The 71,146-nt window shown below is 33.7% G+C and overlaps 3 protein-coding genes and 1 long non-coding RNA gene across 5 annotated transcripts; 3 read left to right on the top strand and 1 right to left on the bottom strand.

Moving 5' to 3' along the window:
- The first annotated feature begins 12,963 nt into the window (after positions 1 to 12,963).
- On the top strand, positions 12,964 to 26,001 carry LOC120355456 (chitinase-like protein EN03). The gene is made up of 6 exons (XM_039443840.1): positions 12,964 to 13,221; positions 19,435 to 19,691; positions 20,692 to 20,824; positions 21,568 to 21,732; positions 22,937 to 23,125; positions 25,078 to 26,001. The coding sequence occupies exons 1-6, from the start codon at positions 13,119 to 13,121 to the stop codon at positions 25,530 to 25,532; spliced, it is 1,302 nt and encodes a 433-aa protein (XP_039299774.1). The 5' UTR covers positions 12,964 to 13,118; the 3' UTR covers positions 25,533 to 26,001.
- A 2,106-nt stretch (positions 26,002 to 28,107) lies between these two features.
- Positions 28,108 to 38,369, top strand: LOC111052463 (GDP-fucose protein O-fucosyltransferase 2). Its single transcript, XM_039443841.1, has 9 exons — positions 28,108 to 28,465; positions 28,882 to 28,999; positions 29,808 to 29,955; positions 30,871 to 31,012; positions 32,403 to 32,534; positions 32,782 to 32,974; positions 36,063 to 36,240; positions 36,579 to 36,708; positions 37,695 to 38,369. The coding sequence occupies exons 1-9, from the start codon at positions 28,338 to 28,340 to the stop codon at positions 37,846 to 37,848; spliced, it is 1,323 nt and encodes a 440-aa protein (XP_039299775.1). The 5' UTR covers positions 28,108 to 28,337; the 3' UTR covers positions 37,849 to 38,369.
- A 14,897-nt stretch (positions 38,370 to 53,266) lies between these two features.
- On the bottom strand, positions 53,267 to 61,208 carry LOC111052464 (baculoviral IAP repeat-containing protein 5.2-B). Of its 2 annotated transcripts, none has more exons than XM_039443842.1 (5): positions 61,057 to 61,208; positions 57,362 to 57,469; positions 56,283 to 56,391; positions 55,330 to 55,447; positions 53,267 to 53,495 (listed from the first exon to the last, which is right to left on the bottom strand). In XM_039443842.1, the coding sequence occupies exons 1-4, from the start codon at positions 61,081 to 61,083 to the stop codon at positions 55,380 to 55,382; spliced, it is 312 nt and encodes a 103-aa protein (XP_039299776.1). In that variant the 5' UTR covers positions 61,084 to 61,208; the 3' UTR covers positions 53,267 to 53,495; positions 55,330 to 55,379. The 2 variants fall into 2 exon arrangements, with proteins under 2 accessions (XP_039299776.1, XP_022194844.2); XM_022339152.2 differs by lacking the exon at positions 61,057 to 61,208 and adding an exon at positions 58,694 to 58,931.
- Positions 59,485 to 60,862, top strand: LOC120355457. The gene is made up of 2 exons (XR_005573525.1): positions 59,485 to 59,589; positions 60,798 to 60,862. It is a non-coding gene; the product is annotated as an uncharacterized LOC120355457 (long non-coding RNA).
- Positions 61,209 to 71,146: the final 9,938 nt, after the last annotated feature.

Raw genomic sequence — 71,146 nt, forward strand, 5'->3', positions numbered from 1 at the left:
TTTAGCCAGACATTTAGTCTGGACCCCCGACTGAATCGTCCCAACATATGATAAAAATGCCCAAATGGAAAATTCAGGCGAGCGAAGCGAGTCTGCTGATCTCATTTTTGGCCCTGGCTAGACGGATACGGCGAGCGAAGCGAGCCTGACGGCTAGTTTATTATATTATGTCTATTATACCTTTGGCTTAACTTATAATTTGGTTCAACTTTTACTTTTGGTTTAACTTGTTTTTCCGTTCAACCATATTTCTCATCACTTTGATCGTACAAAACTGGAAAATTCCGTATCTCTTCAGTCAGTTTTTCACTCTCCATGTTACACGAGTCCGCACCGTCTCCGTCAAAACGTAAACTGAACTAGTCGGTGACGGTGCGGGCTCGGGCAACAAACACGGTGACGGTGCTGTCGCGGTGCGGCAGTATGTGTCCCTACACGTTTGAAAGCATTAGTTTTCTCACTCGCCGTAGTACGTCCGTCACTCGGCCGTGCCGCGGCTCGGGTTCGTTGCGGATATGTGTGTCCCGGCCATAACACGCCGAAATTATATCATATCATGAAAGGCTCAACTCCCTTCGAGTTGTACGATTCGGTTTCCATCACAACTGTGTCTTGAGTCTTTTTCCTTTTGAAGTCATAGATACAATACTGAAGAATAGACACACTTTAGAGGTCAGCACCAACACTTTCGAGTTTTTATTTTGCTCGGTTCATTTCGAAAAACAGGTTTCCAAAGATGAGTGTCGACGACTCTCATATTACACGTGTGTGTCTATGTATAAAGAAATCCACTTCAAATCACCAGCATGGTTCAATAGGAAGCATTGATGTTAATCATGAAAGGTATACTGACAGTTTAAAGTGAATCTCACTGGTGTAGTAAAGTCTATTCCAACACTGTTATGGTTTCGGACGGATTGAATGTTGTAAGTGCAATGACTCCAGCAGGACATCATGATGTAACACTTGGCGTAAAAGGAAAAATGCGAAAGCCTCCCCCAGTACCTATACTCTACAGAAGCATTGTGTCTGCAAATCGTATTTAATGTAAGCTAATGAGAGATGAGAAATGAGTGATGAAACATTTCAACAGTCTCAAGTTAGCTGTTTTATAGCGAATTCAATATAATTACTTGATAATGCAGTAACCCTCAGGGGGTCGAGGACGCCTTGAAATTCTTGGGGGTTCAAAAACCACCTAGAAAAAAGGTCAGTAGTGTTTAAAAAAGCGACCTTTTTTGTGAGGGTGCCTTGGGCCCTGGGGAGTGTTGGCACCCCTGAATAATTCTAAAATACATTCTACAGAGAAGCAAAATGCATAATTAAGGAAAAGGATTGTTCGTTTGTGCGTGCCAGGTGTTTTGATGACTAAATTCAAATAACTAGTAGTTCGGAGAACAGGCAGAACTCGCTACACTCACTAACATCACTACTCACACACGCCCGCCTATTCACACACAAACACACATATAAATTGGATTTAGAGTATGATGATATATGAAATAGGATCGGTGGAGGACGCTGAGAAATAAAGGGCATCCATCTTGAAACGGGGATGAATTACAAAATTTTAGATATATACTTTTCTGTGCCTTGTTTCAAAGTACTTGTATACCAAATCTCATCCAAATAGAATCATAACTGCGGTACAAACAAACAAACAAACAAACAAACGCCGATTGACTTGAATCATGAATTCGCTTCGCTCATTCAAAAATCCACTGTTTTAGCAGATTCCTCGTTAAATACAAAGAGGTCTGGTGCATGCTGGTGCAAGACAGCATTTTAGGAGGTAATACTCCTTTTAGGTGTATAGCAGCCAGTACTTTAGAAGTCACCACTTTTAGGTGCTGACTGGGTATCGCCACAGTCGCAGTACGGGTCAGCAATCTGCCTCCAAGCTGTGTGATTTTTTTCGTGCAGGCACACTCTGCTCTAAGGCGGTTCAGGATGTTCATAAGGAGAAGGATGAAGGAAAAGAAAGTTCATATGACGGACATAAATCAATTCCATGCCGTTGCCATCATTGATCATATAAAGCATAGACTGGAGAGTGAGCTGCCTGTTTCGGCAGTAAATTGCCGCAGAAGAGTCCGGCGAGGAATGAACTTTCATGTGATCGGATCGGAGTGGAATCGGAAAGCTGCATGATAAGTGTAGCCCGGACTTTACTTGAATTTAATTTGAAAATACTGCACTGCACTCAGAGAGCTATGGCATTGTTGTTCAATTTTTTAATGTAGCATCTTCATCATATATCATATTCAGATATTCAGTATTCAGATGCTACAATGATCCTCGAAAAACAACAATCCGTCACTCAGTTTGGCTGTCAATTACTAGAATTGATTCGACAGCACGGTGTAGAAACCCTACACACCTAGATTAGCCTTAAACTTGACTCTGCGCTGAGCCTCAATGGCATATTCAATGGCATAATGAGCTCCACATTACAATGCGCCTCAGCAAGGTCGCTGATTTAACATAACAATGTTCATTACATATGTTGCGACGAAAAAATTATACAGAGAATGTGAAAACATCTCATTAGTCTTATTTAGTACGTAATGACAATCACAGGCTGTCACAAAAATGGAAATTACATATCATATTTTATTGTTAGAAATTCTGAATGGAGGACAATTTCTCGTAAGTTGTGGGTAAAGCGAGGGTCATTGAGTGAACTTTCCATCTTAGTTCAAGAGGTGGGAAAATGATATGAGTACAATTTTCAATTAATCTATTCCAGAATATTTTTTTTCAAACTCAAATACACAAATTAGCACTCCTTCAAATGTTCTACTATTCAGTCCTCAGCCTCAGTGGTCAATTCATGGAATATCCAATATTGTCTGTATATTTGTTACAATATTCATGATACGTTTCAATAATTTATTTATTTATTTTATTCACAATCACAAATCATAATTAAAATATGATTCTCTGATACATATGAATAAATAATGTAACTCAATTTCTCTACTCAGCCATCATTGATGATTGATGGACGTGATTAACTATTGGAGATTACTATTAAAAACAATATTTTTCAATCATCAATCCTCATTAAAAAATTCAATAGATACATTAATTTTAAAAAAAGTCTTCTCGTAATTTTTCACGTCTACTTGATCAATCCACATTACTATCTCCTCTTCTAACTAGTATTTCCCAATAACCATCAAAATTCAAATTTAAATTGTATTATGAAACACATTACCAAAGGAACAGAAGATCCAGACACTTCTTATAATTTTTTCGCATTGATCAGATTTACTTCAAGAAGCGATCAGTTAACTTCCATATAAATAGGTCTATACTGTTTGAAACTAATTTTTCATTATGCTTTTGTAATGTCACTGTGAATGTGATATGTTCATTCATTCTATCAATCGAAACAATATTTTGGAATTTACGTTCAGATGTGCGGATATTTTTAATTCAGCAAAATGCGTACTATGAATAGTTTTGGTTTTATCACTAGTCTAGTCATTTTCCATAGAAAAAAGGGAGCGAGAGGTGACAGGAAATGACAGCACAATTACAATGACTCAACTACTCATTTTTTGTTAGTTTAATTTGAGAAAATTGTTTTGCGTTATTTTGAATATAAAAAAATGTTCCAATTCTTTTCTCTGTTCCACATAGGTACTTTGAATCTTTAAATACACAATCTTCGAAAATTATAGACTGCAATGAAAATATTTTCCATACAATAAAAATATTACTATAGAACTCTCTTTTTATTAGGTATGTACTGTTTTTTATAGTCATCAATCCGCCTCCTTCCGCCTCTTTGAGAAATAGTAACTGGATGACTAAGTTCCTGATACCCTACCCATACTTTTTCTTTTGGTGAGAAACGTGTATACAATAAGCAGGTAGTAGCTATTTTATAATTTTTAAAACATTTCACAGGCAACACTTCGAAAAACCCTGCTCAAGAGTAAGTGCTTTAGAGAAATTTTCTAAGGTTTGGTTTTTGAAGAATACTGATGACAGTTTTTTAGGCTAAGATAGAGAGAAAATTTATTCTAGTATAGTCCCGATCTGGTTGTGGCCAGCTTACAATGAGCAAGATTCATTACTTTCTAAATCTCAAATTTGACGTTACAGTACCTGGTGAAATGTTCAATATTGCAACAGTAGATCATTTGACAATGAAATTTGAAGGGTGTGTCTGATACACAATTTTTGACTTTGCAGCTTAATTTGGACTAGTTGGTAGGTAGATATAACAAAAGTGCGTTTCTTTATCCTCTCTGTTGAAGGTATGGAACCGCTGAGTTGACACTTGTTGCAATATTGAAAATTTCACCCACTACATTAAAGTTGCTGTAACAATGAAACGAAAACTTGGAATAGTGAAATAATTCATCATTTCAAAGAGAATTTAATGCTCTACAAACCTACGATAAGCATTAATTTATAAGATGCATTGTTGGAGAGTTATAATCCCTGAAAGAGCAAAAAATTGGATAAAAACCTGTTATTTTAACAATTAATTACACACCTTCAAGAGCGAATATCTGGGGAACTGTTGGGAATATCACAAAATTCCACTGAACAAAAAGTGTAAAGAATTTATCAAGCTTCATTTTCGAGCGTGGGAGCAAAAAACTTAAAAATGCAACTTTCAAACCACCCTCATCCCCTAAGCACATGAGTTAGGAATGGCGACTTTTATGTTCTCCTCCTAACTAGTCTCAACAAAGCTGCAGAGTCAAAAATTGTGTTCAAAACATTCCCTCTAAATTCCTTTGTCAATTGGTCCATTGTTGCAAAACTGGAGCTTTCACACTCAACACTAAAGCTGCTGCAACAGTTTGTAGGGAAATGCGTAAAAGTGTCAAATTGAAGAGAATTTAATGCTCTAAAAGCTCATATTCAGCATGAACTCTTCCCATCCATTTTTAAAAAGTTATAAGAGCAAGAATAGAAAAAAATTGGAGGCAAAAGTGTTTTTTTTTTCAAAAATGTCACACCTCTAAAAGTGGATATCTCAAAAACTAGAGAATATATACACAAAGTTGTAGGATGAATATTGTAGGAAATTATGTAAGCTTTAATTTTGTATATGAAGGTTATGTCCGTAAGATACATAGTTTTCTTGTTATATGCGAGAAACCAAAAAATGGTACCTTTGAACCACCCCCACCCTCTTAGCACAAGGGGTAGGGATGAGGACTTCTGATATGTTTACCTCCTTACTACCCTAAACAGAAATGCTGGCGGGGTCAAAAATTGTCTTCTAAACATTTCCCTCTATAACTTTTCCTTGACTGGACTACATTATGAGAAGGTAGGACTCAACTTGATTGACTCAATGCCAGCGCTATCTAGGAGACAATTCGAGAACTACTTACAACCACTATGATTTCTAGTATCACTGTTTAGCAACAGGTGTGATGCAACTGCTTGTGCCACCGCTGAGGAAAGAAAATATAATTTTTCTTCTATTTTCTGTGCTTCAACCCATTTGAGAATATTGTGTAACACATCAGCAGTGAAATTAGTGGTAGAATACTTTGTAGGGGTACAATTAGGCCTACATTGAATTGAAGAATGGCCGCCCCGATGAGATCTTGGGAATTTTTAGTTGAGCTTTTGATATTTTGAAATTTAGTTTCACGTTGTTATTCATTCAGTCAATGATAGGCCACTTTATTAAATAATGAGGTTAACAATTATGACTAACCCCCCCCCCCAAGTCAATTATGACTCAACCCTTAACAATTTCAGCAAAATTCAACTACAGAATTCAGCCTTTTTTTAGGCTGTCTCGCTATTTTATGGGGAGGGGGGAGCTCCCGTTTTTGGGACTTTTGGGAGTCCCCAAGAAGATTTGTTTTTGAATTTCAATGAACGCAGTCTTTTTGTCCAACCCCCACCCTGCTTCTGTAGGCACCCATGTAATATTATCTTGAGCCTTATAATTGGAATAATATAATGAATTTAGACTTGCAATGAAATCTACTAATTAAAACTAATAATAAAAATATTGAAACTGGTTCTTCTACTCTCCTGAGGATTCTTAGAACAGTGGATGACTTTTATCATCCGCCCACTTGTAATTGGACCCACTGATCAACCTCAAGGACACCTTGATCTATGATGAGATGAGATTAATCGGATTTTTTCATAAGTTATAAGATTTCTCTATGAGATTTGACTCATCCACTTTTCCTGACTGATCAGACACTTCCTACCTCATTCACTTCCTACTAGATTGTCTTACAATTTTTCAAATTGAAAAAATCGTGATGAATTTTTAAATGCATATCAAATTAATCCCAATGGAAACACTATGAATGTATTAGAGAAATGATGAATAGGCAGCACGGCGATATTGAACATGAAGGTCATAAATCTTAGCTGATATTCGCTTGTATCCAGCATCATTTTGAATTATTATCAAGTATGTTCCTATGCTATACACCGCTGTTTTTATCCAAGGCCAACCGGTCCTATGATTTCCAAGAAATTTGAGTACATATCTCTTCATAATTATTCAATTATTCAGAGTTCGTTGATTTTTCGTTTGTATGTTTTCTTAATGCTGAAAGAATACACAGTAATTACAAATACACAGTTAATCTTGTAAATGCAATACTAGTCCAGTCAAATGTTCGTTTTTCAGGAAACAGCCCCGAATGGATTTTTCTCGACGGTTCTATATGTATTTTTGAGCACTGAATTCGAATCTGAAATTTGCTGACACGCCAGAGGGCGGCTTCACCCCCAAAATTTCGAACTTTTTCCAATTTTCCCATATAATCTCGAAAACCTTGAGTTTCTCAAAAAAAAAATCATTCGTGACAAAATTGAAGAGAATACAATTTTCAATAAATTTAGTGGTCGCGCAGGACTCTACCATTTTTTGATCCGGAGCTACGAATTTTTAAAAAAATTATTTTTCCAAAATTATGTGAATCTACCACTTTTACCCTATACAACTTGGAGTATTATCATGAGTAATGATGAGAATTACATATCATGTATTTATACAGATACAAAACACAAATGGATAGCATCATTAATGGTCTGCAATATAAGACGTCTAATATACAGTATTGTGTAGGGTAAAAGTGATAGATTCGCATAATTTTGAAAGAATCAGTTTTTTGAAAATTCGTTGCTCCGGAACCGAAAATGGTAAATTACTGCGTCATCATTTTATTTATTGGAAATTTAATTCTCTTTAATTTTTTGTCAAGAATGATTTTGCTCGAGATACTCCAAGTTCTCGAGATTAAATGGAAAAAAATTTAAAAAGTCCGAATTTTTGGGGGTTTTGGGGGTGAAGCCGCCCTACTATGGCGTGTCAACGAATTTCAGATTCGAATTCAGCGCCCCAAAATACTATAGTACCATCGAGAGAAATTTTTTCGGGGCTGTTTCCTGAAAAACGACCATTTGACAGAACTAAAGGTGGAGAGAGGTGGTTGGAGGGGTATTTCCACCCCTGAATATGTCTTTTTTTAAATAAACATTTAATAGATTTTAAATGAATACAATATGAGCCGGAATATGATTTTTTGTTAGGAAGGCTTGAAAAGTTATTATGATAAAAATTTGTATTTTGGCTGTAGGACATGATTTTCTATTTTTGGGTGTATTCCCCTCCCCCCACTACTAAATTTGAAAATTCCTGAGGAATCCTGTTCAGAATTGATTTTTCTTTTACGTGATCTGTAGTTTTTCATCATTACTAGAAAAATATTCAAGTTGTATAGGGTGAAAGTGGTGGGTTTCAATGAAAAACCCTTAAAAATATACCCCTTTTTTTGAAAATTCGTAGCTCCGAACAAAAAATGGTAGAGTGTTGCGCGACCAGTCAATTTATATATTCTATTTTCTTCAATTTTGTTAAGAATTATTTTTCTTGAGAAACTCAAGGTTTTCAAGATTAAATGGGAAAATTGAAAAAAGTTCGAAATTTAAAGGGTTTTTGGGGGTTTTGGGGGTGAAGCCGCCCTCTATAGCGTGTCAGAAAATTCAAGTTTAAAATTCAGCGCCCTATAATACATATAGAACCGTCAAGAAAAATTATTTCGGGGCTGTTTCCTGAAAAACGACCATTTGACTGGACTATAGCTCTGCAGTATAACAAGAGGTAGGCTACAATGTTTCTATTTTATATGAATGAATACATTCTTTAAGAACATTACAGTCCACTTCTTGCTATATTGTAGAATTATGAATTACAATCAGAACAAAATGTAGTATGAGAATAGGTGCACGGGACTGTTAACATTTTTGAAGTTCATGATTTTTTTAACAATAAAGTTTGCATTGCTTTGCCAATAATCAATTTTATTGTCCATGATGAAGCTCAGTGATGCTAAATATGTATTCAGAACATAGAATTATATACAGTAATATTGTTCTTTGAGTAGCCTAATATATTAGCACAACCTTGGCCAAGCGGTATGATGAGCGATGTTATCTGTTGAAGTTGAGACTTGGGAGATGAGAGACTCTCTTGCGATTATCATACAGTCATAAGAATAAAACCGGTTCTCTGCTGTATTGTAGACGACTTGGAACAAATGTAGAGTGGGAAGGAGGAAAATGCTAATCGAGTTGTCCGTAAAACTGCAAAGAAAGGAAGTGAAATTAGGTACCATTTATCATTACTCCTTTTGTATAAAGGCGACTTGCAAAGTCCATGATGAAAGGAATACCGTATTATAACATACATGGCTCCAACCTCATATCGTAGGTACTCATATTTTATTCATCTATTCACCTCGAACACATTAATATCTATTTATCCATACAGTATGTAGTACAGTAGTACTAATATTTTATTTTGGTTCATTCTCATGAATCTTTATATTTAATATTTAATATCTTAATATTTTTACTTCATTCTCATGCATCTTGACCCACCAGATTACAGAAGGTTATTAAACTTCTTCAAGTCATTAGTTTTACTTTCCTTGCCCTATTACCATAGGTAAGGAAAGTATTGCTTTCCGAAAAAAATTAAGGTACCCCAATTTCTAAATTTCTATACGTTTCAAGCTCCCCTGAGTCCAAAAAACTGGTTTTTGGGTATTGGTCTGTATGTGTGTGTGTGTGTGTGGTGTGTGTGTGTGTGTGTGGTGTGTGTGTGTGGTGTGTGTGTGTGTGTGTGTGTGTGTGTGTGTGTGCGTCTGTGTACATGATATCTCATCTCCCAATTAACGGAATGACTTAAAATTTGGAACTTAAGGTCCTTTCACTATAAGGATCTGACACGAACAATTTCGATCAAATGCAATTCAAGATGGCGGCTAAAATGGCGAAAATTTTATCAAAAACAGGGTTTTTCGTGATTTTCTCGGAAACGGCTCCAACGATTTTGATCAAATTCATACCTAAAATAGTCATCGATAAGCTCTATCAACTGCCACAAGTCCCATATCTGTAAAAATTTCAGGAGCTCCGCCCCATCAATGCAGATAGATTCCCAATTATCAGGCTTCAGATACAATTGAAACAAAAAAAATCAAGTGGAGTAGATTGAGCATGGAAATCTCTACAATTAATGTTCAGTAAAATTTTCACCTAAAATTGAAAATAAGCTTTAAATTCGAGAAAATGTGATTATTCAATTGCAAATTATTGTTGATTCTATTAAATCATTCACTATGAAGAGATAGCAGACCTCATGTGTGTCTCCAGCGTTAGTACCCTGTCACCAGCTGGCTCAAATCTTTGAATAGTTGTAGACTTGAGATGCGCGGGAACACTAGCGTCAGGTGATCAATTTTCATAACGGCAAGGAAAGTTGTGTGAGTGCGCCACACCAGATTTTTTGTAAAGGGTTCAACTAACTTCGATTTTTTTATTATAAAAACCAAATCTAATTTGTACAAGCCATCTGGTACCGTAAGGTAACTATTCTCATAGAAGCTCTTAGTAAATGGTCTTACTAAAAATATATAGCTTTTAATATAGAAAATATAGCGTTTTGATCACCCACAAAATTTTCAAAATTCTTGTTTATTGATCTCTTTGAAAAAGTTCCCCGTAATAAAGCTTTGAGATTATTGAAAATTTGTAGAATTTAGGCATACGGTTATATAGTTGAAGTCAGTTGAAGGTATATAATACAGTTGAAGTCAGGGAATCTTTCAACTCATGGAATGAGCATTTTATTTTGAATGATACAATATTATATGAACATTGTTCTCTAGTGTTGTCTAGTGATACAGGTATATCTTCAAAAAATGATTGTAGGGCCAAACTTTTATAAACCACTACTTTTATAAAGAATACTGTATTTCTACTGATTGAATTGCATTTGATCTCTCAGCAAAGTAGTATAATATTATGTTCATTATTATCAGTTACTCATGTTATCTACAGTCGATCTCATTTTTTAATATTAGTAGATATTATAGCCTACTGTGTTCAATGCTCCGTTAGATACAATTATGCAAATAGTTATCTTTTCCAATCGTTCGACCAAAAATAAATTTTTCCAGGCAAAATCATTGCTATAATATCACAATAGTAGTAATATCATAATAGTAGTCTAGTATTCAGCTCTCAAATAATATTATTCACCATGTAAGATGTTGCCCAAAATTTATCTATAATATAAAATTCGGACATCAATAGGAAACGTCAAATTTTCAGAACACACTTCTATAATAATATTGTTTTGAATTTCCCTGGCCAATTCCACATAAAGGAACCACAGTCTTCTAATTTCCATGTCTCTACAAAACGTCAACAGAAATGTTGGTTGACATATTGTTTGATGTAGGCTACCTACTAAAACAACTTCTATGAAAAACACTGGTAAATACTCCTTGACATACTTAATTCTACTGTCATTGCTTCTGATCATTGTAGTCTTCCTACATCTTGTCAAACAGTAGATGTTACTCAAGATAAGAATTTTCTTGTAAAACAAAATATATATTTATTTCTAATATAATTTTGACTCTCAGGCAGCTTTTATTATACACAGTTTGGATAGAATTAAACTTTTATTCCAGTCAGAAGTTTTATTTTATCTTTTTTTATTATTATTGATGTTAGACAATTCTCATTATTTTTATGTCTTAGAATGGATTACCTCATTTAGAATGAATACTGTAAACTGATTTTCAATCATGAATAATTAATTTTTTTTGAGTTCGACAAAAGTTTGTTATGAGATAACTTTTTCCAAAGCAATGATTTGTCATTCATTAGTATCCAAAACGGTGAGACTCATTCTAGATCTATGATTATAATAGATAAATGTTATATAATTGACCTCAAAACCAGAGTCAATACAGTCAACATAATTATACTAATATACGATCTTGATTGTGACTTTAAACACATGATTGTAGTAGTTAACCCACTTATTCAAATAATAGAATATTATCTTTCTGGGTCATTATTGCCTCAAATAATTCGAGCTATTCTTGAGAATCAGATCTGTGGGAATATCAAGCTATAGTCAAAATTGTACCAAATTTATGTTATAAAACGCATTCACAGACTTACAATGTAGGTACTCGTCTACATGATAGGATCATTAAATTAGCATTTATTTTTATTGACAGGTTACCGGTACCGTAAACAAGATTTAATGCTGGAAATTTTATTTGAATTTGTCTGACTCATTTATTTTTGTTCCTTGTTTATGACTAGATTAACTTTTATTATTTGGAAAGCTGGGAAGAAATATTGATCAAGCATTAATATTATTTTATTTAGACCCATGTCAATAGAAGTTGATGTAGGCAAGTCCCTGTTTATTCATAAGTTTCTGCCTTGTTTGTTTACCGCCTTCTATGAGAAACCCCACATAGAAAATTGAAATTACTTTTTTCGTAGGCCTTGTCGAATAGTATTAAGGGACCGTCAGTTACTTCCACTCCACTTCTTGAATCTGTTTTGCTTCTTATTTACTGTAATACATTGGAAGTCGCCTGTTGAGGCAAGATTCTGTAGAGATTTGAGAAGAATGACCTGACTGCTCTGATGGCTGGAAAACACAAACTTAATTTTTCTCAAGTTGGTGTCATAACGAGGACATTGACCCATACTTGCTCTGACCTGGCACAACAATAATAACTCACTTCGCATTTTTAGAGTGTATTTGGCAAATTTCGAATAACAGAGCTTTTGGAAAGGTTCATTCTCGAAGAAAAATTGAAAATAGAAGAGGGAAAAGATATAATAGGAGAAGGAAATTGAATTTTATGAAGCAAGGTGGAATTTTTTGAAATTTGAATGGAAGTATTCCACTTTGGCTGATCTTGTTTGAACTTTATTGCAGATCAATAAATTTTTTGCCATACACGATATCTAGATTCACGCTATAACTACCCGTATAATTCAACTTCCACTCACGTTCATAATAATTTCACATAATTCAATTATTCAAGCATCATTATGTTAAATATTCAATATTTCTTAATATAATTATTACTATATATTTTGTGTGACATTTTTTTATGTGCTTAAGTAAAGTGCAGGATGAAAAACTACTATTATTTTACCATTGTAAAAAGTTGGGGATTTTTACAATTTCTAGTAGGTACCAAGTGAAATTCAGTAAAAATTATATGTTTTCAGTAATCTAATAAAGCTCTTGTCCAATACTGTTTCTGATAATAATATGCTTCAATAATTACTCTATATGTTTCTGTAATGAGTGATATTTTCTGGGTTTCTATTATCAAATTTCTCCAAAAATATTGTTCTACTATGACTATTTTTAATACCGAATCTTCTTTTCCAAAACGAAAAGTATAAACATCTTCTTGTCCCTAAGATTGGTATTTGATGAGATTTGTTGTCGATACTCATTTCCAATTTCGATCCAAACGAAACTCCAGTTCACCCTTCCCAACGATGTCCTACTTTCCTTTTAATTACTGCGAGCCCTAGCTGTCACCTCCACTTACTTTTATGAGGGTGAACACACCCTTAATGTATCGAAAACAATATTCAATGAGCCTAAGCAAGGAATACTCTGCTTGGTCTGCAGAGTTGTTTGATGATCAGAATATGACGGAGGAGAAAGGGGGTATGAGTGGGGGTTATCTATAAGACAGGTCGCTCTGGTCAGATCAGAGTTCAGTCTGCAGTCGGCCTTTGGTGTGGACTAATCTGTAAGAATGCGATTTTCGTTATTATCTGTGATTTGCCTGATAGGCCTTCATACGGCCTACTCGGCACGTGTTGTTTGCTACTGGGATGGAAGGTCTTTCCACCGCGAAGGTAAGAGAGTGTTAATAATAATAATATTTAAATTTTATGTGTAAATGATCGAATATGAATTATTCTTGAAAATAATTTTAGAACCAGTAATGGAAATCTTGCAACAACTCTTCACTTTTTGGAGTTGTGAAAGTGAAAAAAGTTAAGCAATAAAGTCAAATTAAAAATAACCATTTAATGAAAGTTTGGAAATCTCTATTGATTAATGTTGTCAATATCGTACATTATAATGTAGAAAATCTTGCAACAACCGGTTTAGCTGTGGTGTGGTTGCAATCATGTTATAACCGGAGTACACTTTACTGCGTAGGTACAACGTCTTTAAATACGAAGTACCTATCATGATATTCTAGAACAAATTTATTATTCGTCTATTCAAATTCAAATGATCTTTATTCACCAAAAAAGTAATACAGCAGCAGAAAAATTATATAAATAGTGAATATTCCCCACAAAGACAACAAGTCTGGGTGTGGGGAATGAGCACCGTGAACTGCATTATAACATCTATCATACAATCATCTATCTGCTGTACTAGTGCATAATCAAAATCTCCACAATACTGACTCATAGCGAATAGTGTCATAAACGTTTCATTATGTTATTAGATATTCTTTGGAAACAATAAAACGCCACGAAATTGAGTAGATACGGTACTAACTTTATTAATTATTATAGTGTGATATCGGTAGTGATATTTGAGTAGGCTATTGTTCCTAAATTATTGAAGAATAAGGAAAAGTGTATTCAAGCGGATTTGAAAATATATCTTTATTTGGATTATCAGTTGAATATTTAGGTGAATTTATTATTCAGTTGAACGAGTTGATCACCGTACGGTACCTATTAGGCTACTTGGTTTCTTGATTGGTATTGATGATGTTTTGTCATGTCCTAGGGCTGTTTTTATTTTTAATGGGAGCTGCATATGTAGGCTATGATGTAGCCTATATATCACAGGCTTATGTAATATATTAGAGTGCTCTATTAGAAGCTAGATGCTATCTGGAAAAAATTTATTAAGTCATACAAGTGTGTATTGAATATTTTTATTTATATATTTAGGCCTATGTAGTGATTATTGCTGTAAACACTGAATACATTTTCTATTCCCATAATAATTATTGTGTAATACATTCGCTAAGATGGTATAACTATTATACCTTATTTTATTTCTCCCTATCAATTTTGATGATGTACTTATTGTATGAATCAATGACGAATGGCGTTTGCTTGTCTAAGTTGGACCTCTACAGAAATTCTCCTCATAATAATTTGAAAGTAAACTTGAAGCTTTTCCTGTTATGAAGTGCTGAGCACTCGCAAAGCGCATCATTATTTATCATCACAAGAATAATCCATTATTATTTTATAGTCCAATTGCATTATATTGCCAGTCCTCATTCTGTTAATAATATTTAAAATTCCACGAAAATCATTATCATTTATTAATTATTATACCAAGGGTCAATTATTATCAACTGTTTTCTATTCCGAGCAATCGAATCATCAAAAGTTCGAGAAGACTTCATCATATTTATTCAACTTATCAATCAGAATTATTATTGCTATTGGGCAGATAACAAAGAATATGCCAGAAAAGTCATGCTTTTCCAATAAATCGTCTTCAATCAGACTCTCTCGTGTCCCTGCATGATGAGGGTTGTTGAGACTCATTATCAGCAGTACAATGACTCACGAATTATCAAATTCCAAATTTTTAAGTCATTAATTTATCATATTGGTTTCAACTTGTAAAGAGCTTGCATTTCTACCAAAAGATAAAGAAAAGAAGTGTGGGTATATGAGTACCTACTTTTAAAAAATAATAAACAGAGATGGTGAATTTATAAATTTTACATCCAATCTGATGATTTATTTCACAGATAATTTCCAGAATAAAATACCACACCGTACAGGTACAATAATATTAATTGTCAAGAACAATGCAAAAAGTGGGGATAAAATAAAATTATTTCATGAAAAATCAGTTTAATAGCATAGCTGAACTTTGAATTATTTAATAATATTATATTCAATAAAATAATTTCATTTATATGAATGAGCTAAAAAAATTGATAGTTTCAAAGTATACTACTTTTACACTCTATCGCAGCTCTGTAAACATATTCTCTTAAACACTATACTCACTGAATCAATGAGAAACAAGTTACTTTGTTGCTATAATTTCTATTTTTGTTCATAAAACAAGCTATTTTTAGCTTGAATTTTCATTTTTGTTCATAAAACTTTTCAAAAATCCTTTTGTTTTTATTCGGTCTTTATAATATCATGGTTCCTTCTAATAATCATTCATTTACTTATCTTAAGATAACTTCTCTGCAGTTAACTATGAAATTCAAAGTTTCTGTTTACAGAAATACTTGAAATTCATTCCACTGTAATATCTTATTGATTTCGTTTGTAATGTTTTTCATAGCCATTTCAGTTCTATAGGTACCGTATTTTACTAGGTATTCTTCTGCTAGAAACTATTCTTTTATAGCGTTGAAAATTGTTAATTTCCTGTCTTGAGACATTTTCATCCTTGATAAGAATGAATTCCACAAATGAGAACGTCCATATTCAGGATTGGATAATAGTTCTGTTGACTCTATAGCATTCACTGCTTGGCTGTATTTCATGTATGTTAATTAACCGTCGCCTATTTCTTGAATTAGTTCACATCACTTCTACTGACTGTGCTAAAAATATATTCACCTTTAAAAGCCTACATTTTGTATGGTCCATTATTCCGCCCACCACTCTATCATAGTTGCAAAATAGCTTGGTGCTTTCAGTATACAACTTATTTGACTAGAAGAGTAATGCTATTATGCTACAGAGGAGAAATACGTGAGAAATACGAAATACATTTCCCTTTCCTATGGTAATTTCCAAGAATAAGCATGTTCCCTACCTTGTTAATGATAAATTATAAATTATTACAATTTGTTGACCCCCATTTGGGAGTTCATTTTCACTTCGAGCGATATAATATATTATTACATTGACAATAGCCTTATCAGTTATTAAAAAATGCATATACTTTGGTTGTCCGTACCTAATCATGCAATCATTGCATGTTATTGGAATAGACAAACGACTATTTTATTATACTATTGTTATACCAAACATAGTGGTAATGAAAAAATAGATTATAACATTACCTATGTATTAATTACAGCGAGAAAGTATTGGAATGTAATTCCAATTCCCAATATAGGCCTACTGTATTCCAATTTTGTCAATAAATATTAATGGATGATTATCATATAACTATTATCTATCAATTTTTCCATAAAATATGGTCATCTTCTTCACTCTGGAGAGAATTTAAATGGAGTAAATAGATGAAGAGAAATCTCCCAACAAGATATTGCATGTACCTATGAATGGAACCTTATCCTCTGTTTCATTCATAAGGGCAGATTTTGAATTATTTAGTACTTGATGTATTCATATTATAAGTAAGGTTCATGAAATGACTGCTCGCTGATATTCTATATTAATTCATCAATTTCAAAATACAAAGTAAGTTTAGTTGCGACAAACTGCTGTTGCTTATTCGTCATCACGAATAAATTGCTGAAAATGTAACTTTCTTATTAAATTGAAAGTAGGATATAATATTAGAATCGAAGTGCACATTTTAGTTTTTTATTTTATCGAGATTGAGCCATATATTTTCATTTCATAACTAGCTGGAAAATCATTTAACGTGTAACGTGAACTGAATGAGTTAAATCAAACAATCGCTTATTCTGAAAAATTGAATTTAATTTGACAACTCTTGTCTGCAAAATTATTTGATTATTCAGCATATCTGAGAGAATGAAGGGGTAATAACCAATTTTAAGAAATATTGTCTGATTCTCAGTATTTGTTGAGTGATGTAGGTCAGCAAAGTCATCTGAAATAATTATTATAAATTGCAAATTTATTAAGATTCGCACAATTTACAACGTAAATTGGTAAATCATCCTGGTTCATAGCTCACTAATACTGATTATTACATATTTTGAAACTTATTTTTTCACTATTCCTAATTATTCACTGTCACATGAGGATATCGAATATCCAATTTCAAACATCATTCCTGATTAATACAAATCCCCAATTCATATGCCAAATGAATGATGGAGGATGAAGCCGTCATAAATAAACTTTATTATGATGACGACTTGACAATTAGTTTGTGAAGGTCGCAACAGCAACCTTCACTTCTTGTTTTGTGAAATAGTTGTTTGAATAAAATCACGAGATAATATTCTTGCGTTTCATCCTACAATATTCACTTTGTTCTATCTAAGATATCCAAAATATTTCCTTTATTTCTATACGTGTTCAGAAATTTAATGAAGAGTGAATAGAGGTTTTTTATTAAAATATTATCACTTCCGATTAGGTACGTAGCCTATTTTATAAATAGTGGAAACTAGCAGATACCGGTGTACCATATACTGTATTATTTATATGACTGACACTGTTCACAAGCTTATAAAACTTGTATATGGCATCAATCAGCAAAATACTCATACTGATCAAATATAACCAATCGATTATCCATTTTCAGTATTTGTTCTTATCTCCTACCAAATCGCACAGATTTATTTAAGTATCATCAGCATAACCTTCCAATTACACTAATTTTCAACCAATATTCGGGAATCAAACATTCAGGGCTAGAGCCTGTATTTTCTTCCCCAATCATTCTATATGAGTACCTAAGGCTATTATATCTGTGTGTGTGTATTTTATTGATGATGAATTAATTTCAAAAACATATATGCGATTCATTTCTACAAGATTACTTTCTACTCAATTGCTCAAATAGTCTAAACGCATTTCAGGGCAGTGGTCCCATCAGGGCACTCGGCCCATCCTCAGTGCAGTAGGGGAGGAGTACCTCGATACCGTACTCCATTTACCAATAGTTCAAATTAGGATGAAAACATTTTGAAGAAATTGGAAAATCTGATAAAGTGGTCTACAATTTTTGTCATGCATTCTTGTACAGTAGCGAATTTTCAAGATTCATTCTCTAATAAGTAGCCTATAATAATTATACAGAATGAATTCTATAATACAGAATTCTCCAAAAATTCTCAAGTAGAATATAGGAGTAGTATAGACTTATCAAATTTTTGGTTAGGGCTACTCTTGAACAACAAGAAATAAAAGTGGAATAATGGTTTTATTGTATTCACTCACTTGAAAATTACATTTTCCTACAGTTACGTTGAAAAGTGGCCATTGCTGCACTGATTACAGAACGCAAAGAATCACTTTTCCGCTCTAGTGCGGGAAAAATTTTTCTGCACTCCAGATTTGCAACATGGCAACGCAAAATACTTAGTAGGTTATATGGAGCAACAGTGCAGCAAAATCAAAATAAAGTTGGTAACAGTGACTGCTGTGGCTGCTATAGTGAGCAGAGGTGCAACCAAGCACAACGCGCTAATTATTACTATTATATATTATATCGAGGACAGCAACAGCACAGTGCCACCACAGCACACACCACACAGCTGCCCCCCGCCATTCAAACACTACTAAGTTATTTGATGGATTTCAGGCAATTTTACCCATAATTACCCACTTTTCATATTCAATGGTAACTGTAGGAAAAACTTAATGTGAAATACGTGCGCAAAGTTCCTCTGCTGCACTCAAGAAACCATTCCGCCCTCGCCCTCGGCTCGGGCGTAAACGTTTCTTTCGGTGCAGCAAACTGTCACTTTGCGCACTAGTTGCACAAATAACTATACCCGTAATGTTGAAACATGTTGTGAGTAAAACTTTTTCAAAAAGTTACTTGAATTTTACAGATGGAAATTACTGACTGAGATATTGCAATTATTCAAATGCTGATGAATAATGCTAATTACAGCATTTAATTTGGATTCTCGTTTAATAATAATAATAATAATAATAATAACAATAATAATAATACATGATTTTTTTCTTAATGAGTACAAACTTAGGTATTTATTTATTGGAAACAGGAAACAATACAATAGTCGGAGAATAAAAAAACAAGCTATTGCCCAAATCTTCTTAATTTTCCTAATTTTGTCTTATCTTTGTCTTATCTTATGTCATAATATTGCCTATTCTTTCTTATATTTTATATTAATTTTGCTTATATCCAATCGTATTCTGAATGACAATGGAGAATTGTGCTCTCAATGTGTCTAATCTTTATTGCAGGTGTAGCGAAAATAACAGTGGAAGAGATCAAGCCGGCGCTGACCTACTGCACGCATCTGATCTACGGTTTCGCGGCAATCGACGACGATGACTACCACATCGAGCCAATCGACAAGAAGCTGGACACTGACAAGGACAATGGCCACAACCAGTACAAGCAGGTCACCGACCTCAAGAGGTCACACCCCGGACTCACGGTGCTGCTCTCTGTCGGAGGAAACGCCGACACTGAGGATCCCGAGAAGTACCTTACTCTGGTCAGGGAACTACCATCTTACAAAAATATAATCTGCATAATATACAATCCATATTTGAACTTTTTCAGCGCCGTATCATAATAGAATTCAATAGCCACTCAGGAATCTATACAATAGAATATAAAACAAAAAACTATTAAAACCAATAAAACACTATAAACTATAATAATCTGGTCAAACACTAGTAGCCTATCCCCTCTCTGTTTTTGGTACGGTACCATCACTTGTGGTTTCATGCAGACGAGTTGATAGGGTTTTTAGAGGTGATGATCAGTCGGGATGACCAGTTGACTTGGTGACACCCAGACATCTACCCCATTCTAATATAATTTTATTTATTTACGATCTAATAACATTGGTAGATAAATAATAAGGTAGTCCTTGTACAAATATCATTATTGAAACATATTGTCTTTCATACCATATATATAGACCATAATAAGTAACATGAATCTTGAAGAAAGAATTGGAAATGAAGAGTAGTGAAAATTTTGGATATGCTCTAGGCCTACTTGAATCAAATTATTTTCACTGATTTATTCAATTATTTTTTATTCAAAATAATGCTGTGTTAGATTACGGTACATCTATTCACATTTAAAATACATTGAAATACAAATCCCAGTTTTCAAAGAAGATACCACACACCATATTTAACTGCAGAGTTCTGAATAAAGCATATTCTACAACTGTAGGCCTACTCTATGAATTCAACAATAGTTTCAAGAAAACATGGAAGATAAACTGTGGGACTACAGCCAGAACCCTTTATATTCATTCATAAAGTCTGATTTAGTTAGACTCCTCCCTGCACATGGACAAATCATCCACGCAGGGAGTATATTCTTTATATTATTGTTAGGTACACTATTATTTTGTAAATATGTTTTTTAAAAATAAATTCGAATTTGAATGTTTGACTAATAATAATAATAATTATTATTTAATAGATGTATATCAAATTTCGTATGGATTTATAATAATAGTTTCTTTTCTGCAGCTGGAGTCCAAAGACCACCAAACCAAGTTCATTAACTCAGTGAAAACATTCTTGACGAAGCATGGATTTGACGGAATTGATATTGCATGGCAATTCCCAGTTGTCAAGGAGAAGAAGGACAGGGGTATTATTGGTGAGTATAATCCATTAGTTATTGACCGTGTTGTTGGATGGGCACGTTAAATTGTCGGTCCCGGCTGAAGTATGACAGTCGTAAGGCCCATTATGACGCCTCAAATTATATATTCAGGCTGTGGGACCTTCCCGCAAGGGACTCCCCACCAACAAAAGCCATACGAATTCACTTTTCATTAGTTATTGAAAGGTATTCCTTATTCCAACCTATATATTTATCATTTAATAATTCATGAAAATTCTCAATTAATTACCTACAAGCTTAGCTGATCAATCCAAGTATAAATTCAGAGGAAAGCATGTTCTAAAAGTTTCTAAATAATTATTTTACAGACAAAATTCACTATCAGTCTATTTTCGAATTTATCTAGGCCTACCTACAAATTTAGCTGACGATCAATCCAAACAGAAGTTCAGGGCAGAGGATGTTCTAAAAGTGTCTAAATAATTATTTCACAGAAAAAATCACTATTATTCTATTTTCAGGTTTTGCATAATAATAAAAAAATGCCCAATTCGAATGAAGATTTCATATCATGTCACTTTCACTTTCCAGGTCTTACTACGTATATATTTATTATATCATGATAATTTATTTGGCTCAACCCATAATTTACAGCCCTCTTTGTAGTTAGTTGAAAATTTTCAATTTCAATGTTTTATTACTGTATGTTGTCTGTATTTACGATTTTGGATTTGAAATATATAGCCTGGTATAATTTTATTTTTTTTTAATTTAAGGTGGATTCTTCCACAAGGTGAAGAAAACGTTTGGATCGGGAGTGGATGACAAGGCTGAAGAACACAAGGACCAGTTTGTGACACTCCTGAGAGACATGAAGAGTGTTCTGCGCACTGATAACAAGATCATGACTCTTGGAGTTCTGCCTCATGTCAACAGCACAGGTATGAAAAATATGCTAACATTTGCTATTACTTCAGCTATCACAATATGTAAAGCTACTCAAGTTTCAGAAACCAATCATTTTAACCGAAAAAGTAATATTTTAAATAATCAATATTATAATGTGGTAAAATAATAAGAGGTGATAATATTCAAGAAGAACAAAACTTTATTTGATTCATAATAATCAATCATAATAACAATCACAGAACTATTATAGGATAAAAAAACAAATTTAGAGGTTCAAATCGCTCCAAAATCTGACCAATGACTGACTTCAATTAATCAATCAACGCCTGAATCCCATTTTATTTCAGTTTGTGAAAGTATTTTTCTGGGTTTCCATTCATCTGCTACTTTTATTTTCTTGAAAGCAATTTCCCCCTTAAATGGAAAAATGAATAGCATATGTTATAAAAGTGTGTTACACTAGTAGGTCTATCTACTAATAAAGTAACAATATAATTATTTTAATTTTATGAAAAGTCCTCAAATGTTTATTCTATATCTATTATCAAAAACAAATTTTGTATATTTTTTTGGAAAATTAGACTGTGGGCTTACTGTGAAACTGCTGCTCTGCTGGAGGGGAATTTTTGTGTAGAATCAGGATTTCAACTGTTATAAATTTATCAGAATTTGTCTTCTCCCAGTTAAATATAACTTGGATATTAATAAAAACAATTTAAAACATGTAGCACCCTTTTTATTTGAAACATTCTACAACTTTAAAACATTTCAACGACTAGTTTCGGCCTACTTTGGCCATTTTCAAGTTAAAATGCAAAGTTTCAAAAAAAAGGGTAACATGTTTTTATTATTATCAATGAAGTCCCATAGAAGTGAATTAATTTTATGAAACTTGAATATGTATTCCGTAATAATCATCAGAGACGAGATGTCGAAAAGAATAAAACCAAATATAGAAAAAAAGAATGATAGGCTACCTACAGGCTATATTTGATTCTACTATGTTACATTTTCCATCAACATCATTTGTGTGAATTTGAATGAGTTTATGATCATTGGAAACATCATTTTATAATATTATTATTAGAAACAATATAAAAACATGAAGTACCCTTTAATTTAAAAATTTTAAACATTACAAACAACTTGTTTCTAATAATATTTTAATAAATTATCCCATACAAGTGGAGTGATTCTATCAATAATTTATCACTATAACCCGCTTCACTGTTTCAGTGTACTACGATGTGAAGGACATCCTGCCATACTTGGAGTTCATCAATCTATGGACAGTGGACTTCCGCACTCCGAAGCGTACATCTGACCAAGCCGACTACGCTGCGCCCCTCTACTACCAGTACGACCGCAAACCTCACCAGAACATTGACAGCACTGTGCGCTGGTGGAAGGAGCAGGGAGCAGAACGTAAGACAACTTACAAGTTCACTAAATTAAAAAAAAATCCTGTTTAGAAAGTATTTGTTATTTCCAAACCAGAAATAGCAAGTACTGTACTCTATAGCGTTTTATGAAGTTTTAATCAGTTTATATTATAACAAATCTATTTTTGTTATACACTTACATAGTTATCAATGAAATATCAAGATTTTGAAATTGATTAAACGTTTTTTGAATTACAAAGGTTGAGTGAAGACAAACTTTTCTCTACTACTTGGCACTCAACCTTCTTGCATGGTTTGCAATAGGGTATGATAGTAGCTGGCCTGTCAGGACCTACACAGCACCGGTACATAAAGTATCACTGGTAGTTGATTAAAGATGTAGGCCTAATGTAGAATCTTTTATTCACTTCTACGGCTACTTTTTCTATATCATTAGAGTAGGCTACTTTTATTTATTATTATTTTCATTTGCTTTATCATTTTTTTCCATTTATAGTAGGTGATGTAGAATATTTCTTAGATTGTTTGAGTGTTTCATCGTTGCTCATTTTCTTTATTGGGACTTGGGAGATTATCAAAGTTGACTTATTAAATTGGACTTACAGAAACTGACTTTTTATGTCGAAAGTATTCAAAACTCATCTTCGTTGAAGCTTATCAATGAAAGGGGCCTACACCTCATTTATGACTGATTTCTGACTAAACTGACTCTTCGACTTGATTTCAACTATAACAAGCATTTATTTCTCTTTTTAACTTCCATTTCATTCCATTTTCTTATGATCATTTTCTCTTTCCATCCCACCTCGTCATGCATGAATCTTTGTGGGAATCTATTCTCTTTTTCAATCATTCATTGAAAAATAACCATATCTATATAAATAAAATGACCATAATCTAAAACTACTCACTGGATCTCCTCTTTCCTCGTTTCACTAGCAGACTAGGATACATGTTCTACAATATTGAGAATTGTATAATACTTAAAAGATATTGAAGAGTTTAGGGAGTAATAATTGAAATCAACTTTTACTTGGGAACTGGAAGGAATTTAATTGAACTTATTTTGTTCAGTCTTATGAACTTCACTTTTAAATACTTGAATTATGACAAAGCAGTCTGATTTTTATAATTAAAAGCTATTAGCTTCTACTTACGTTTGTGGAGGAGCCCTTTGCGGCGCTGTGAGTAGAAGCTAATAGCTTCTAATTATAAGTTCATAAGGTCTTCAATTTTTTATCTATTACGAACTGCTTGTTGATGATCACTTTTTACGACAAATCAGTCTGATTTTTATGATTAAAAGTTATTAGCTTCTACTCACGTTTGTGGAGGAGCCCTTTGCGGCGCTGTAAGTAGAAGATAATAACTTTTAATCATAAAAATCAGACTGCTTTGTCATAATTCAAGTATTTAAAAGTGATCATCAACAAGCAGTTCATAATAGATAAAAAAATTGAAGACCTTATGAACTTTATTAGCCCAGTGATCAGGATTTTTTCGGATATTCTGCCTCGTCTTAATGTCCTATATCATGTCCTATGAGTGAGTTTTAATAGGTGATAAAACTTAGAGATAAACGATAAAGTTGTATCGAAAAAAAGATTGGATAGAAAGAAAATAGTACCCTTTTGAATTATTTAATCACAACATGTTTCGGACATTGATGCCATTTTCAAGTGATATGAAGTAAATAAAAACTAATTTACTTTTATGTTGTGATTAAATAATTCAAAAGGGTACTAAGATTTTTATTTTCTTTCTATCCAATCTCTCTTTTGATACAACTTTATCGTCATAAAGTCGACTTCATAATCACTTGAAAATGGCATCAATGTCCGAAACATGTTGTGATTAAATAATTCAAAAGGGTACTAAGATTTTTTATTTTCTTTCTATTTTATTACGAGTAGCCCTATACGTTTTTACAAAAATTCAAATATTCTTATTGCAATGCACATTTTGTTGTTATAGCACACAAGCTGATAGTGGGTCTGCCAACATACGGTCGCACGTGGAAGACGACGCTGGACAGCGCCATTTCGGGCGTGCCGCCTCTGGTGGCCGACGGGCCAGGTCCGGCCGGCACACACACCAAGACCGAGGGCCTGCTCGCCTACTACGAGATCTGTCCGCGCATTGTGAGTCCGACCAACGCCAAGGCACCGCGAGACACTCTGCGTCGCGTCACCGACCCCAGCAAGCGACTCGGCACTTACGGCTACCACATGCCCAACAAGCAGAAGAACGAGGAGGAGGGCATCTGGGTGTCCTTCGAGGAGCCGGAGACCGCCGCGCAGAAGGCACAGTACGTCAAGCAGAACGGATACGGCGGGGTGGCCCTCATCGAACTCTCACTCGACGACCCTCGTGGCATGTGCGACGGCACCAAGTACCCCATCCTCAAGCAAGCCAAAGTCAGTCTCTAATCCACGCATTCATTGATTACAGAGGCTATATAGATTACTATATTATGCTATATAAACTGACTTAGTCACTGCATCATTGATGATATGCTATTGCTCTCATTGACCATGTCGCTCTAAATCAATATCAACCCATATATGTTTCTATATCGTAATATTCTCATAGTTCATGACCAGTCACTCATTTATTGATTCAAATTATGCTGCATCCACATGTTATCCCAATGACGACCAGCGCCAGTGTGTGGATGGGTGATTTGACAACGCTGGCCTTGATTGGACACTGGTCACATTTCAGGCTGGACCAGCTTACTGCGCCAACATGTCAACTAAGCATTAGATATCGCTATTAAAATTGATACACTATACTCTCATTGATTACTCATATCCTTGCTATAAATTTTAAAGATGCCATGATTTCATTGTAAGTCTAGTTTTATCATGTTTTTAATAAATATTGATAATTTCATGAGTTCTGTTTCTTTTATCCCTCAAATCTGGTTTCTTCCCTATATGATGAATGCTGGGTTCTGTGCACTGTTTCAAACTTCAACCTCCTTAAGTCTCTTCACATTACGCTACGCTACGTCTTCTGAAGACGCAGCTGTCGTAACTCTCAAGATTGAACGCTACATCAGCGTTCAAATCCCATTTACATCAGCGTAGCGTAGCTTCCAAAGTTGGGAGAGAGGACGGCTACGTACGGTATATTCCGAAGACGTAGCGTTTTCAGCGTAGCGTAACATAATGTGAAGAGACATTGCGGCGCAATGTGCTATTAGAAGAACAACAATATTCTGTACACCGGTCACACCCAAGATTAACTCACAACTTCATACTACATATTGCCCAATATGTAAAAAAGGACAACAATTTCTATTCAAGTAGATTTTAGTGGTATTTTATCATTCATAATAGTGGGTTATCCTTCCCCCTGTAATGGAATGAACGGGATGCTCATAAAACAATTATGTTGAATAATTTTTGTTGTTGAATGTTTGTTTGTTGTTACCCATATTATGTATGTTGAATTTTTGAGTGTCCTTTTAGAATATAGCCTACGCTAGGTCTTCAATGGTTCAGAAGAGAGATATATATAGTCAAATTAAAAATCATTTTATTGGAAAAAATATTTCTTTATTGCACAAACTGATACTAAGAATGAGGATGCGATTGATAATTTTTTATCTATTTTATAATTTATTTTGATAATTTTTTACTGCTACCGGTAATATATATTATATATTATTATCTCCTCCACAACCAAAAAATTGATTTGGTAGATAACTCGAATTACAATGCTTTATAAATCAAAGCAAGTTGATATTTTCATCAGTATATGATTTTATTGGCTCCTATGAAAAATGGAATAGCAATATCATTCTCCAATTCCTCATCTTCTAACATTCCCATTTCAGAGCTATCCAGTTGTCTCATTACGTCCAGCATTTACTTTTCCGTATTCACTGCAAAAAAAACATGTTGACATATAATTTTATTACAGTTCCGGTACTTGAGTATAGTGTTTTATAGGGCTACCGGTACTCAATATTTTGCTTAAAAAGAACTATACAGTAGCCTAGTAGTAGGTCTACCTATATAGTATCATTTTTTACTTTCATTGCCCCATCTGCACATACAGCATAGGTGAGGAAAATGTTATTGCTTCCAAAAAAATATTCAAGATACCCCAATTTCAAGATGCATTTATTACCTATATTATGGTTCAAGGTCCACCAAGTCAAAAACTTTTTTAGGATGGTATGTTGTGTGGAAGCCTTGCCTTTCCTTAAATTAAATAAGAGTGTCCTCCGAGATCGTTGAAGGGGTTATCGTCCTTATTAGGAGGCTTTCTAAATATGGCATTCATCCGTATCCGAACAATACTACCTATTGTTTATGAATTGAGATCATTCGGAGAAATATTATAAGATTTGAGAAAATAAATATTCTTTTTCCAACTTATATTTTCTCATATGAATCATTTATTAACTAGAATTATAGAATCTACTGATATTGAATTATGAACAATTATTGTTGTTCCTACAATAAAAAGTAAAGAAAAAAGTTTCACAAATACGAAAACAAGAAGTAACATTGCCGCCTATACTAATAACATAATTGAGAATATCAGAAGATTTAATGGTAAGACTTCGATGGGATTTGAAAGCAATATGATGTAGTTTTTGAGAAAAAAAGACTCACAAAGTTGTTTAATGTAGCATTGCGAATAAAGAGCAAATATTTTTTTTAAGCTCAAATGACTAGACATCTTTTGGTAAACACTTCCTAAAATTATACATTCCATATACATACATAATATATGTTTATTCTCATCTAATGACTAAACTAAACAATTGCCTGATTCATTACGTAGACTATGCATATAAACAATAGTTTAGTCGTTTAGGACGTTTTATTTATGAATTAAAAATTTCTTGTGGACTACTATAATAGATTAATCATTTTGGAATTTTTTCACTCCAATTTTTCAAATAACGCGGGCAAGCATGCGATTGGACAAAACTGATGTCAGCGCTACAGCTGGCATCAGCTGTCAAAGCGTGAGCAGGTTTTTGATATTGAGGTTATGTTATGGTTAAGCTGCTTTGATTTTGTTTTCAAGATTGTCAGTGGTGAATTAATAGCAGAGCATTTTTTTAAAATTCTTTATTTTAAAAAGTAAAAGTTACTTTATACCTTAATCATGGTTAATAAAACTTATGTTTATCAATTTTGTTAACTGGAAGAGGTACAAAATTACACTTGAGTTACCTGGAAAAATAATTTAGTTGACAAATTTGTGTGATGATTAGGATTAGGCATACACATTATTTATTGTTTCTAACTTTAATTGCTGTGTTTTTAAAATATTCTTCCGGACAGTTCTGCACTAAAGATGGAGAATGTTCAGATAAATCATCTCTTCTATCTAGGTAAGTAATAGCCTATTTTGTATTAAATAACTCCTATTGATTTAGATTATTTTATGGATATATAAATCTATCAAATTATTGATGGAGATTAAACCTAAGAATTGTTTCAAGATGCAAGATATGGAGCATGCTATTGCATCATTGCATGCATGAATTTACGTACATGTAGCCTACCGTACTATAAACTATATGAACAGTAAATAAATTGGAAGACTGTTTAAACGGTTGAATAAGTAGTCCTAGACCCGGTTGCACAACACCCGGTTAAATTTAAACCGTGATTAATTTTACGAGACCCAATCAGAGAAAGAGTTTTTAAAAAGACGGCTTCTCTGATTGGTTCTCGTGGAATTAATCACGGTTAAAATTTAACCGGCTTCCAATCTTTTCTTGTCTATGTTATTTTTATGTTACAGGTACATCCTCTATGATGTTAATAGACCCGAAGGATTCAACTTGAGACGTGATGTTTACATGAGATTGGCCATTTTTGTACGAGAATATGCAAAAACTTTTCATCAAGATGCTCACTTGGTAAATATAGGCCTACCTTAGTCTTTGTTGGATTTTCCGCGAGAAAGTGTTGAGAAGTCACACATTAAATGTGATGCATGGATGAATTTATAGAAAATTTAGGTGGTCATTGTTTAATTCATCATCAATCGTTCACCAGTTTATTCAACTGGTTAACAGTTTTTAAAAAATATCGTTATTTCGATCCATCCCTTTCCCACCTCTGGAACCCAATTTTGGTTCAAAAATCTTGATTCTCCCACAATCCCGTCTCTGAAACTTTAACTTCACCCTCATAATTGAGTTTAAAATATTTTAGTTTTGATAACATACAGATCTATTCATCAATTTCATACTCAAAAACTACTAATACAGTAATTTCAATCCCAATTCAATTTATTCATTCATTTATACACACAAGATACAATACAAATATACTAATGAATAGATGCAAAAAATAACAAGAGTCAAAATATACTAAATCAAGAACTTTGATGCAAAAAAGGGGGAGGTTTGAAGGTTTTTCCAACTATGTTTAGGCCTATCCATGCACTAGGAAGGTAATGGATAGGATGGGAAAAACTATAAGACCAGGTAGTGGAAAATAATTTTAAAAACTAGGGAAATTACTATAAGGATTACGGAATAGAGAAGTATCTGTAAGCAAGCACACAAGTCGGAAGAATACTCATTGTGATGGCTTCTATCACTAATGATGTCACCCATTAATAATAAAATTCATTCCAAAGGAAATCCTTATATTTTTATGATTTTAAAACTTATGTTTCACTTATAAAATGTATAATGGGGCTATGTCCAATTTCTGCAGGTCCTTCCTCCCTGGGACTCGCTCTATCATTGGCAAACTCCTGAAGAAGAGATTGGCAATCAAAAACAGTTATTTTGGGACAATTTCTTTGATGTGCCCAGCATGAAAGAATTTGCTCCGGTTTTAGAAATGCATGAATTTCTTGAAGGTGGGTCAAACAATTGATGTTAATCATACTTACTTAAAATAGCAAGGTATTCAATTCTGTAGAATCCTAAGTAGCTATTGATTTCCATAATTAAATATTTCCCTGTGTAAGATGTAAGATCTTAAGCACAAAGTCCCATTAATAATGTGAAATAGATGAATTTCCATTTTTAAGCAAATGGATAATTTACTACATTCAATTTTCTAAAATAAATCATTACTTGTGCTATCTCAGATGTAAGAAAGGAAGATTCTGACCACAAAGCCCCATTATTCAATGTGAAATAGATGAATTACCATTTCTAAGCAAATGGATGGTCTAATACATTCAATTTTCTAAAATAAATAATTACTTGAGCTATCTCAGATGAAGTAGAACTGGGCCATTAATTTGTAATCAAATTATTTATGGAATGTGTAACCCCATTATTCAATGTGAAATAGATGAATTTCCATTTCTAAGCAAATGGATAATTTACTACATTCAATTTTCTTAAATAAATAATTACTTCAGCTATCTCAGATGAAGTAGAACTGGACAATTATTTTGGAATCAAATTAGTGTGTTTTAGTAAATTAGTGTATATCCCACATACTCAGTGTCATCCCTTATCTTTTTAGCTCTTATCAAGCTTGATTAGGTGATAACACTATATTTACAGTATTCAATTTTTGATTATCTTTATCGGGCTCTTCATAGACTTCCAAAAACGTAAACCTTGTACTTTCCAACGAGCGATAGATAACTGGCAGCATATTCCTCACAATATTGAGATAATTGTGCATGTGTCATATTTGATAGAGAATAAGTCTGACACAATTTTTTTCGCATAACCCATATATTTCTATTGTGTCAAATGTGCTTTGAATATGGTGAAATTTTATTATTGATGTTCATTGATGATTCAATTTTTAGGTGTGAAGCAATTCAAGGTAGATGAAGTTTTCATTTTGCAACATTACAAAGATCTGTTTGAATCGAAAGATGGCCTGATCGACTGGAAACCAAGATGGAAGAAAACTTCATGCAATCAGCCAGATTCATCACGGAAGTTTCGGTGAGTAATATCTCAGATGTAATCATTTTGTTCCACAGCTTAGCTATACAATATTTTTATTAATTATTTAAAAGCTAAGCTACGGAAACCTTGAAAACCTATTTGATAAACAGCAGCAATGGATAAAAACTATATTTTCATGAAAGTTATATGACTGAAAACTGCATACAACCACTATATTTTACTGTTAAGTTGTTCAGTCAGCATAGTTGTAATTAGCTATTAGAGTGCTATTGTTAATAAATTCTACATCAAACTTCGAGCTAGACGGACGGACTCCTCTAAATGTAAATCAAAGTAGGTAATACTTATAAAATGTATTTGAAATAAATTTGAAGCTTTTTTAAAAAAGTGAATTGTTTATTGACGAACCATAATTTGAATTAATCTTGACATTAGTCAACGACAGTTGGTGAATAAATGCAAAATACATTTTTATTTAAAAAATGAAGCACAACACGTGATGGATAAACGCAAGGTAAGTTATAATGAATAATCTTTTGCTAATACTTCAATAAATTTGATGGGAAAAAATTATATAGGAATAATTATTAATACAGACTCATATGTATCTTTTTTATAAAAGGAGAACACTTTTCACATTAGACAATACATTTAGGTAGTAAAGTAGCAAAAAGTAAACTGAAATTAATTGTTTTCCTCAATAACAAACTATTCAAAGTCCATTGCTATGGCACTCAGAAATAACACATTTGACGGCACATCACCCCCCCCCCGGCGGACAATTTAGCTATAAGTTGAAATGTTACTGAATTTGACTCTTCTGCCTGACCGTGTGGTATACCCAGAACTTGGTGTGAGTTTGGTTCTCTCCAAAGACTCTGGATCCTGTTCCGGGACCGGTTTTGATCTTGAATGTGGGTTTTTGTTTTGATAAATCTTGAGTGTAATTGTGTTTTTGTCTCGGTCAAGATTTATATTTATATTTAAAAAAAAGAGCTTTAAACGTGCCTTTAAAACTGTATGTTGGTTGAATATTCTATACTTAATGGTAGTTGGTAGTGTTGAATTCTAACAACGCACAAATGATGAGGATTAGAAAGCGTGGAAGACCAAGGAAGAGGTGGTCAGGGGATGTGGAGGAGGACTTGCACATCATGTTTGTGCGGTCGTGGAGGAGAAAAGCAGAAGACAGAGAAGCATGGAGGAAAATCGTGAAGGAGGCCAAGGTCCACACCGGACTGTAGAGCCAGCGAAAGTAAAGTAAGGTAGGGTTGAATTGGTGCGAGTCTTTTACGGTTCTGTTGATAAGCATAGACAGTGGTCTGTGAAAATCATTGACATCTGTGTGGAACAGAGAAGGAAATTATTATTATTATAAAAGTGTGTAATGTAATTGAAAAGAATGAAAATATGTTTTTGTTTGCAGGAAAATCAAAGATGATGAATATGAAGTGAATTTGTGGGGCTACAAAAATATAACTGCCAAAAATGTTCATTGTATATCTTTCCAAGGCGAGGCATCTCTTATAGCTGAGTTACTCGACTTTTACAGACCAAGGTCAGTGCAAATGACATTTCGTTTTATCTTTACATGACGGCATCGTTTCTCTAGAGCTAGACTTGAAGTAAAATCATATGTACTATGATGAAAACACAAATTGAAATTTTCAACCGCTTTCATATAAAAGTGGTTATGGATAAAATTGTTTGACAATTTCAATTAGTGTTTTCGCACAAGTTTGGGACAAATTTGTTCTCGCACATGTGGACACAAATGAATGTTTGGCATTTTTGTTTCATTTCAGGATTGCTGTAATTGATCACGCAGAAGTAGCGCTTCACCATAATTTCGGAGGACCCACCTACTGGAAGAGTAGAAGAAGTATGCGCTTTAACAAGCAGCTCGTCAAATTGGCAACTGATTCTAGGAACGAGTTTTTGAATTCAAACGATATCACGGATAAAACATCAAGACCTGACGATTGGAAGCAAGAAAAGGTAGACTTATATTCATATATTTGCCACTCCTCAGTCAATTTTCGATTTTGTATAATATGCTCAGCAGAGTGAACCAACATGTACTTATCAAAAACTTTGCAACAGACAGATCCGCTACTGCAAATATTTACCTTGTTGTTTATTGACAACAGGGTAAACAGCTAGATGGAAATCCGATGAGCGCTACTATTCAAAAATTATTTGTCAACCCGGGAATTATAAATAAATAATTATACATCTTGAGAATGTGTACAGTTGAGTGAAAATCAAAGTGATTGGTCTGAATATATATCTTGAGGATCTATTCAGTTGTGTAAAAATGTATTCGAGCCGGTAACTCGTTCGTAGTAGAGAAACTAAAGTCTGATAAATCTAAAACATATTACTTTTAACATGAAGAGGAGAAACCCATTTCTCCTTTCACAGTTTGTAGAAAAGACAAAGACGGTCATCCTGCGCACATTTGGATGCGCCGTGTCATTTCGTTCACGTTCTTGTGATGAACACATATCGTAATCTCACAAAACAATATAATAATAATAATAATAATAAAAGCCTTTATTGATGTTCGAATACATTACAAGCAAGTGCACTTCTAAAACGTTAATATTATTCTGCCGGCGAAATACCCCATGGATTAGATCCGTCTGGGGGAGAGGAGTAAGTAACATGATATTTGATTTGAAAACAAATAAAGTTGACATTCTTTTTTAGTTCAAAATAAAGAGATAGAGAAAAAAAAACTTGAGACTTAACAATACATTTGTGAATATTTGTGACAATTATTGTCTTTCACGAAGATTACTTCAGAATACAACTACTTAACTAATGGAAATCAATATTGCCAAGTCGCCCAACGAAAGCAAAAATGATGGTACTTCAGCTCCTTCCATGTTAGCAAGCCTCTGTTCTGGTTTACGCACAAAGTGAACCACATCCTCTTCTTCTCTCAGTTGCATAGGGAGCAGAGCTTCACTGGATCATTGAATGTCCAATAATTCTTCGATGTCGTTATTTTGCAGGAGCCTGTATCAAATCGCGAGTAGCAGCCTATTTTTTCTTCACTCTTAAATGCATACTTAAGATGTTGCTTCACACAGTGGAAACGTTTCATGTTAGAATACTATCACCTTTTTCCCAGAAATTGAAAAGTCTATGTTCTTTAAACTTTTTATTTATGTTAACTCTACTAATGAATCCAGCTAAATTGTAAGAAACTACCTCAAATCAATATAGTTGAATATTCCGTATAGTATTATCTTCCGGATTGACGTTTTTCTCTACTTTGGCTGGCTGCGTTTTGTACGAAGAGATGAAGTTATGGTCCCTCCAGTTGTAGCTACCGCAGTGTTCTGTTTCTGATGGGCGGTTCCTTTACTTCTACGCGACGCAGAGAATGCTGATTGCGAGGCCTTCTCAAAATACTTTTTTAGCGCATCTTCTGTTAAATTATCCCAAGTTGTATAATTTCCATTGATTAGAAGTCCGATTCCCTTGATTTTAACGTCATAGCCAGCATCCCGCAGTTGTTTTTGGACTGAATACAACTTCTTCTTCTTTTCTCTAGTTTCCTTGTCATAGTCTGGAGACACAGATAGCTTACAGGTTTTTAATCTTGCACTATTATTTATAATACTCTGTCTCTTCATGTTCGATACCAATGACAACATTATTGGGCGTTTGACACCTGGGCCAGCAGTTCCCAATCGTTTGACAAAATCTATATCTGCCTCTTTCAGATCGACTTTCATTACACTATTACTCAAATCCATTATCTTCTCCATAATCTGCTCACGCCTCTCACCCTCTTTCTCCTCCATTCCATAAAATATAAGATTTTTCTCTCTACGCATGGAATCAATTACTACCCGTTGCCGCGATACCTCGATCTTCAATCTATCATTCTCCTCAGTCAGCTTATCCATTCTTTTATTTTGCTCTTCAAGTAACGATGGAATATTCAATTCACTAATCACTTGTTTAATAATTGTGAGCGTGCTATCGTTGATCTCATTTTTTATTTTCTCCAGCATTGCAAACATAACTTTCTCGCTTAATGCCATCCTGAATTTAGTTCAATACGATATAGCTAACTAGAATATTTGTATCCGTTAATTATTTGCAAATCGAGCACTTTGTAAAACTCTCCAACTCATAATCACAACTCAGCGCAGAAAAAAAATAGGACTAGGTGGCAAAGGAAGCTGAGGGGAGCGCCAAGAGAGCTTTCAAGGCTTTTTGGAAGAAATGGAAGCTCCTGAGATGACAGGCCAAGGTAAAAGGTGAGAGAGAGGCCGGGAATAAGTGTTGGATTCTAAAGCAAAATAAATTATCCAAGACGAAAGTGCCCATCTAGAAAACAGTACTCAAATAAAAATTCAAAATTTCCGCCCAGAGTCTACAGACCATTTTTGAAGCGAGATAGCGTTACAATCGCAAACAACAGCTGGTTGCTGTAATCAACCGTTAGTAGAATTCGGCCGTTTGGGAGGAGGGTGAGAAAAATAAGTTCCTCTACTCACCCACTCATCACTCTGTAAAACGAAGATAAGATAATCTCCAACGAAAATGATGGCTTCTTCAATCGTTGTGTTTCTGAACAAAGTGATCGTATTGAGAAAATCGCTATATCTCAGTTAATACTTTAGGAATCGCAAATATACTTAACACAATTCTTCACAGCCCTTATTCAAACCGGTATGCAAAATTTTAGATCCCTCACTTAGCAATAAACCACTTAAATAGCTGATAATTTGGACAGCGAAAACATCAACGACTATACGTACTTATCAGTCACCCCCACTCTCCACAAAACAATATACCTGCTGCCAGTAAACAATTTTTGGAACAATGCCAGGCAATAACTGGAGGGGTGTGTTGGCGCGACGCGTTAGAAGTTGCTGCTAGGTAGTGGGAGTGATTAGTGGAGGACAGACCATCGGACCTCTTCGTCTTCGAGGAAGAGCCGTGTTAAAAGTAATATCTCACAGACTTTAGTTGAATCGTTGATTACTTTTTTAGATTTTTCAACCTTTACTTGCTATAAAAACCTATTCACTCCTAATATAGTAGTTCAATATTTTTGCAGGAGCAAAGAGATGCCATTGGTGGACCTTACTTGGCTGTACACTTGAGGCGGAAAGATTTTCTAATTGGAAGAAGAGACAAAGTACCAACATTAGAAGAAGCCGCTAAACAAATAAAAAAACTACTTGAAAAACTAAATTTGAACACAGTGTTTGTTGCAACTGATTCTCCCACCTTGGGTAAGAAAATCTATGTTTTATTATGCTATTCAGGTGAGGAAATTAATGCTGAATTAATTTGTTTCCTATCCAAATTCAATAACCTTGTATTCATATCTTTAAATTTTCAATGATTGAATATTTTTAGTGTGAATAGTATTTTAATACAGTATTTGTATGCAACTTGTTAGTTATATGTGTTATCCTGGAAGATCTTACAAAATCCCTTCCAACACAACAAATATTCTATTTCATTGATTAATCAATCCATCATAGATTTCCATTAAATAAGTTGCAGTTATCAATGACTTCAATCTAAGTTACCTTAAATTTATAATAACAAAATATTTATTCCACAGAATTCTTGGAATTGAAAAAACGCCTGATCGAGTACTCAGTACTTCGCTACGAACCCTCGAAACAAGTTAAACTCCTGCATAAAGATGGCGGAATTGCAATCATCGATCAAATCATTTGCTCTCATGCCAGGTGAGTTAATACTTTCAAAATGTATTTGTATGATAATAAAGTGAATAAAATATCAAAAATCGATGTTATTTTTTACAGTACTTGACTGCATGCTTCTACCATTTGGATAAGGCCAGTCAGTTTTAACTCATACAATTTTTCAAATTTCCAACAAATTTCTATCAATAACAGTTATTATTGTAGTTAATTCGGTTACTATTATTATTAAGTTACTCTTATATTACTTTTGTTCTCTCACTACAGCCACTCAGTCACTGTAAAGTCGAAATTCAGATGTTCGCAATCAGTAATGACTGTCGACTACAAAAATTCACGAGTGGAATAGCTCGACTTCTAGCTCACACCAACGCGTGTAGAGTGAGCAAAACGGGGCAATTTTAAAATCGACCCTCGAATAAAGCAGTAAATTTGCTTAAAAACAATTTTATTTTTAATCCATCTACGTTAACTGGCATGCAAAGGGAACAAGCATTACTAAAACTGCTCCTTTAAGAAAAATATGAAAACAGTAGAGTGACTGAAAACGGGGCAATTTTAAAATCTACCCTTAAATGAAGCAGTGAATTCGCTTAAAAATAATTTTATTTGTTAATCCATCGAATCTGACTGGCATGCAAAGGGAACAAGCATTACTTAAACTGCTCCTTTAAGAAAAATATGAAAACAGTAGTGACTCAAAACGGGGCAATTTTAAAATCGACCCTTAAATGAAGCAGTAAATTCGCTTAAAAAACAATTTTATCTGTTAATTCATCGAAGTTGACTGGCATGCAAAGGAAACAAGCATTACTAGGGAAGTAATATTACTAGAAGCCTAAAACTGCTCCTTTAAGAAAATTATGAAAATTGAACAAATAGCTTATGTTGCTAGTTCATACACGACATTTTTTTTACGAAACGGTTGTAACGCTGAAAAGTGAGAAATAATTTCTGCTTAAAAGTTATTTAAACCGTTATTACAAGTATTCGATTACTGTATGTTGCAGATATTTCATTGGGTCACAAGATTCGACGTTCTCATTTCGAATTCAAGAGGAACGAGAGATTCTCGGCTTCGATCCAGATTCAACGTTCAATGGTTTCTGTGTGGACAGTGAAACGAAGTGTGAACAGCCCTCCCGATGGAAAATAATTTACTGAAAACTACTCTCAACCGTTCACAATTCACAGTAAATAACCGTTCACTCGTTTTTTCTTCCTCCTCCTGTTATCAAGAGGATATTGTCCAAACTTCGCCACGTCAACAAGTAGAAATTTTTCTAATATTAGTTTAATGTGTATTTTACTTGAATGCATTTATTTATGTTATCTGTGATAATAGGGTAATACGTAAAAAATGAGGTGATACTCAAGTAAAATTAGCTATATAAATTTTCTACATCTCAAATAATTTTTCAATTGTGTATGCTTGTTATGTGACATGATTAGAGCTTGAGTTTTACTAACTTATATTTTTGTCAATTCAAGTGGTATGTAAGCTCCATTGAGCTTAATGCTAAGCTTAAGGTATGTTATCTAATGTAAGGGTGTCATTTATATGTGCCATTTCTCAAATGTGCGAGTATTTCAAAATTTCGTTATTTGTGTAATTATTTGTTATTTGTATTATGATCTAAAATGATCGAAACATTTCCAATAATATTGTCATTTAAAAGCGAAAACCTAACCTTTCCTTTCACCTTCAAAACCTTATTACACTAGATAATTTGAAATTTGAGGCATTGCTCAAAATTAAAAAATCTTCATTAGTTCTAACTTCATTTTCATTCCCAATGTAAGCCCAATTCAAATGGGCATACCCAGGGAGGGGCCCTGCCAAACTTTTAAAGCACACATTCTATTTAGGAAATAGGATCAGTTTCTTATAAATTAAGACATTCAATTCTGTAAAATCGGTTGTTTCAATTGAAAATGAGTGGATTTTGCATGAAATTACTGGAAAAGCAATAATTCTGATGTACCTTTAATAATAAAAGTTTACCCTTTTAGGGTCGTATTACATTAGGTCGCCAGTTCAGTTCAGTTCAGTTTCAGTTCTTCGCCACAGTCAATTGACCGGGGAATTGTCAAGTTTTATTATTAATCTCAATATCAAAATTTGATATAAATAAAAAAAATTATTTATTTTTAATATAAATAATCTAATTGTCAAATCTTAATAGTTTATTTTCGCAAGTGCTGGAAAGTATGTTCCTCTGTGTATTCAGAAACTGCATAATATGGCCTTACAATCAAGTATTTTTTTAATTCTGAGACAAATAATTTTTTGCTCTCAATAGTTTTGAGATGTAGCGGGAGAAGGTTGAAGAATCGTGATCCTGTGCAAATTGGAGATCTTCGAAATTTATCTAGTCGGTGCCGAGTGATATTCATATTGGTCTTATTTCTTGTGTTGCAGCTATGTTGATTGCCTCTTAAAGGTGGATTTGAGTTTTTTGCTAGTATTATAGTTTCCAAGATGTATATAGATATTACTGTAAAAATTTTGTTTTCCAGAAACAGAGGCCTGCAGTGCTCAATTACATTCGTTTGAAAAATTGCTCTTATTGCCTTTTTTTGTAGCCTATTCTAAGTATTTGGTCAAGACAGTTTTGGGGTGCAGCTCCCCAGGCAACAATACCATATCGCAGGTGCGAAGTAAACAGCGAATAGTAAGCAGTTAGAGCCGTTTTTTCATCCGTAGTATTTCTTATTCGTCGTATCACATAAAGTGCTGAGGATAATTTCTTAGATAAGTAGTCGCAATGCTGTTTCCAGCTCAAGTTCTTATCGACCATCACACCAAGAAACTTAGTAGAGCCCACCGCCAGCATGCTGTCCTCTCTCAACTCCTCATCCTCTCTATTGCAGCTGTTTGGTGTGAAGTTGATGAGCGTTGTCTTTTTCTTGTTGATATTGAGTTTCAGACTATTGCAGATTGATGTGGCTTCTTCAAATGCTAGGCTAACTCCACTATTGTTTGCTATCTGATTGGTAGGTAAAATAATGGTAGTATCGTCAGCAAAAAGGATGCACGTTTTGTTTTCTGTGAGTAGCTCTGGGAAATCATTAATATAAATAAGGAAAAAAAGAGGTCCTAAGATTGACCCCTGAGGTACTCCCCTAGTGACTTTCTTCATAGATGAGTGGATGTTTTGTAAGCTTGTTTCGTTCTGGTATAATATGTCCACGTATTGAAATCTCTCAGAGAAATAATTCTGGATCCAACGTAAGGCCAGTTCGCTTATGTTGAGCTGTCTGAGCTTAGAAATCAGTATATTTTGGTCAAGATTATCGAAAGCTTTTTGGAGGTCCAGAAATAGTCCTGATGCTATCCTTTTATCCTCCCAGATCTCATTTATTGCGCTGCATAAGTCGGCTATAGCTGTGTTAGTACTCCGCCCCTTCCTAAACCCATGTTGGAAACTTGTTATCAGTTTATTATTCTCCAGATGGTTGACTAACTGATCGTAAACTCTACAAGAGATAGGAGTTTCAAATAAATTTGTCCGCATGGTCAAAGCCTTATATGAAGATACGTCCTCAGTTATATAGTGTGATAAGGGCGTAACAGAAGATATCAGGCTTGTAAGCGGATTAAAACAGGGTTGTTTGGTATCCCCAATTTTATTCAATCTTTTCACATATGATATCTGTGAGAGTTTAGGCGGAGGCTTGATGGTAGGAGAATCAAAAATAAATTCACTTTTATATGCGGATGATTTAGTTCTCTTAGCTGATAACGTAAATGTAATGCAGAGTATGATCAACAGGCTGGAGCAATATTGCAACCGATGGGACTTAGTTTTGAACAGGGAAAAATCCAAAATGATGGTGTTTAGGAGGGGTGGTAGATTGAGTAGAAGTGAGAGATGGCATTACGGTGGGGAAGCTATTGAAGTAGTAAATGAATATAAATATTTAGGAATTACGCTTACACCCACCTTGTCACTAGCAACACATTTTGTGAGTAAATTGACGGCAGCGAGGTATGGTATCAATAGTTTATGGCGTAAGCTAATTGGTAATTATGAGGTCCCAGTATCTACGAAATGGCAATTTTTCGAAGCAGTTAGCAAGTCAACAATCACATATGCAGGGCAGGTTTGGGGATGTCAAGAGAGGGAGGATATAGAACGTTTCAATAGGTTTTTTATTAAAAGATTGTACGGTATACCAAAGAATACTCCCAACTACATAGTATATTTAGAAAGTGGTAGAGATGTTATGTGGCTTCAAACATTGAAAATGAATTACAAATACATATTAAAAACTCTTGCACAGCCGGATTCTAGATTTACGAAGAGAGTATCAATATTACTGACGCAGAAGAAGAGTGGTTGGTATAAAGATTGGAGAAAATTATTTTATGAATTTAATGAAGAGTGGGTAGATCCCATGAATCAACCAGATCTTTGGGGAATAGGATGCGAAAAGATTGTGGGCAGGATACGTAATAAATTTCAAGGTTTATGGTGGGACAGGGCAGCAACTTCTCAGTTTCATCAAATTTACTTTAATTTAGGAAGGAATGGATTGCAATCAGGTTATATAAATGACAATAATAAAAGAAGAATGATCAGCATTATTTTTAGGGCGAGGGGAGCATTATTGCCATTGAATTTTAGAGTGGATCGTGGAGAAAATAGTTACATATGTTCTTTATGCAACAGTGGTGAGGTGGAAGACACCTATCATTTTATTGGAAGATGTAAAGCCTTATCGGAATTCCGAGTAAAATGGTTCGGCTGCTCGGCTATGACTAATGAAATGGTACATGAGTATTTGAATGGCGAGAATTGGAAATGCTTAATAGGTTTTTAGACATCAGCACAGAAATATAGGGATTTTCTTGTAAGGGAATTTAATTTTAAAGATAAAATTAGACTTGGTCTACATAATATTATCGATTTATCTATGTTATATATCGGTTTATTTATATTTATAGTATAAGATTAATCGTCTGTAGCTATTAACTTTTATGATATGATTGTATAGGTAAAATTTTCCTTGTCTTTTCTTTTTCTATGGCCCTATGGTAGGAGATAATGATGCTTCATATATGTAATTTATGTTTTTTCTCAATGTAATATATTAGATAAGTTATGTAATTTACAATACATATGTGTACATTTACAATTATACATGTGTAATTTAGGTTCAATTTGAGTTGCCATACATTGAATTTATTCTCTTGTAATGTTCATTAAGTTACTTACTCACCATGTCAGATATTCTATTTTAAATTTATTTCATAGTGCTGGCAAATGATCCGAGGAATGCTTTTTCAGTTGTTGCTGAAATTATTAACGAATAATGAATGATGTTTTTCAAAAGTGTAGTGATAATTAGTTTAGGACAGATAAGGATGAAGCTGCTGGGGGTTGCTTTTGGTTTTCGATAACAGTTTTGGTTTACGTTTGTTGTTTCATCAATTATATTAAGAAGTAGAATCCGAATTATTTTTGGGAGAATTTTCTATCAAGATTAGATAGTAGAAACTACTCAACTCTGGCTGACGGCTTAGGCTAAGCTTATCGAATTTGAGCCAATAATACAATTTTTTTATTTGTTGTTCTGTTACACTAGTGACATTACTGATTACTTGTGAAATGTATCTTTTGTTTCCTGAAATAAATTCGTTTATCTATCTATCTATCTGATCGTAAACTGTTCGTTCCAGAAGTTTTGATACAATGGGCAGGTTGGCTATCGGCCTATAATTGTTAGAATCTTGTTTGTCTCCCTTTTTGTGTGTGGGATGTACCTTGGCTATCTTTAATTTCGTGGGTAAGGCTGCTTGACTAAGAGAAGAATTTATAATATGTAATATAGGCTTGATTATTTATTTTTTACAGTATCTTATCATCCTTCCCGATAACTCGTCAAATCCAGTTGAGTTATTTGATTTAAGTCTATTGAAAAGAATGTCCAAATGAGACTGTGTAATTCTTTTGAATGTTAAGAGAGCTGGTATGTTTTTGTTTGGAACTATTTGAGTACTATTCTGTTGGTTAGGATGAGGGTTTGGTGTTGTAAACTGTTAATTGAAAATATTACTGATCAAGTGTGGATCCATAATTTGATTGCCCTTGTCAACAAGGCTGATGTTTTTGGAATGACTGCACTGCTTGTTCCGCTCTTTATTTACATGTTTCCAAATGCTTTCGTTTTATTATCAGACTGCATGATTTTGGTTATGGCATGTTGTTTTCTTCTCTTTTTCACTTCCATATAATAGATTTGTTTAGATTCTTGGTACTTATTTTATCATTAGTTGATCCTGTAAGTGTATATCTGTCTTGGTCTTGTTTTAAATGGGCTTTCAATTGGATAATTTTGCTGTCCCAAAATATGGCTTTCTTAGTTGTATTAATCTTTTTTGATATCCTGGGCATAATCTGGTCAAGAGAATTGCGCATTATCCTTAAAAAGTTGTTATATTTCATCTCAACAGAGGCTGGTGTGTATACTGATTCCCAGTTTGTTGATTTTAGTAGATTTTTTAAATCAGACAGTTTTGCATTTGAAGAATTTCGAGAGTATTGAAATGTTGGTTCCTGGGCTCTGTTCTTATTTTTTATTTTACATATTAAATGGTGATGATCGGATATAGCTGAGCTTTCTGCTAGAACGTGTATGTCTTCCTTCTGTATGTTTGTGTAGCAGCCATCAATACTGGATGCCGTGCTCTGAGTTTTCCTTGTTATAGGAATGTCACAAATCCGGCACCCATATTCAATCAGTAAATTTTGCAGGTCTTTTACTCCTTGGTTGTCTGTTTTTAAAATATCAAAATTCGCATCTCCCAAAATAACAATATGATTATTATTTCTTGCTTGGTGCTGTAGAAGATGGGCTAATTTTTCTAAGAATATAGCTGTTGTGTTAGCACTTGGGGACCGATAAGTTCCTATCAGAATGAGGTTACGAGATCCATATTTCAACTTCATTGCTACAGTTTCAAAGATTTGTTCAGCTGGCTCACTTAAATCACCTAGTTGAATCTTATCAATCTCCAAAGATATGTCATTTTTTACGAATAGTGCAATGCCACCTCACATTTTTTCTGACCGGCAGTACTCACTTAACAGTCTATATCCTTCAATATTTGTTATATTTAATTGCTCAAATCTCAAACCATGTTCCGAAATGATCAATATGTCTGGAGAATATTTGTCTATCTCGATAAGCAGTCTGTCTAGTTTACTTTGCAGTCCTCTTTGGATGTTGAGATGGAATATTGTTAATGGTCTATTATATCTAGGTGAGTTTTTTGTTATTCTATCATTCCTATTCTTATGGTCCTGCTTATTGTTTCTATGAGGATGAGTCTTTTGTCTGTCTATTGTATTTGCTTGATAATCTGCACAAGATTCACTGGCACTTATAAAAAATTATTTGATCTGCTATTATATGAATCCAATTTGAAACTCCAAAGCAGCCAATTTCTACACTATTTACTCTATTTACATGTGATTTACTAAGCCCAGTAACATCCTTATTGGTTCTTTTGCCAATAACGTGTCTTGTAATAAGCTTCCTCAACTTCTCTTTTCCACTACTCTTGTTCAAATGTAGGCCATGCCGAGTATAATCTCCTCTTTCGAATTTCGCTAGGTCCAATATATCTATATCATCAGTACGAGATATTGCCCTGGTCAGCCATTCATTAAATTTCGTGACGTGAAAGTTCATTTGTGGTCTGTCATATCTACAGGGTACAGTACATATTGATAGATTCGTTCGTTTTGCAGTTTCAAAAACAGGTTGCAGGTCAATTTGAGTTTTATGTCTCGTGCACTCGTCGTCCATATCATTGGTTCGGCCATTACCAAAACTCTGTCTTCAAAATCAAAGTCTTTTGTCATTTGAGCCAAGTCACGTGTTACTGCTTTGAAATTTCCACCACTGTCACTTCAAAGTCATCATTTCGCAGATCGTTGTTCAGATCCCATCCCAGGTCCCTACCGTGACTGTCGGCCATCACCAACAATTTTCTCCTTCTTTTTTTCTTCTTATGAGTTTTCTTAGTTTCATTACAAACTCTATCAATTTTGTCGTCCGCCTCCGTGTTACCGCTCTGAAAGATTCTGAAAGAGTTATCTGTCGGTACTGTAATGAGATTCTGTTGTCGGCGCTGGGCTGTGCTGCCTGGTGAATAGAATGATTTTAGGTCTTTTATCTCTAGATCGAGTGTTTCTTTCTCATTTTTTAAAGTGGAGTTCTCAGCTTCCAGCACCTCTATACTAATCTTCATGCGATCAGTTACCTCCCTGCACTCTATTAGCTGCTTGTCCACCTCAATGCAATGGTTCAACGCATCATTCCATTGCTGTCTCAATACAGCCATCTGTTCAATCAAGTCTAGATTTCCTTTTTTCAATGAATCAATGCATGTGTTATTGTTTAAATTCAATTCATTCGATTCATTTGGACCAGGGTGGAGGGAAGAATTTGAATTTATCGGAGTGCTGCAATCAGTATCCGTCGGCTTACCAGAAACGGAGGACAGAACATTATCCGTTTCGTTGAGAGAGTCGAAGTCGTCAACAATAGTTGTCTCTTCATTAAGAGAGTCTTCGCCGATATAATCGGATCTGTTGTCAGGAGGGGGGTGATTATGTGAGATTGACTGACTCATTTCTACTATCTTTGTTATTTCCCCGTCTGTTTTCAAAGCAGCCTTACATTTTTTGTTTAAGCAACGCCATTGGCGTAAACCAGCAGCATTAATATTTGTAAACCTGTAAGTAAAATAGCGAAAAGTCAACTTAGGGTTTCCCTTATTAGTTCTCCCTATTATGAAATCCTCCATTGCAATCCTCTCTTGTAATCAGAGTATCAATAGTAAACCTCAATTAGGTATGTCCTGAGATTTAGTAGAAAAGAATATGAATAAATAACTTACAAATATGCTCTATTTAGGATAGAGAGAGAAAAAAAAACAGTATGATTGGATTCAAGTGTTAGTAATGTAATATTGATAGAGGAATTAAATTAGAATTAGAAACATCCATACAGACGATTAATTAGGATTATATTTGACAGGATTAATAGTAATTATTGTAATAGTGATGTAATTAATATTACATGTAATGTGTTATTCACAATAAATATAAACAGTATGTGGGTGAAAAATAATGCAAGGAGTCTTCAGAATAAATACATGGAAGATGAGTTAGAGATATAACTTTTAAAGATACCCAATAACAGAAAGTTATATTCAAGTTATAATGTATACGTAAGTTATATTAAAGTCCAATTTTATTCTGTCTATGTAACAGAAAGTTATATTTAAGTACAATGTATTCTGTCTATGTAACAGAAAGTTACATCAAGTTATATTAAATATTACAGAAAGTAATATTCTGATACAGAAAGTGATATTCTGTGATAAAAACGTTTGAGAATTTATTCTGTCTGGTCAATAATAGTGAAAGTTACAACTGATATCAGTCTGCACGGCGTCAGGAATCAAGATAGCAAGTTAAAGTTACGATTTTTTATAGAGGTTAGAGATGCCGGTTTATCTCTTGTTTTGGGACTCTATCACACGATAAGCTCCAGAGTCGACGTCGACAATCAGATATAAACGCTAGCTAGGAAAGAGACACTCAAAAACACGAAACGGTAGTACTGTACTATATTGTAGCTTGATGTAGAAAGGAAACGATAAGAAATTAATTTAGCCTACTCGTACTCTTTTATAGAAATCTTTGAAGAGTTCGTACCGTAGAGTATGTATAGAACTTTTCAGTTAAAATATCCTAGTTCAAGCAAACACCGAATTTAGTCTGCCAAATCTTTGAAGAGTTCGTACCGTAGAGTATGTATAGAACTTTTCAGTTAAAATATCCTAGTTCAAGCAAACACCGAAATTTAGTCTGCCAAATCTTTGAAGAGTTCGTACCGTAGAGTATGTATAGAACTTTTCAGTTAAAATATCCTAGTTCAAGCAAACACCGAAATTTAGTCTGCCCCTCACTGAGAACCAAGTTACTGTTAATTAATGTGGCCCTTTTGATTCCAACAAATAAATATCGGGCGTATCCCGTCCGCCTCCGGGACAAGCCCGAAAAATGCCCAGAGCAAGGCTGCACAGAGTTTACAAATAATATACCCCTGTACACCGCTTACAAGGACAAGTGGAACACAAAAGAATGTATGTTTGCCACTTAGAATATCGAAAAGTCTCTGAAATAGGTAATTGTTGTTTGAAAAGTTATTGAGTAATTAATTAGTTGATTTGTTGTGAAAGCAGATCAGTAACTAATCCAAATCCCAATGGAATTACAATTTATTAAAAACTTATCAATCAGCCTAACTGAATTGTTCAACTGTTTGAGATGATAAAGAAATAATTTGGAGTGTGAATTATAATAATAAATATAAATAAAGCCTTTATTTTTGTCCAAACACACATAAGTTACATTACTGAAGTACTTCAAAATACTTTTGAAATCAATTTCATTTAAAACAATCAATAGTCTTTTTTATGCTTTGTTTTGGAAACTAAGCCCGTCACCGAGCGTAGGCCTCCCCCAGGTTGATCCATCTCTGTCGATCTCTGGCTGCTTCCATCCAGTTGACTCCTGCTATTCCGACGATGTCATCCTTCCATCTCACTCTTGGCCTGCCGACGTTCCTCTTCCTCCACGATGGCTCCCATTCAGTCACTTTCTTCGTCCATCTTCCGTCTTGTAGTCGCGAAACGTGTCCTGCCCATTTCCACTTCAATCTTCTTACAGTTACAATGACGTCTTCCAACTTGATTTTGCTCTTGATGGTTGAAGTGCGAATCTTTGCTTTGCATACGGAATGTTCAGAATGCTTCTTTCCATAGCCAGTTGGGTTTTACGAATAGAGTCTATAGTGCTAGCTCTACAGGCCCAGGTTTGTGCGCCGTACGTAAGAGTGGGGAACACACACGATCTAAGAACTTTGGTTTTGGATGATAAGCTGACTTCTTTATTTTTCATGATGCATTTGAGCGACCAGAACTTGTTCCAGGCAGCTGTTCGTCTTCGTTTGAGTTCTTTTTCCTCTCTTTTATCGAATGAGAAACACTGACCAAGATAGACTACTTCCTGCGTCCAATTTAAAGCCTTTCCATCCAGCTCAATTATTCCTGGGGCCGCATTTGTCATGAGGTTGGTCTTTTCAGGATTGATTTCAAGCCCAGCTTTCTACTTGCCTCTGCCAGCTCTAATATCATATTTTTTAGTTCCTGTAGTGACTTTCCTATCAACACCACGTCATCGGCAATCTCAGGTGGCTCAGGTGCTCCCCTCTTATTGAGATACCTCTTCTTTCCCATTCCAGCTGTTTGAACACCTCCTGGAGAGCTGAATTGAAGAAAATCGGTGATAAGGGATCGCCCTGCTTGACTCCTCTACTCAGTTTGAAATACCTTCCTGCTCTCTCAAGACGAATTCTCGCAGCACTACTCTCATAATAATTCTTGAGAATGTTCAAATAGACTTCAGGCACTCCCTGCTCACGAAGAGACTTGAACAAAAAGCCATGATTCAAACTGTCAAAAGCTTTCTTATAATCTATAAAGGCCATATAAATCTTAATTCGATATTCAGAACACTTTTCGATCAATTGGTTTATTATATGTAAATTATCAACTGTTGAGAATCCTCCTCTGAAACCAGCTTGCTCATTTGGTTGATGAATTATAAGGATTGGCTGAATACGATTTGACATGGCTTTCATAAATAACTTTCCAATGCATGATGTAATACTTATTGGGCGATAGTTATTTATGTTATAAATGTCACCTTTTTTGAATAGAAGAATTATATCTGCTAATTTCCACTGGTATGGAACCAGTTGCTCTTTAAGTATTTTATTGAAACAATCAACAAGCGCTCTCAAAATGTTTGCCGAGATAGCTTTTATCATCTCATTAGAAATATTATCTATTCCAGCCATCTTATTATTTTTCAATCCCTTTATAATATCAGACAATTCTTGTTCATGGAAATCGGGTAATTCTTCTTGTGCAGCTGTGACCGTAGTATATGTATCTATACCATTCCAACTTTTGAATAACTCCTCATAATACATAGATGCTTTCTCAATGATGCCTTCTCTCTTCCTATCGATACAGCCTCTTTTGTCTTTCAAACCCGTATTCCATTCCACACCATTTGAAAGTTTTTTCTTGATTTTCCTTGTAGAGCCTTCAGTTTCTAGAATTTGGTTTATTATATTATTTTCATATTGCTGTAAATCGTTGCGAATATGGCACCTTGCTAATTTGCATAATAAATTATATTCCAACTTTTCTCTTGCATTTTTATGTTTTTTATGCTTCATATCCTCACGAGCTTTTATTATTTCTTTTGTGCTTTGTGATAATTTACCCAAGCTGCTACCTTGTGAAACCTCAAAAGTGTTTTTTATAGCACTTTCCATATATTATAACTGTCTTGTAAACTAGTTTGGTGATGAGCGAAATTTATCAATTGTATTTTTTGCTCCAGCTCTCTTAAACCATTGTTATTAATCACTGGTGTTCTGCTCATAGTCCTGTTCCACTCTATTCTAGGTCTTCTTGTTGACCAATCTGGTGAAAGCTCAATTATTATCAATCTGTGATCAGTTGCAAAATTAATTCTTCCTGTCACTTCAAAACGCTTAATAATTCCTCTTTGAGCGGTCAGCACATAATCTATTTCGTTCTTAGTCTGTTGATTGGGCGAAATCCACGTCCACTTTTTCCCAGCTCTTTTTTTGAAAAAAGAATTGATTATCTTCAAGCCCTGCTGAAAACAGAAATCGACCAACAACTGTCCTGCTCCATTCCTTCTGCCATAACCATATTTGCCTACTACATTTGCTTCGTTGTCTTCCTGCAGACCGACCTGAGCGTTGAAATCTCCTAGAATTATTTTTGCATTTTTCCAGTTATTTTTTTCATGTCTGATTGCTGTTGACAATTGTTCGTAGAACGCCTCACGCTCTTCCTCCTCAGCTTCTGCAGTCGGAGAGTAAACTTGATATAGCTTAATATCTTAGAACAACCTATCTTATTCTTAGAACAGCGAGTCTTTCTGTTATGCCTTTAAATTCAATTATTCTTGATTTTAATTTTTCTTTGATTATAAATCCAACTCCTTTTTGGCCTTGAGTTTCTCCAAAATGGTAGAAAATATATCCACTCTTTCTTTGTAAGATTTTTTCATAGTTCCTTCTCACTTCAGATACTCCTAGAACATCTATACTTGTTTCTCCTAGTGCTTCTTCCAATTCACAAAGTCTTTCTTCTGTCCTTAGAGTGCGAACATTTAGAGTTCCTATAATTAATCCTGGGGGTTTTGGTCGTACTTCCCCTCGGTGACCAACCGTCCTGGGGAAAAACTGCTTCTAATTTCATCCGAATCACAATCCATTTTCCTGTCCGTGTTGTTGGTTGGCGGCCTAGTTTCCATTTTTTCCTATTCATTCTGACTGCCTGTTTGATCTAATCTTGAACTACCGTCGTGATTTGCATCTGATTGCTCGTTCAGACGATCCTCCTCTTTGCTTTTTTCATCATTTTTCATGAGGAATCTCTCTAGGCTGTTATTCCCACTGAATTTCCTTCCCTTCTTTTTAGACTGGCGATCCTGAGAATTTTTCCTTTCTCCTTGTGGCCGTGGTGATGCCTCTTCACTTCTCGCTCGTTTTCCGGAGTTAGACTCTTGTCTGTCCAATTCTTCCAGGGATAGAAGCGTCCCATCCACCTTTAACTTCTCCCCTATCATGGTTACTCTTCTACCTTGTGCTTTCAATTTTACAAGGTGCGGGAATAATTGCTTCCTGATTACCCTGCTCTCACGAGAGAAATCCTCCTTTATCTGAACATTTTTGAGCTCTTCTGATTCCTGCAGTTTTCTCTTTGCTCTCAATATATTGTTTTTCACTACCATCGAATTCAACTTTACAATTACAGGCGATCCTCCCTTATTTTTGTTTGTTCTCCATAATTCTCTAACATAATTTCCATTAAAATCAGGGACCACATATTGCAAAATTCTTATCACTTCTTGATTCATAGCAAAAATTCCTTATTTTTTACTCCAAAAAGCAACAAGTTGAATTTTCTGTCTTTTTCTTCGTTAAGCATGACATTTTTCAAATTTTTCTGTTTCATGTGGTTAATTTCCTTTTTAATCTCATTTAATTCCTTTTGAAAGTTACTATTCAATGTGTCGACTTTATTGTCCAACTCATCAAGTTTCTTCAATTTCCCTAATATTTGGTCTATTTTTTCCTCAATATTATTCATTGTGTGGTTGATTTAATTTCACAGCTACAATACAATGAAAATGACAAACACTGACAAACGATATGGAATGAACGAACAAAGATTACAATACTGACACCTATAAGGAATCTGATTTATCGTTGCTGTGGTGATGAATGGAACTTATCAGAGAATTCTGTAGCCTAGGTCACGGTAGATAAGAAGCCGACAGGCAGTTCAGGTGTTCAGATTCTTTTTCTTCTTCTTCCAACTTCGTACTCTGCTTTTGACTATTATTATTGTTGCTTTATCCTATTATTTCCCTGTATTGCCTGCGCGGTAAATTTAGTTTTTGAAGTTTGATGCAAGTTGATCAAAGTCCATCTTCCTTACTTCAACGTGCGAGTGTATCTTTCTTTAAATCGTTCAATTTAACCTAGAAAACTGGTACTTGTACACTTTTGAATGACTGAACTCTGTTACTAATTATCCAAAAAATGTTATTCTCTGTACACTGGACACACTGCGATCTAGAATTAGTTTACCTGCTCAGAAAAACGACATGAACAAAACTTTGTCACTCGAATTTTCGATTTTTCCACGAACACGATCTGAAGACTATTTTACACAGCAGTTCAAGGCTGCCAACCCCGAGTGTGAATTACCAGAGATCTATTGAAGAATAATCACTAGAAACTCTTCACGTATTGTAACAGTCTATTAACAAATTTTCTAGATGAGCTGAGGTTCAGAAAAATATTTATATATTTTTAATGTTCTCTATTATTTAAAACTGGAATAATAAATTCTGACAACTCTCAATGCTGCCGTACAGACTCAGAAATATCAGTCGACGAATTAAAAGTATAGGAGTCAGAAGGAAAATAATATTAAATAATTATGGTGTTAAGTGATTAGTAATATTTGCTACGATTGGGCTATATTAATCAATATTTATACATAAAAAAACAATTTCTAGGTTATGAAAAAGTTCAGTATTAAAATTGACAATCAAGAATAGAAGTAAACAGGCTATCTTATCTGAACCGGAGCTGCTTGGAAAACAACCGTCCTTTACCACTGCCTCGACTCGACTATTTATTAATTATTATGAAATACTAATATTATAGACACTATTAATTATGATACACCTGAGAACTAGCAATAATAATATTTAGCATGAAAACTATAATCAGTAATAATAAATAAAAATCACGAGACAGTCAATAAGTCAAACTAGAGGTTAATTTGAGGTTAGGATTCCTGTGAGCATCCATTGATTCAGAGCAAATTCAGAGGCCAGGATTGGTGGCCGGGCTAGCGACACTAAATGACTGCCAGAATCTGACGACCCTAGAGTTGCCAGTCCGGCCATCAATCGTGGTGTCTCACTAGTGGCTCAGCGTGATTTACACATGGCCGCAAATGTTTGCTCTCTGGTGTAATGTACTGATGGCCTAATCCCTGATGTAATACGAGCTATAAACATTGTATATTATACCTTTATACAGTTCTCTAAAATCCACAAAATTTTGGTGACTTTTTGTCCGCTGCAATTTTTGTCAATTTTGACACACATTGTTATAAATATTAATCCCTGATGTAATACAAGTCATAAACATTGTATTATTATACTTCATACAGTTTCTAAAATCCACTAAATTTCGGTGAGATCTCGTGCGCTGCAATTTTTGTAAAAATCCAATCATCGGATGGAGAAAATTTTTCTTATATTCTTTCCAAGTTAACAATGTTTTAAAGACCAATCAATGACCTTTGATTCATCTCTCTATATTTCATGAGTGCCGACTGCCAAGTTAAAATTTCCCAAAAACACCAATTTTCGAAGAAACTGATTTTTACTTTTCGAGACAAACTTGAAGCGTTTGTCTCGAAAAGTAAAATCAGTTTCTTCGAAAATTTGGTGTTTTTGAAAAATTTCAACTTGGCAGTCGGCACTCATGAAAGATAGAAGAAGGAGGAAACCGTTTGAACTAGTGTAGTACTTGTTCATGTAGTGTCCAGTGAAAGAGCAGAGCAGAGCAGTGATTGAGTGAATCTTGCTTCTACAGTACAGAGTGTACATATTAATTAAATAAACAATATCAGTAAGAATTTCTAATGAGATATCAGCTGTTTAATTGTTCAAGTAGTATGTTAGGATGAAAAAAGGTAGTTCATTAGTCTCTAGACTAGATGGCTATAGTATTGATAATAGAAAAAGAATAACATCTTTGAATTGAATAAGAGCGGTTGAATTCCATTGAATTGAATTGATTTTTGTCCAACTGACTATAATCTTGATGACAGGAGAGTGATGATTTCAATAATTAGATATTGTGTGAAAAATAATTTATTCATTCATTTATTAATCGAGAATTCAAAAATCTTACAAATTTCAATTTATAAATTTAAAAGACACTTTTGTTATAAAATATTAATCCCATGATAAAGTATACTGTACATAGTTTTTCACAATAATTGAACATGAAAATTGACTTGAAGCAGATCACAGCGCATTCGCTAATTTGTGTAACTCGTCCACTTTTTTCTTCATGATAGAAGTCTGTAACAAAAAATTGAATTTTAATTTGACACTTGCACTAAAAAAGATTTACTGTAAAAACGGGGACAATACAGTAGCATAATAAATTGAAATTCATCATTTATTAAGAAGAATAAATGTTAATATATTAGTATGAAACTTTCAGAAAAGATCATGAAATGATCTTTAAGTTAAGGAAGCAGTTGGCTTCGTGATCGTGTTGCAAAGATGAAGAAACATGTGCCTGCTACTCCTATTCGACAGATGACCACGTGAGAAAACTCTAACTGTAATTTTTATAAAAAATGTTTCCAGCAGTTCGGAATCTATCTAAATCTAAAAGTCTATTAGCTCTCATCATCTTTCTCATTAATTAACCACCCAAAAGAAAAATTATTTTGAACCATATCTGACTTGAATCTATACAGAGTGTTCTGGAAAAAAGTGCCCATAAGTTACCAAGGTGCTTGGTAAAAGGTGCTTGGAAAAAGGTGCTTGGTTACCAAGTTATACAGGGTGAAAGATTTCGCCTGAATTTCAGTTCCCTTGCCGAAACGAAGCCCTATGGGTATTTGTTTACTGTTAATTAACATGTACAATTTAGAGTACTTTATGTAAAAAACTGAAAAATTGAATAAAACCGTTTCCAGACCTGTAGCTACAGTAATTTTCAAGATATATGACGAAATACGCAAAACTTGATCCCGAAAAACAAGTTCCTTTAAGGTTTGAAGCAGATTTACTATGTTGAATGTACAATAAACACAAAATATTTATTTACAGAACTTATAGAAAATTTAATTTCGAAGAGAAAGCTGTAGAATAAGAGTAAGAATAATAGTCTATAATAGACAAACGCAACCTTAAAAAAATAATCCTTGATTACATAGGAAACGCATGTAAAATCGATAGCTTAACAGATTTTGTCTTATTTTTCATTCGTTTTCTATGTAATTAAGGATTATTTTTTAAGGTTGCGTTTGTCTATTATAGACTTATTCTAAATCTTTCTCTTCAAAATTAAATTTTCTACAAGTTCTGTAAAAAATATGTTGTGTTTATTGTATATTTACTTCAAAACTTGAAAATTAAATTTTCTAAATTAAATCTTAAATTTTCTAAATTAATCTCTTCAAAATTAAATTTTCTACAAGTTCTGTAAAAAATATGTTGTGTTTATTGTATATTTAACTTCAAAACTTGAAGGAACTTGTTTTTTAGACCAAACATATTCGGACCTATTTTAATTAGAACTTTTTTCTTCTGTATAATAGGATATAGTCCAGTCAAAATATCGTTCCTGAAGAATTTTTCTTGACGGTTCTATATGTATGTTGAGACGCTGGATTCGAATCTGAAATTTGCTGACACGCCAGCGGCTTCACCCCAAAATTTCGGACGTTTTTAATTTTCCATTTAATCTCGAAAACCTTGAGTTCTTCGAGAAATAGCATTCCCTACAAAATTAAAGATAATAACATTTCCAATAAATTGACATTTCTAGATCAAGTAATGATTTTCATAATAACGGGTTACCGAGTTACAATTTGGGGGTGAAGCCGCCCTCTGGCGTGTCAGCAAATTTCATATTCGAATTCAGCGCCCCAAAATACATATGGAACCGTCTAGAAAAATTCTTTCGGGGCTGTTTCCTGAAAAACGACCATTTGACTAGACTAAGATATACATTGACAAGGTCTAGAGAAAACATTTATTTTTAATAAAGAAAAGGTTTTTGTCTTGAACCCTAATAAACTTTCTCAAAAGTATTAGAAAACCTGGCCATTGATTCACAGAAGTAAAAATAGGTAGTGTATAAAACAAATATTATTAAATTTGGTGATATTATAAATACCATACGTTGAAGTTCCAAGTGTTGTAGTAAGTCTATGACATTTTCAATTGTTAAATCTTTCTCTTTTTTATCAAACTTAACAAACGGACAGGTAGGGCAATGTTTCTTGTGCTCTTCCCTGAAAAATATTAAATTTCTTATAAAAATTAGAGATTCTTAGGGGAAAAACTCAAATAAGAAAAACTATTAACTCTACAACGATTTCATCTCCACTACCTGTAATACAAGATAATTAATTGATTCATAATTTTATATAGTATAGTTGATGGAAGTATAGTATAAAAGTTGAAAGTATAGAAATTTCAACACATAAGCAACTCTTTAAATGAATTAACTTAATAAAACAAAATAAATCTTATAGCACCCATTATTTTTGAAAACACTTAAAATAGTTGAACAACTAGTTTCGGTTTACACCATCTTATTAATTAACTTAATATTGTCAAAATAATATACTTTATATTGTAATGAATTCAACTATTATATTTTCAAAACCAATGGTTTATTGAGACAATTTGAGATACTAGTTTCGGTTGTTATATCATCGACCTCTAGTAATATAGTATCACATACTGTTTCAATAAAGCATTTTTGTTTTGTCAGAATCTAGTCGTTTTCATCCAATAATTATCACAACAACACAGAAAGTCAACGACTCTTAATCAACCTTATCCGTAAATATTTTGTTGAGTGATAATGAAAACAACAAAAATCTGCAGCTGAGCAGAGCTCTGTCATTGTGAGCCTATTATTATTGGAACCTACGACTCCTCCAGCAGCTGTTTGTCAAAGATTAGTAGTGCCTTATCAGAATGAGCTCGCCATTTCAGTGTACCAGTCTGAAGGACCAAGGACAGTTTCACTATTCATGATCATTCAGAACAAAATTAACTTGATCAAAGATAAATAAGTATTTTCGAGTAAGCAAAAATCTTGATATTGAAAATAGTTACCAAGGGTCATCAGTTTCTTCCAGCCATTTAATGATTTTTTGCATACAAAGCAACAAGCCAAATCTGGCTCTTCTCGTCCCCCTGTAGCGTAGAATCCTGCAGCAGCCATCTAAAAGTACAATAACTCAGCTTAGTTTCATTTTAAATTAGTCTAGTCAGTTCAAAATAAATCAGTAAATTACAAGTAGCTCTAAACAGAAAAGAGACAATGAATCAGTAAATTAGGTATTCTAAACTATTTTATCAAAAATGGTCAATTTTAATACTGGGAAAACTTGCCTTAAAAATTTAATTCAATGAAAGGACGTCCAAATTTTTTGGCTCTTCCAAATACTCAATAGCAGTTTTTTTATAATATTTGGATTCAGCAGCCGGGTAGACATGGGGTCCTAATCGTTTTAAAAACATGAAAATCGACATGGAGACAATATTTTTATTGCAGATGATGCCCACATGAGCTTGTATGCTTGTGAGTTGGTGAATTGATGATACTTTCAGATTTCCATGCCATCGGCGGGATTCGAACCCACGAACCGGTGCTATCAGAACGCAGTTTGTAACGCTCCTGCGACTAGTACTAGACCAGCCCGGCAGGATTTTTATAGTGGTCTTTTTTATTTTGGTGAAATTTTACGCTAAGTCTCAACACTGAATCAAGGGGTTTCTATATTCTCTAAAACTTGGCATCTTTTTGTTACCATCAATGACAACGTTGCACACAGTTGAAAGCAGTAACCATTTAGTGGAAAGTTTAACAGTGAAATGCAGTTTTCAAAAATAGGTTAACAATGTTGCCAACTCATTTACTATAGGTGACTGTGACCAGACATTAAAATAATGATACCTAAGGAAGGAGGGTCGTAAGAAGTCAGCTAGCGCCTCCAGGGAGTCAGGCACATCTAGCAGTATTACAATAAAAATGAACATTGGACGCAACTACATGCAGGAGAGAGACTTACATGTAGATTTCCTTCGAAGTAAACCACAATTATTGGGTAGTTCGTTTTTAGTTATATAGCACAGAATATTTGCTATATTTTATATTACAAGTTACTGATAAAGTATACTACTAAACTTACCCGCTTTGCATTACACTGAACTTTGTCATCAAATGGCCAGTATTTGAAAGTTTGAAGACGAGTTTTTGTCCAAAACATGATATCATCTGGTCTGTTAAATAACTCCATCTGAAACCAAAGTATTATATTGTATAGTGCCTCAATTAACTTTTATCTAATTGAACCAAATAATTGCCTATTTTTACAAATATAATTTACTGTATCTTAACTTTGATTTAGATTAGAGACTTTGTGCATCATTTTTAAGATTTGTGACATAGAATAAATTCTATGTATTGTTGATTTTTTTAACATTAAGTTATTGTTCCCTGAACTATTTTGGGAGGACATACTGTCTATCATTGTCATGTTTCACAATATAACCAGAGTCTTGATCGTTAGCCAGGTGTTCCCGGATAGATCGCGTCAAAAAATAAAAAAACTAAACTTGATAATCAAGATGGCGTGGCATCACAGTCCCTCAAAGTTATCCCCAAGGAAATTATTGATACTGTAATAGCTTCTTTCAATCAGCCACCTTGACAGCCTCTTCATGAAAACATCTATAGGAAGATCCCTCACCGAGCCCGGCAGCAGGATGAACATTTTGAGTGTAAACACTGGGAAAGAGTCCTTCACTCTCGACAACCTACAGCGTGGAATCTCCAATTGTAGCCTTCCGCGGGTACCGTGCGCTACATATCATACGTATGAATCCACCTGACACCTACTCAACATGTTAGTCCTGTTTATCTTCACTGCAGTAAGAGAGGCCAGTATATACAGCCCGAAGACGGTGTGCACTGGGCACACGAAGACGGGTTGACAATGGGCAATGAAGTCACTGTAGGTAAGGATCCGCAGTGCCTTCTTTTGAAGAAGCAGGATGTCATTGGCATGCGGAGCATGGCTCCGGAGAAGGATTCCATACTGCACATGACTGCCAAACACCGCATGATACATCATTAAAAGTCTCTTAAGACTCAGGAGGCTTCTCAGCTTTCTGAACAGGTAGATTACTCTAATCCCTAGATTATTAGATTACTCTAAAGCCCTAATCATTGCAAGTAATTACATAAGAAAGAAGTGTGGCAGTAGACAGATTACCATGCATAACATTTGCCATCAAACTTTTTTCGTAAAATTAGCTTGTAATTTAATAATACCTCGTAGGGAAACAGACATCAAAAATATCAACAGCACAAGTCTGCTTGATAAATTGGTTACTTCGCTTTATGTTAAACATCATAGCCTTAAAATTTGTAAAGCTTATAAATCAAGTTGAAACAGATTAACTTTTGAAACTATTAGCAATATATGTAATATTGAGGAATATATTGACTAATTACTTACTGCAACTGAATTTGAAGATACTGATAAAGGTGAAATAAATCTTATAAATAACTATTATTCTTCTCTAAAATAATCAATAAAACTTTTTGTTGTGCGCAGGAATCTTTCAACACATCAACTACTACTTTATTAAAACGAATGTTTCTTTTTATTTTCAAACTGATTATTTTACTATTTATCTTATAGTGATCTTTAAAACTTCAAGTTCTAACCAAGAAGCAAGAAACCACTTCAACTTGTCAAATTGGCGGTTCTTTTCTTGTTTACCGGTGGATTCAAAATCATATGTTTTATGCTTCCTTGATGTATACGAACGTGAGTTTCAATATATTTTGAAGAAATAGCGGAAATTGATAATTTTTCAACTCTCTTCAATGATTAACATTTTTCAAATTACTCAAGTCTAAAAAATTTTCATCGAAAAGGAAAATGATAATATATCATTTTGCTTATCATCCATACTCTATAAGGCATTTATATAGCTGCTTCGCGTAATTTGTTCACTTGCGCATAATGAATGTCAAATTTCACGTAGTTACGTGATCGTGATAAGTGATTAGGAACAGGATTCTGTTTTTTCAATGGCGCTCTATTTATAATATTATTACAAAATATTAAATATTCTGAAAAATTCAATAAGTTTGTCATCTTGTGAAGATAATGTTGTCATTGTAGTTGACAAAACGATCACCAGGAGCGCTGAACTTGAAACGCATGCGTACAAATTCTGCGAGACAGACTCTCGTTTTCGGAATGAGAGCTCTTGTTCTTGTTCGTTCTGCTGACTTCTGCGTTCGGCTAGGGCAGCTAGGGCTAACCTAAAAGGTGTAAGCAGTTTTTAAATTATTTGTGCATTAAAGTATTTTTAAAACTTTGAAATGTTGATTAAAGTTAAGGTAATTATAATTTTCTTAAACACTACTTTTATAAATATCAAGTCTTTTTATATCCCAGAAATGAAAAAAGTCGTCATTGAGCTGTTTTATGTCAAGTTGATCATTTATTTCTAGGCAAAAATTATTTTACTTTTTTAATTTTAATTATTGTCATTCAACTATTCTAATTGATGAAAAATTCATTTTTCAACAATTGGCTCTAATTGATTTATTTTTCCTCTTATGGTATTATTTTTCCTTGATCCGTTTCTTATTGGCTAGGCACTTTTGCTGTAATAGACTGCTCAGCCATCTAAAGTCAAAATATTAATACAAATATAGCCTAGATAAGAAGACACAAGGAGAATATAAATCAGAAGCTTGTTGATGATTTTTAGGGCCATTGTAAACTAAGAGAGTAAAAATGACTGCTTCTTTGTTCTCTATTTGCTTTGTCTTGCATTTGTTTTTAATGATCTGACAACAAACGTATCTTGAATCTTTATCATTATGCTCATAAAAATTATGAAAGCTTCTCAATGTTAGCTTCACCAAGTTTTTCTTAGAATTCTATAAAAATATTATAATATTAATTCACACATAAAAAGAACAACTTATGCCAATATTCAGCGTTTTTTACTATTTTCCTTTGGCTTTTAAATTTTTTTCATCTTTTGCATTAAGGAATGAATTTTATAACTCTCAACTCAAACACAAAGTCTTGATTTCGAGATATTGCCGCTTTAATGACGCTTTATATTATAAATGTAGACATCATTCAGTATTTCTTTCCTCAATTATTTAAAAATCTGCGTTTCCCAATTTATCAAGTTATTTAGGAAAAGCTAGAAGCCTACTAGTAGTAACACAATAATTTGTGTTAGGAAAAGTTTGATAAAGGTAGCCAAAAAGTAATTTTGTAGATCAAAACAGTGCTCCTATTTACAATTATATATTGACAATATTCATTAATAGGTGGAGTTATGATAAAATATTCACCAATCTTAAACAAGATTGATTCATGATTTTGAAGCTTAAAAACTAAGATCTTATAGTTTTTGTTAAACTCTTAAATTTAATCTATCAGTGCACCAAATTGAATTCTTATACTTTGTAACTGTTGATGTTTTTCTCTATTGTACGTGTTATCTTTCTCATTGTATAAAATATTTATGGAATTTTAAATAATTAGTCATTGCTCTCTTTTTCATGGTATTGTGGACATCCAGACCCTCACTGGTAAAGAGGTCAGTATTAACAAAATATTTTCTTGAACATTTCTATAAATTTCTTTGAAAAACCTTGGATGAAATCGAACCTGTTGATTGAATTCATGACCGGTTCCATTTATCATTAGTAGAATTTAGCTTTTTGAATACAAATTTAATGGTATCTAAAGAAACGCTTAATTTGTTAATGACTGTAAACTGTAATAATTGCTCTGTCAGATAAAATGTTACTAGTTTATTGTTAATTAATATTACTTACTTTCTTCGTATTTCTCTCCTTAATCATAACCAGAAATCTGGTTTGACTGTGTCTTGAAGTGGACCTGACTTGGTCCTTGTCAAGTATAGTGTATATAGTGAGGTCCACGTTATAATGGCAGTGTGTGATTTGCAATGGTGTTGCTATCCTTGTCTATCGTTCAACAAAGCAGATGGCGCTATCTCTTTCACGCATTGCGATGTTGCCACATCGTTTATCAACAATGTAGAAATTCAACTAATTGACAAAATATTTTATCTCAATCATGAAAATTTATTATTACATCTTTAAAAAATATTTTTTCTAAAAAAATGAAATACGATTAACTATTTTCAACAATAATGAACAGTTAAATTTATCAGATATACCAGTATCAGCTGTTTGGGTGGCAAGGCTGAGATCTGGCAACCCTTTTCTCCTATCCTCCTACACTGCCATTATAACTTGGACCTCACTACAGAAGGTTGCCTTATCACATGAGACGCGTGGAGAACGTAGCCGGCTATGGTGTGACGTCATGCTGCGACCTCTCGGCCCGGCTTAACATGCATTCAAATGTAAAAATGCCCAACTTTGAGCCCTCATAGCAAATTATCCATCAACACTACATAGATGTGAGTGACATCAAAATGTTCAACATTATCTTCTTTGAAACAATATCAGAACCAATTTTCAATAAAAATCCTATAAAATATGTTACTGGCGAGTCTAAAACAAATCGTTTGAACACACGATTCGATTTGATAATACCATTTCAAATACGGTTTTGTACTTTCTCTTAATTTTTTCTGCATCGTTCTAGTTCTTTCTCTTATTTAGATTCTATTCTCATTTAGAAATCAATAAAAAATTCCATCCTTATGGAGGTCTGTGGAAAGAACTAACAGCTTCTTTAGGAATTTCAGGATATTAACGTTATTTTATCAACAACTCCTGAAACAATGCGAACCCATCAACAGTTGTCTAATATTATCACAAAAATAAACAGTCTAGATGAGGTCTAAGAATGTATGAACATCATTTAAACATTATAAAGATATTTATTTATCCTAATTAAGAACAAAAGTTAGATGATCACGACTTTCAATGACTTTAATGCTGTTATTTTATCAACAAATAAAGCGCATTACACTACCATACTGTAAGGTAGTTCAAACATTTTATGAATATGAAAAATCAATGTTTTGGTATTTGAAGTATTTGAATTATAATTAAGATCTATTCTTGCTTTACACAAGTGTTCTTTGCATTCATAAGTATCCCATGGACACATTGAAATAAAAAATAACATTCTGCTGTGAATAATATATATTTCCTTTGTAAGTTTGTAGGAATCGTCAATAATAACACTGCACTGAGTAGAAACAAAAACACAATAAAAAAGCATCGAGTTGGCACTACGCTTCCCAGTAGACAACTGAAATAATTATTAGGAACCAGACAGTTCAACGATCTAAAGCTAATAGCTTATAACCATGTTGAACAGTTCCATGAATTCCCTAAATTTATTCTAGGTAGGCTCTTTGTCAATTAATAAAGTCCTAAACAAATAGTCATATACAAATGTTTACAACTAGCATTATTCCAGACGACGATACTATCAACTTTCACAAACAATTGTCAAATAAGAAACAATCATTTTTAAATATAATTGGACGACCAGCATAAAATTATACTTGTTCGCTTTATTATTGTTTAAAATAAGTCCAAAACAAATAAGTTTCCAGCCTTTTCACAAATATGAATCGGTTTTACCGATTAAATATAATGCTAGATTCAAGGACTTTCTACACTTTTCGAAATAAATTAATGTTTTCAAAATATATATTGATGTTTAGCTAGTTTCTTTTTGAATTGAATCTCATATTCGTATTTTTTATCAATACAGCGGTTTTTATGTGAGGGGTTGATATTTGACGCGGTGTTTTGTATGTAATTCATATGGGAAGCCGGCGTTTGCCGGCCGAGAGGTCGGAGTTTGACCTAGGTTCATGCCATCTCATGCGCGTACGTAAACGCGATCGAGGCAACCTGCTTTATACTATCCTTGGGTCCTTGTCGGGGATGACATATGAATTACCGTATGTCAAAAATGTACACTTATTCACCTGTGTTAACTCAAACATATAATTAATATGAAGCATTTAAAAATAGACAATTTTCTACTTTTATCAAGATGGCTTTTCCTGTAAGGATCACATTTATCACATTATGTTTATATTGTTAATCTGTTAGCCTCAAAGTATTTCACTGAGCAAAAAATTGTAACTCTATTAACCAGTTCTTAATTTTTTCCCTGGAAGTAGTACAACCTGATGTTGATTTCTGAGTAGCTATAGAAGATACCGTACATGTATAATAATATTTTCTATTCTAGCACTAGATCTTTTGGGATTATATCAGACATAATTTCTCATAAAATTAATATTGATGGACTAAAGATAATAATATACAGGATCGGTAAAAATTCTGAAAGTTCCATATAAATATAAAAGTAATTTGATGGTAGGTGTTATTGATGATAATTCCAAAATTAAAAATGCTACCTTCTTCTTTGTGACTTTGAAAATCAGGCCCAATGTCTGGGTTGCGACATTTTGAATGTAAGTCAATAATTTTAAATTATGATTCCTGATTCCAATAAGAAATGTGAAGACAGAGTAAATGACAATCAATAATAATAATAATTGAATAGTTACTATTGTCTTGATGTTGAACAGTTTCGAAAATATTCACAGTATCAGTAAATCAAGCCTATTTGAAAGTCTGACCTCTCAGTTTTTATCACAAAACATATTATCTAACTAACACGTATCATATTAACTCTCCACAACCTTCATATTAAATAAAATACAATCACAAATTTTCATAGTCACAAAAATTATCATGTTTTATTTATTTATTTATTTAATAAATAATGAATACCTACCATAAGATGATCATGCTTCGAGTATATCGAAATATTGAGCTGTTTTCTATGATATGCAAGCACTTGCTCCTTGGTTGCGATGATATAAAATGCCTTTGATTATATAAGAGAGTGAACGCTTCCCGTATCTGTTTGGTCAAGCTGATGATTAGCTGACTTTTTAAAGACTTGGTGGATCTCTTTAGAGTTTCTCTGAAGACTGTTTTTTATTAACAACTAGATTTATTTTTTATCAGTTGGAATTTTTTAATCTCTTCTCATCAGATGCGAATACATTTAATTTTTCTTCTCTCATCATCGGATCATAATCACGATACGTATACTTATAAATATGTTTACAGTTAATTGTAAATAACTAAAGCAGTCTATAGCATAGTACTTCATAACAGCCTTTCTCTCAATTTTAATTTATTAAATATATAAATATATATGAAATATATAAATATACTGTATTATTGTTACTATATTCCTAATAAAGATTAATAATGGTACCGATTTGTACTGGAAACAAAAAGCAAACCTTGGACATACTTGTATTTATACGATGTATTATGTACTGAATCATTTTGGTTAAAATGAAGAAAATAGTGGAGAAAATTGAAATGAAATGTTAATATATTAATGAAAACCTGTTAACAGAAAAATGTGATAGTAATTGAGTCATAATTCTTTTTTCTTTCTACTGTTAATTAATTTTTAAGTGTGTTGTAAAGAAAACTTTTAATCGACAACGGAAAATTTTAATATCAATTTATATTATATTATATTTGTTTGATTTAAACACAATTTATAGAATAAAAATCAATTTGTATTGAATGATTTGAATGAATTTATTGGTTTTATTTAGTTGTTTTGTCGATATTTTATAATACCGAAACGATACGGAATGTTGTTTTCTTTATAGAGTTTCTAATCAGTCAAATCGACAGTTACTCATATTGTTTATTATTTACGCAATGTTTATTTCATGTGGCTGGAGATTTCTATTATGTATTATACAGAATGAAAATTCAAATAATAAATATGTAAAATAATTGTGTAATATATTAAAACGATGAATAATTTTTTCTTAGTGCCTTGACGTTGATATAAAATTCTTCAAGTTCAATATTAGTTATGATGTAAAATCCAACTAGGCTACTACTATAGGTACGTTATGACAGATTATACAAGTTCTTAAAGCAGCGGTTTTTGAGAGCTTTCGATGGAGTGGTCGGTTCAGAATGATGAGACAGAATGTCAAATTTTTCTAAATTATCTCAAAACCAATAAATGAAAGTACTTTTCTTCAGCATCTATAGATGCTTTATTCATGAGAAAAATGTTGAAATTGCAGCAGCCGACATTTTTCTTGTGTCTGAACCATCTTCATATTTACATTGTATTACCGTATTTTCCAGGAATATGTTGGAAGATTTAAATTCAAAGTGCCAGTTACACAAAAGCTGGTAAAATTTCAATCGTGATTAATCCCACGAGAACCAATCAGAGAAGCCGTCTTATCAAAAAGGCCTTCTCTGATTGGTTCTTGTGAGATAAATCACGGTTGAAATTTAACCGGCTTTTGTGCAACCGGACCAAAGTCAATAACGGCTGCTTGTTTCTGACAAACTAGATTTCATTCTAGATTGTAGCTGGATTCGCACTAAGAAAGCTTTTGACAAACATGTTGTTGCAACTGTTGAGACAAATTTTATTATGTTTTTACTAACAGTTTGCCTGTATGTTGTGAGGCATTTACCGAGGCTCATGGAAGAGAAGCTACACTCTGCATTCTCATAATCGTCTGGTCTGAATCACCCAAACAGCCCTCAGCCCTATCTTGAAGTACTGTAGTCGCATTATTGTGCAACAATTAGAAAAATCTAGGTATCAAACTAGATACCATTAATTTGGAATACTTGGCAGTATACGGTTGATGCTCATTTTCATAAACACAAATTTGAGTACCGTATGACAGGATGATGCAGTAGATCTATAAGCTGATTCCTTGAGCTGAATCTAGTATCTTCAAGTTCCGTTCGCACAAAATCTCAGCTTGAACTGGATTGATACAATGTTTCGTTTAGTTTGCTGCAGTATAATGTGATTAATATTGAAATTGAAGATTGGACCACCCGTTGCTTCATTTCAGTTGAAGCAATCAATGTGCAAGGTGATTTTTTAAGAAACGAAATGAATTTCTGTTATTTTGGGCAGAAAAAGAAAACAATGATCCTTATGGGAGTATTCTGGAAATTCATTCTCTCAATGTGAACACACCTATAAAAACCAATATATATTATTTTTTTCTGTCTAGCAGATCAGAAATTTATAGAAAAGGAGAGCTCAACCACCCTCTGGTGAAACTCGATGAACACTAACTGTAGTTTTAATTTGATTACGAAAGTCTAGAAATGTAAGGACTAAAATACCCGCCATACATAAGAATTCTATTAATGAAACATGGGAATATACACATAAACCATAGAGAAAAGATAGTATTAGATGTATATTTTCTCTATACGTCAGCGCAATTCACATCAACATCATAATTATTACAGCAATATAATTCTCCTGAACGATAATCGCTGATCTCAATTCTCTTCATCTGGGGACCCAGCTTCACAGAATGATATATGCCGTGCCATATATGCTTCACATATAATGCCATAAATAAATGCTTTTTGTAGGGAATCTTTATTATTCTTTTTTACGGTGAAGCACAGATCGGGTAAGAAAAACTGAGAATACCTTATACTATTTCTGAATCTGGAATGAAAGGTGGCTTAATGCGCAGTATCTATCCAACATATTAAAAAATACGTGGCTGTATGAAAGACAAGCGGTGATTGATTAGAACTTGTCCCATTTTTGGATCAGTAGATTTTACAAGATAGGCTCACGATAGCAGGTATTTACTGCACATATTGAACAGCTAATTAACTGCGCGTGAAAGCCACCAACAAGCATAGAGAAATGTAACATAAAAATAGTTGGGTATCTTAAGCCGTGTCCACACTGAACAAATGTTCAACAAACATGTTTGTTGAAAAAGTTTGGGCAAATTTTATTATGTTTGACAAACAATGTTTGCCCGTGGCCAGTGTGGACACGTCACCAAACAAATATTTTAAGCGGGTAGTACAGGTTTTTATGTTTTACAGCAAACACTGAAAATGTTTGGAAACAATAGTAATTTTTTGTTAGACAATGATTGTCCAAACTTTTAAAAATGTTTGTCCCTGAGCTCCTCAACAAACATGTTTGCCGAACATTTGTTCAGTGTGGACACGGCTTATTTATAGCAGTAAAACTCCTGTCGAACCAAGCAGTAAAATATAGGTACAGCCTGTGGAGCCGACGTCCTGCAACGAAAGTGCTTTTGACAAATCTGCATATTTGCACCAGAATATAGTGCGGACTTAGTTGCTGAGCAATTGAATACTAGGATAGTATTAAGAAGTAATCAACAATGTTTCTCTTTTCTTTGGCCCAAGTATTGCTGAACCGATTCTAATAGAATCTTTGTTCATTGGTAATTGCCGTCATTGAGGCCGTAAAGCACTCTCTAGTTTTAACTACAATAACTATATAACCAATATGGTATAGTTGCTGTAGTTTTAACTAAATCGTATCAGCTGATGGTTTTAACTGGATTGCCCGGTTGCAAAAAAGCCTGTCAAATTTAATCATGATTAAATTCCACGAGAAAAAAATCAGAGGATTTTTGAAAATAAAGCTACTCATATGATTGGTTCTTGTGGCATTCAATCTGGTTTAAAAGTTAACATACTTGTGCAACCGGGTGTATATATGTATCACATAATTATAAAATTATTGCGACTATAATAAAGATGTACCCGCCGACCGGGGTGACTTTGTCTACTACCCCGGGCCCAGGGGTGACTGTCCCACCTCGCGGAAAATTACTCAAATCAGTTATCTCCTATCTCTGTTATTCGAAATCGATGTTTAACATTGATAGCCGTAGCCCTGATCATTATCGAGGTTCTACAATCGATATCTTGTCGAATCTCGATATATTAGTTGAATTATCGACTAAAAACCAAACTACTTGCTTCATCTTGTGATTTCGTTGTTGGAAAACTTCTTATTAGAAAAAACTTATTTCTAAAAGACTCATGATATCGGTGAGTACCGTACATATTATTCTGGCCTTATTATTATGTTTCAATTGGTAGGCTATATATAGAGAGTGTTTCAGAAGTAGTGTCGAACATTTTAGGATATTGGTCCTGGATGATAGGAGACTACAAATGACGTATTTGAAGTGTCCAAAACTCAATAACGTTATCCTTATAGCTGCCATTTTGTTTTTTCTCTTAGACATTTTTATCTCAAGAGCGAAATATTGTATTGATCTGAAATTTGGCATGCATATTTATGCTATGAAGACTCAACTTTAAAAAATAAATTGAAAAATTTTCGATGTACCTATTCAAAATGGCGGCTATTTTAAATTTTTTATTGCAAATTTCACGAAAACCGTTCACTTGACAGAAAATTCACAAAAGACGAAAAAGTTAGCAAATTTTATCAAGATTTCATTTATTAAGATTGGTCAGAGAATAACAGAGAAATTATTTTCGTACAGCATGCATGATCATGAACAAAAAAGATAATATGAAAAACATTGTAAAATCAGCTGGATGGCCATATAGAGCCATACCGAGTTTCAAAGCTTCTTCTTAAATACAATTGGAATTAAAAATGTAGCCTAATATTGATGCTTAAATATTTTGAAAAGTGGTCATGCATGCAATACAAAATAATAAATTTCTCTGTTCTTTGACCAATCTTAATAAATGAGGTACCTATCCTTGAAATCTTGATAAAATTTGCTAACATTTTTGTCTTTTGTAAATTTAATTTTCTGTAAAGTGAACGGTTTACGTGAAATTTGCAATCAAACATTTAAAATGGCCGCCATTTTGAAAATTTACATCGAAAAGTTTTTATTTTATTTTTTAGAGTTGAGTCTTCATAGCATAAATTAATATTCATGCCATATTTCAGATCAATACATCATTTCGTTCTTGAGATGAAAATTCCTAAGTGAAAAAAAAACAAAATGGCAGCTATAATGATAACCGCTGAGTTTTGGACACTTTACGTCATTTGTAGTCTCCTATCATCCAGGAACAATACTACCCTAAAATGTTCGACACTACTTCTGAAACACTCTGTATAATAAATCATAGTTGAACTGGTTAGGGCTCTTTTACTATAAAATATAGTGAGGTCCACGTTATAATGACAGTATTTGATCAACTTTGGTTTTGCTATCCTTGTCTATCTTTCGACAAAGCCGGTGGTACTATCCTTTTCTAGGTCCACAACGGTGCCAATTATGTTTTTGACAGTGTAGAAATATGATTAATTAATGCAGAGGATCGGCATCGCTATTCTTCTATCTTTATTCACTGTCATTATAACGTGGTCCACTTATAATGGCAGTGTGTGATTTGCAATGGTGTTGCTATCCTTGTCCATCATTCAACAAAGCAGATGGCGCTATCTCTTTCACCCTTTGCGATGTTGCCACATCGTTTATCAACAATGTAGAAATTCAACTAATTGGCAAAATATTTAATCTCAATCATAAAAATATATTATTACATCTTGAAAAAATATATTTTCTTGACAAATAAAATTATGATTAACTATTTTCAACAATAATGAACAGTTAAATTGATCAAACATACCAGTATCAGCTGTTTGGGTGGCAAGGCTGAGATCTGGCAACCCTTTTCTCCTATCTTCCTAGACTGCCATTATAACGTGGACCTCACCATAGGTTAAACTTGGGGTGACTTTGTCTCAGTATAAAAATTGTGATATCACAATAAGGATATGATGCAAGTACAATTAAAAATATGATAAATATAATGTATTCTACCTACTAAATAAAATATTCACCTTGCTTGAGATTAATAAGATCTTAATATTCATTTTTAGCTGATTCTGCAGCTGGAGCCAACATGCCTTGACGCTAAAAGAGATCTTTAGGCAGCAGAAACTGAAATATTTTTCAAAAAATAATTTGTGATTTTTTGAAGTGGAATTCATTTGTTTTCAATGTCATTATTCATTTTAAAGGTTTATAGTTGGTTTCACCTTGCCTTACTCTTGAAAATTAAATTTTTTCCATATATTATTATTCAAAGTGAGACAAAGTCACCTCAACTCCTGGTTGACATTGTTTCAAAAATATAATCTTTGTTAAAGTGGAGAAATATATGAACTTTTTATAATGAAAAATACTCTTCAAACATTGTAGAATACAATAAAAAATATTGCGAGAGATTTGTTGCAACTCAAGTATTGTTTGCAAGTGGTTTAAAATCTCAACTCCCCAAAATCGGGACAAAGTCACCCCGGTTTACCGGTATTCAATCAGATTAACGTGAACCTTGGACTGTGCATAAATTAATATATTATTTTACCATAGTACGGAGATTACACTATGCTAGTGCTCTATGGGTCTCTGGAGAACTGCTCCCTGTTTTCATCTTTACAAATGGTATTTTGTTTTGAAACAGCCATCTTTAGTTCGAAGCCCTGCGCAACAAGCTGACACTGTTGTAAAACGTTGAACAATACTGCATTGCATAACTCATTATTATTCCCATTGATATAGGGAACCCATTTATTTCAATCTTATTTGGGATTCACTGCTTTCAACTCTGGTGACTGGCTGGCTAGATCACTGAACCTAGTTATGCAACGTTGCCATGTTTCTTTATGAGCCAGAGAGCATCCAATTACAGAAGGCTGTGACTGGAGTCTTGAAAAAGTGAGGATAGGCCTACTGTTGTTAGAGGAAGAATTGTGAGAAAAAGGTCGACGTTTCTACAGAGCATAGATGGTATGTAAAAATCTTTTTACAGAACAAAAATAGTGGTTAAAAGTAGAAAATTATTCCCTGAAAAATGTTGAATTTTCTCACTATTTTCCCCATGAAGAAAGTGGAACAACTTAAAAGCAATAAATAAATGAAATTTTATAGTCAGCAAGCCACAAAGTCAACAGGTTATATGCATTGAAACAAGAGCAGAAGCAGTAGACCTATATCATATTATATTTACGAATTTCTAAATAAAATGTCAATAATATAAGACACACAATTAATTATTGACGATCTGACCAATACAGTAC

The sequence above is a fragment of the Nilaparvata lugens genome, unplaced genomic scaffold, assembly GCF_014356525.2.
Source record: "Nilaparvata lugens isolate BPH unplaced genomic scaffold, ASM1435652v1 scaffold1796, whole genome shotgun sequence".
NCBI lineage: Eukaryota > Metazoa > Arthropoda > Insecta > Hemiptera > Delphacidae > Nilaparvata > Nilaparvata lugens.

Excerpts from the sequence above, each read along its gene's own strand:
- LOC120355456 (XM_039443840.1), top strand. The coding sequence starts at position 13,119 with ATGCGATTTTCGTTATTATCTGTGATTTGCCTGATAGGCCTTCATACG. Across the intron at positions 20,825-21,567 it reads GAAGGACAGGGGTATTATTG|GTGGATTCTTCCACAAGGTG; the intron begins GTGAGTATAATC and ends TTTTAATTTAAG. Across the intron at positions 21,733-22,936 it reads GCCTCATGTCAACAGCACAG|TGTACTACGATGTGAAGGAC; the intron begins GTATGAAAAATA and ends TCACTGTTTCAG.
- LOC111052463 (XM_039443841.1), top strand. The coding sequence starts at position 28,338 with ATGATTAGGATTAGGCATACACATTATTTATTGTTTCTAACTTTAATT. Across the intron at positions 31,013-32,402 it reads GATTCATCACGGAAGTTTCG|GAAAATCAAAGATGATGAAT; the intron begins GTGAGTAATATC and ends TTTTGTTTGCAG. Across the intron at positions 36,241-36,578 it reads AACTGATTCTCCCACCTTGG|AATTCTTGGAATTGAAAAAA; the intron begins GTAAGAAAATCT and ends TTTATTCCACAG.
- LOC111052464 (XM_039443842.1), bottom strand. The coding sequence starts at position 61,083 with ATGATTAAGGAGAGAAATACGAAGAAA. Across the intron at positions 57,470-61,056 it reads AGGAGAGAAATACGAAGAAA|ATGGAGTTATTTAACAGACC; the intron begins GTAAGTAATATT and ends CTTTGGTTTCAG. Across the intron at positions 55,448-56,282 it reads GAAGAAACTGATGACCCTTG|GGAAGAGCACAAGAAACATT; the intron begins GTAACTATTTTC and ends AATATTTTTCAG.